The 70118-nt window shown below is 42.1% G+C and overlaps 8 non-coding genes across 8 annotated transcripts; 4 read left to right on the top strand and 4 right to left on the bottom strand.

Annotated features, from left to right (window-relative positions):
• Window positions 1-19431: 19431 nt before the first annotated feature.
• LOC140310857 (U2 spliceosomal RNA) lies at window positions 19432-19615 on the bottom strand. Its single transcript, XR_011916887.1, has one exon. It is a non-coding gene; the product is annotated as a U2 spliceosomal RNA (small nuclear RNA).
• Window positions 19616-19923: 308 nt separating this feature from the next.
• Window positions 19924-20037, bottom strand: LOC140310722 (U5 spliceosomal RNA). Its single transcript, XR_011916766.1, has one exon. It is a non-coding gene; the product is annotated as a U5 spliceosomal RNA (small nuclear RNA).
• Window positions 20038-43340: 23303 nt separating this feature from the next.
• On the top strand, window positions 43341-43454 carry LOC140310552 (U5 spliceosomal RNA). The gene has a single exon (XR_011916610.1). It is a non-coding gene; the product is annotated as a U5 spliceosomal RNA (small nuclear RNA).
• A 308-nt stretch (window positions 43455-43762) lies between these two features.
• Window positions 43763-43946, top strand: LOC140310405 (U2 spliceosomal RNA). The gene has a single exon (XR_011916480.1). It is a non-coding gene; the product is annotated as a U2 spliceosomal RNA (small nuclear RNA).
• A 3262-nt stretch (window positions 43947-47208) lies between these two features.
• LOC140310631 (U5 spliceosomal RNA) lies at window positions 47209-47322 on the bottom strand. Its single transcript, XR_011916683.1, has one exon. It is a non-coding gene; the product is annotated as a U5 spliceosomal RNA (small nuclear RNA).
• Window positions 47323-65296: 17974 nt separating this feature from the next.
• On the top strand, window positions 65297-65410 carry LOC140310779 (U5 spliceosomal RNA). The gene has a single exon (XR_011916818.1). It is a non-coding gene; the product is annotated as a U5 spliceosomal RNA (small nuclear RNA).
• A 308-nt stretch (window positions 65411-65718) lies between these two features.
• LOC140310404 (U2 spliceosomal RNA) lies at window positions 65719-65902 on the top strand. The gene has a single exon (XR_011916479.1). It is a non-coding gene; the product is annotated as a U2 spliceosomal RNA (small nuclear RNA).
• Window positions 65903-69174: 3272 nt separating this feature from the next.
• On the bottom strand, window positions 69175-69288 carry LOC140310630 (U5 spliceosomal RNA). The gene has a single exon (XR_011916682.1). It is a non-coding gene; the product is annotated as a U5 spliceosomal RNA (small nuclear RNA).
• Between the last annotated feature and the right edge of the window lie 830 nt (window positions 69289-70118).

The following is a 70118-nucleotide window of genomic DNA, read 5'->3' as shown; positions in this document are numbered from 1 at the left end:
AGCTGTAGCAGCTTCGGTAAAAGAGTATAAGTTGAAGAGTTTGTGAATAAAGGTGTGCGCACACATAGTGTGCTGTACGAAAATAGGCAGGGAGCAATGCCGGCTGGGGTATATGTTCTTGTATGTTGTCTGACTGTTTGATTTGAATGTGTTGTGTAAGTGTCCTGTTGAATGTTACATGTTTGGGCTTTGACACGCTTCACTGTGGTTGTTAACTGTGTGGTGTGTCCTGAAATGTTATATGTTAGGGTTGTGTGACATGCTTAATGCTTGTCAGTAGCTACCCACTTATTCATATATAGCAACTGACAACATAAGAAGTCTGGACATACTTTGATAGTAGTTGTAGAAGTATCCTTATTGATAATAGATCACTAATTCATAGTGATAGAACAGTAGATGAACAGGTGCTTGCACATGTCTCACGAAAATAAAATGGGTGTATGATTGCTGACGGCAGAGCAATACTGCCAAACTTATGAGTTCTTGTGGCAAACTTGATTCAGTGTCTTGACGTGTATACGCTGTTTCGCTGACTTGATTGTCACACGAAACAAAGTGTGTTTGATAAGATCCGACCATTTTATTACGGGAGGATCAGTATGTATGGATTCTGATGTGACTGATAAACCCATTCGTATCTTAAGCATAATCTAATACGTGAGACAACGCCCTGGCACACGATAAAAAAAAAAAAGAGAGAGAGCGGTTTTGTGTCCCCACAGTCCATAATGTAGAAAAGAGAGAAAAAAGCCTTTCTGATTTGGTGTGTGTGCTCATAGTGCAGAGTGTAGAGAAAAGAAAGCCGTTTTGGTGTCACGGGTGTTGTGACTTACACACACACATTTCTAAATTGAGAAAGGAAATTATTTTAGAGGAAGCACTAGAGTTTAGATCCCACATTTGTTGATAGGCATTCATTTATTTCTTCACTTCTGATGAAGTTTCAACAATAAACAACAAACTTTGTATTATGAGAAAGAACCAGACTCATTCTTCAGGAATCCGAAAATAAGCTCTATTTTATGAGTTATGCACGAATTCGGATTCTCCTATAAAACGAATTCATTAACTCAAACCAAGTTAAGACTGCTTTGTCCTTCATATTTATTCATGTCTAATCAAGTTTCAACGATAAACAACGTTGTACTTTGTAGAATGAGAAAGAACTTCTTCAGCAATAAGCATCTCTCGACATATGACGAAATACAGATTTTGCTATAAAATTAATTCCTTCTATCAGCCTGACTTAAAACTGTTTGTCCTCCTTATTTATCCACTTCAAATCAAGTTTCAACAATTAAAAAAAATTTGTAGTTTGAGAAAGAACAACTTAATCTTCAGCAATCAGTATAAAAAGAGGTGCAAATGCCAACCATACATACCTAAAAGGTGGAGCGGAAGTATTCAGCTGCAAGTAGGAGTGAATGTTCGACCATAATTTGTAAAAAGCGGGTAAGAAAAGGTTCGAATGCCCGACTATATATTAACAAAAGCGGGAGGAGAGGTCTTCGGATGAGAGTGGGTGAGAATTTCCAACCATAATCTATAAAATACGGTGAAAAAAAATATGTGAATGCCTCATAGAACACTAAAAGCGGAAGCGTTTGGCTGCAAGAAGGTGTGAATGTCCGACTATATTTGGTGAAAAGCAGGTGAAGCAAGGTCTGAATGCCCAACCTTACATCATCAAAAGCGAGATCAGAGGTGTTCGGCTGCAAGAAGGCCATAGTTTGCCAAAAGCGGGTAAGGTGCGAATGACCGACTAAATATCAACAAAAGTGGGGGCGGAGGTCTTCGGATGGAAGTGGGTGTGAATATCCCACCATACAAGTATGGTGGAGAGGAAGCTGTGAATGGCCGACCATAGTAAAAGGCGGGTGAGAGAAGGTGCGAATGTCAAACCATACATAATCAAAACAGGGAGCGGAGGTGTTCTGCTGTAAGAAGGTGTGAATGTCCAACCATAGTTGGTAAAAAGCGGGTAAGAAAAGGTTAAAATACCCGACTGTACACAATCAATAGCGGGAGCGGAGTTGTTCGGCTACTAAAAGGTGTGAAAGTCCGACCATGGTTTGTAAAAAGCGGGTAAGAAAAGGTGCGAATGCCCGACAATGTATGATCAAAAGAGGGAGTGGAGGTTTTCGGCTGCAAGAAGGTCTGAATGTCCAACCATAATTTGTAAAAACCGGGGAAGAAAAGGCTCGAAAGCCCGACTATACACCATCAAAAGTGGGAGCGGAGGTGTTCAGCTGCAAGACGGTCGGAATGTCCATCAATAATTGCTAGAAAACATGAAAGAAAATCTTCGAATATCAAACTGCACATGATCATAAGCGGGAGAGGAGGTGTTCAGCTGCAAGAAGGTGTGAATGTCTACCCATAATTACTGAAAAATGGGTAAGAAAAGATGCGAATGCCTAACCATACATCATCAAAAGAGGGAGCGGAGGTGTTCCGCTGTAAGACGGTGTGAATGTCCGACCATAGATGGTAAAAAGCGGGTAAGAAAAGGTTAAATTACCCGACTGTACACAATCAAAAGAGGGAGTGGAGTTGTTCAGCTAAGAGAAGGTGTGAAAGTCCGACCTTGGTTTGTAAAAAGCGGGTAAGAAAAGGTTCGAATATCTAACCAAACATAATCAAAAGCGGGAGCAGAGCTGTTCAACTGGAAGTAGGTGTGAATGTCAGATCATAATTTGCAAAAAGCTGATGAGAAAGGGTGAGAATGCCCGACTATACACCATCAAATACGGTAGCGGAGTTGTTCGGCTGTGAGTAGGTGTGAATCTCCAACCATAATTGCTGAAAAATGTGTTAGAAAAGGTAAAAATGCCGGTCCATACATAATCAAAATCGGGAGAGGTGGTGTTCAGCTGCAAGAAGGTCTAAATGTCCATCAATAATTGCTAGAAAACATGAAAGAAAATTTTCGAAAATCAAACCACACATGATCATAAGTGGGAGAGGAGGTGTTCAGCTGCAAGAAGGTGTGAATGTCCACCCATAATACCTGAAAAATGGGTAAAAAAAAGGTGCGAATGCCCAACCATACATCATCAAAAGCAGGAGTGCATGTGTTCGGCTACAAGAAGGTGTGAACGTCCAACCAAAGTTTGTAAAAAGCAGTTAAGAAAAGGTTCGAATATCCAACCATACATAATCAAAAGTGGGAGCAGAGCTGTTCGACTGCAAATAGGGGTGAATGTCAGATCATAATTTGGAAAAAGCTGATGAGAAAGGGTGAGAATGCCCGACTATACACCATCAAATGCGGGAGCGGAGTTGTTCGGCTGTGAGTAGGTGTGAATCTCCGACCATAATTGCTGAAAAATGTGTTAGAAAAGGTAAGAATGCCGGTCCATACATCATCAAAAGCGAGAGAGGTTGTGTTCGGCTGCAAGTAGGTGTGAATGTCCAGCCATAATTACTCACAAACGGGTAAGAAAAGGTAGTATTGCCAGACCATATATGATCAAAACAGGGAGCGGAGGTGGTTCAGCTGCAAGAAGGTTTGAATGTCCGACTAAAGTTCAAATATATTAACAAAAGCGGGAGGAGAGGTCTTCGGATGAGAGTGGTTGAAAATTTCCAACCATAATGTATAAAATGCGGTGAAAAAAAGGTGTGATAGAACACTAAAAGGTGGAGCGGAAGTGTTCGGCTGCAAGAAGGTGTGAATGTCCGACTATATTTGGTGAAAAGCAGGTGAAGCAAGGTCTGAATGCCCAACCTTACATCATCAAAAGCGAGATCAGAGGTGTTTGGCTGCAAGAAGGCCATAGTTTGCCAAAAGCGGGTAAGGTGCGAATGTCCGACTAAATATCAACAAAATTTGGGGCGGAGGTCTTCGGATGCAAGTGGGTGTGAATGTCCGACTATATTTGGTGAAAAGCAGGTGAAGCAAGGTCTGAATGCCCAACCTTACATAATCAAAAGCGAGATCAGAGGTGTTTGGCTGCAAGAAGGCCATAGTTTGCCAAAAGCGGGTAAGGTGCGAATGACCGACTAAATATCAACAAAAGTGGGGGCGGAGGTCTTCGGATGCAGGTGGGTGTGAATATCCCACCATACAAGTATGGTGGAGAGGAAGCTGTGAATGGCCGACCATAGTAAAAGGCGAGTGAGAGAAGGTGCGAATGTCAAACCTTACATAATCAAAACAGGGAGCGGAGGTGTTCTGCTGTAAGAAGGTGTGAATGTCCAACCATAGTTGGTAAAAAGCGGGTAAGAAAAGGTTAAAATACCCGACTGTACACAATCAATAGCGGGAGCGGATTAGTTCGGCTACTAAAAGGTGTGAAAGTCCGACCATGGTTTGTAAAAAGCGGGTAAGAAAAGGTGCGAATGCCCGACAATGTATGATCAAAAGAGGGAGTGGAGGTTTTCGGCTGCAAGAAGGTCTGAATGTCCAACCATAATTTGTAAAAACCGGGGAGGAAAAGGCTCGAAAGCCCGACTATACACCATCAAAAGTGGGAGCGGAGGTGTTCAGCTGCAAGACGGTCTGAATGTCCATCAATAATTGCTAGAAAACATGAAAGAAAATTTTTGAATATCAAACTGCACATGATCATAAGCGGGAGAGGAGGTGTTCAGCTGCAAGAAGGTGTGAATGTCTACCCATAATTACTGAAAAATGGGTAAGAAAAGGTGCGAATGCCTAACCATACATCATCAAAAGAGGGAGCGGAGGTGTTCCGCTGTAAGACGGTGTGAATGTCCGACCATAGATGGTAAAAAGCGGGTAAGAAAAGGTTAAATTACCCGACTGTACACAATCAAAAGAGGGAGCGGAGTTGTTCAGCAAAGAGAAGGTGTGAAAGTCCGACCTTGGTTTGTAAAAAGCGGGTAAGAAAAGGTTCGTATGCCCGAATATACACCATCAAAAGCGGAAGCGGAGGTGTTCGGCTGCAAGATATTGTGAACGTCCGACCAAAGTTTGTAAAAAGCAGTTAAGAAAAGGTTCAAATATCTAACCAAACATAATCAAAAGCGGGAGCAGAGCAGTTCGACTGGAAGTAGGTGTGAATGTCAGATCATAATTTGCAAAAAGCTGATGAGAAAGGGTGAGAATGCCCGACTATACACCATCAAATGCGGTAGCGGAGTTATTTGGCTGTGAGTAGGTGTGAATCTCCAACCATAATTGCTGAAAAATGTGTTAGAAAAGGTAAAAATGCCGGTCCATACATCATCAAAATCGGGAGAGGTGGTGTTCAGCTGCAAGAAGGTCTAAATGTCCATCAATAATTGCTAGAAAACATGAAAGAAAATTTTCGAAAATCAAACCACACATGATCATAAGTGGGAGAGGAGGTGTTCAGCTGCAAGAAGGTGTGAATGTCCACCCATAATACCTGAAAAATGGGTAAAAAAAAGGTGCGAATGCCCAACCATACATCATCAAAAGCAGGAGTGCATGTGTTCGGCTACAAGAAGGTGTGAACGTCCAACCAAAGTTTTTAAAAAGCAGTTAAGAAAAGGTTCGAATATCCAACCAAACATAATCAAAAGCGGGAGCAGAGCTTTTCGACGGCAAGTAGGTGTGAATGTCAGATCATAATTTGCAAAAAGCTGATGAGATAGGGTGAGAATGCCCGACTATACACCATCAAATGCGGGAGCGGAGTTGTTCGGCTGTGAGTAGGTGTGAATCTCCGACCATAATTGCTGAAAAATGTGTTAGAAAAGGTAAGAATGCCGGTCCATACATCATCATTGAGCGAGAGAGGTTGTGTTCGGCTGCAAGTAGGTGTGACTGTTCGACTAAAGTTTGTAAAAAGTGGGTAAGACAAGGTGCGAATGCCTGACAATGTATGATCATAAGCGGGAGCGGAGGTGTTCAGCTGCAAGAAGGTCTACATGTCCATCAATAATTGCTAGAAAACATGAAATAAACTTTTCGAAAATCAAACCACACATGATCATAAGTGGGATAGGAGGTGTTCAGCTGCAAGGTGTGAATGTCCACCCATAATTCCTGAAAAATGGGCAAAAAAAAGGTGTGAATGCCCAACCATACATCATCAAAAGCAGGAGTGGAAGTGTTCGGCTACAAGAAGGTGTGAACGTCCAACCAAAATATGTAAAAAGCAGTTAAGAAAAGGTTCGAATATCCAACCATACATAATCAAAAGCGGGAGCAGAGCTTTTCGACTGCAAGTAGGTGTGAATGTCAGATCATAATTTGCAAAAAGCTGATGAGAAAGGGTGAGAATGCCCGACTATACATCATCAAAGGCGGGAGCGGAGTTGTTCGGCTGTGATTAGGTGTGAATCTCAGACCATAATTGCTGAAAAATGTGTTAGAAAAGGTAAAAATGCCGGTCCATACATCATCAAAAGTGAGAGAGGTTGTGTTCGGCTGCAAGTAGGTGTGAATGTCCAGCCATAATTACTCACAAACGGGTAAGAAAAGGTAGTATTGCCAGACCATATATGATCAAAACAGGGAGCGGAGGTGGTTCAGCTGCAAGAAGGTTTGAATGTCCGACTAAAGTTAAAATATATTAAAGAAAGCGGGAGGAGAGGTCTTCGGATGAGAGTGGTTGAAAATTTCCGACCATAATGTATAAAATGCGGTGAAAAAAAGGTGTGATAGAACACTAAAAGGTGGAGCGGAAGTGTTCGGCTGCAAGAAGGTGTGAATGTCCGACTATATTTGGTGAAAAGCAGGTGAAGCAAGGTCTGAATGCCCAACCTTACATCATCAAAAGCGAGATCAGAGGTGTTTGGCTGCAAGAAGGCCATAGTTTGCCAAAAGCGGGTAAGGTGCGAATGTCATACTAAATATCAACAAAATTTGGGGCAGAGGTCTTCGGATGCAAGTGGGTGTGAATATCCAACCATACAAGAATGGTGGAGAGGAAGCTGTGAATGGCCGACCATAGTAAAAGGCGGGTGAGAGAAGGTTTGAATACCCGAACATACACCATCAAAAGAGGGAGCGGAGGTGTTCCGCTGTACGAAGGTGTGAATGTCCGACCATAGTTGGTAAGAAGCGGGTAAGAAAAGGTTAAAATACCCGACTGTACACAATCAATAGCGGGAGCGGATGTGTTCGGCTACAAGAAGGTGTGAAAGTCCGACCATGGTTTGTAAAAAGCGGGTAAGAAAAGGTGCGAATGTCCGACAATGTATGATCAAAAGAGAGAGCGGAGGTTTTCGGATATAAGAAGGTTTGAATGTCCCACCATAGTTTGTAAAAAGCGGGTAAGAAAAGGTTCGAATGCCCGACTATACACCATCAAAAGCGGGAGCAGAGGTGTTCCGCTGTAAGACGGTGTGAATGTCCGACCATAGTTGGTAAAAAGCGGGTAAGAAAAGGTTAAAATACCCGACTGTACACAATCAATAGCGGGAGCGGAGTTGTTCGGCTACAAGAAGGTGTGAAAGTCCGACCTTGGTTTGTAAAAACCGGGAAGAAAAGGCTTGAAAGCCCGACTATACACCATCAAAAAGAAGGTTTGAATGTCCATCAATAATTGCTTTAAAACAAGAAAGTAAATTTTCGAACATCAAACCGTACATGATCATAAGCGGGAGAGGAGGTGTTCCGCTCTAAGACGGTGTGAATGTCCGACAATAGTTGGTAAAAAGCGGTAAGAAAAGGTTAAAATACCCGACTGTACACAATCAATAGCGGGAGCGGAGTTTTTCGGCTACTAAAAGGTGTGAAAGTCCGATCCTGGTTTTTAAAAAGCGGGTAAGAAAAGGTTCGAATGCCCGAACATACACCATCAAAAGAGGGAGCGGAGGTGTTCGGCTGTAAGACGGTGTGAATGTCCGATCATAGTTGGTAAAAAGCGGGTAAGAAAAGGTTAAAATACCCGACTGTACACAATCAAAAGAGGGAGCGGAGTTGTTCAGCTAAGATAAGGTGTGAATGTCCGACCATGGTTTGTAAAAAGCGGGTAAGAAAAGGTTCGTATGCCCGAAAATACACTATCAAAACCGGAAGCGTAGGTGTTCGGCTGCAAGAAGGTGTGAACGTCCGACCAAAGTTTGTAAAAAAGCAGTTAAGAAAAGGTTCGAATATCTAACCAAACATAATCAAAAGCGGATGAGAAGGTGTTCGACTGCAAGTAGGTGTGAATGTCAGAGAATAATTTGCAAAAAGCTGATGAGAAAGGGTGAGAAATCCCGACTATACACCATCAAATGCGGTAGCGGAGTTGTTCGGCTGTGAGTAGGTGTGATTCTCCAACCATAATTGCTGAAAAATGTGTTAGAAAAGGTAAGAATGCCTGTCCATACATCATCAAAAGCGGGAGAGGTGGTGTTCGGCTGCAAGTAGGTGTGAATGTCCATTAATAATTGCTTTAAAACATGAAAGAAAATTTTCGAATATCAAACCTTACATGATCATTAGCAGGAGAGGAGGTGTTCAGCTGCAAGAAGGTGTGAATGTCCAGCCATAATTACTCACAAATGGGTAAGAAAAGGTACTATTGCCAGACCATATATGATCAAAACAGGGAGCGGAGGTGGTTCAGCTGCAAGAAGGTTTGAATGTCCGACTAAAGTTTGTAAAAAGCGGGTAAGACAAGGTGTGAATGCCCAACAATGTATGATCAAAAGAGGAGCGGAGGTTTTCGGCTGCAAGAAGGTCTGAATGCCCACCCATAATTACTGAAAAATGGGTAAGAAAAGGTGCGAAAGCCCAACCGCACATGATCATAAGTGGATGAGAAGGTGTTCGACTGCAAGTAGGTGTGAATGTAAGATCATAATTTGTAAAAAGCGGGTAAGAAAAGGTAAGAATGCCCAACCATAAATTATCAAAAGCGGCAGCAGAGTTTTGGCTGGTATTTATCAATGTCTAGATAGATTTCAACAAAAAACAACGTTGTACTTTGCAGTAAAAGAAAGTGCAAATCAAAAGTTTTAGGAATCCGAGAATAAGCTTATTTTCATGAGTTCTGCACGATTTCGGATTTTATGTATAAAATGAATTTCTTCACGCAAACTAAGTTAACACTGCTTTGTCCTTCATATGTACCCATTTCTACATATATTTCAAGCATAAACTTCCTCATATTACCCTGAATGAGAAAGAGCCACACTTGTGATTAAGCCATACCTCCCTTTTGAGGAGTTCTGCATGGTTTGGGATTTTATCTATAAAATTAATTCCTTCACTCAAACTATGTTAAAACGGCTTTTACCTTCATATTTATCAATGTCTCGATAGATTTAAACAAAAAAACAACGTTGTACTTTGCAATAAAAGAAAGAGCAAATCAAAAGTTTTAGGAATCCGAGAATAAGCTTATTTTCATGAGTTCTGCACGATTTCGGATTTTATGTATAAAATGAATTCATTCACTCAAACCAAGTTAAAACTGCTTTTTCCTTCATATTTATCAATGTCTAGATCGACTTCAACAAAGAACAACATTGTATTTTGCAGTAGAAGAAAGAGCAAAACTGAAGGATCAGGAATCCGAGAATAAGCTTCTTTTCATACGTTCTGCATGATTTGGGATTTTATGTATAAAATGAATTCCTTCACTCTAAGTTAACACTGCTTTGTCCTTCATATGTACCCATTTCTACATATATTTCAAGCATAAACTTCCTCATACTACCCTGAATGAGAAAGAACCACACTTGTGATTAAGCCATACGCCCCTTTTGAGGAGTTCTGCATGATTTGGGATTTTATCTATAAAATCAATTCCTTCACTCAAACTATGTTAAAACGGCTTTTACCTTCATATTTATCAATGTCTCGAAAGATTTAAACAAAAAAACAACGTTGTACTTTGCAGTAAAAGAAAGAGCCAATCAAAAGTTTTAGGAATCCGAGAATAAGCTTATTTTCATGAGTTCTGCACGATTTCGGATTTTATGTATAAAATGAATTCATTCACTCAAACCAAGTTAAAACTGCTTTTTCCTTCATATTTATCAATGTCTAGATCGACTTCAACAAAGAACAACATTGTATTTTGCAGTAGAAGAAAGAGCGAAGGATCAGGAATCAGGATCAGGAATCCGAGAATAAGCTTATTTTCTTATGGGCAAGTGGGAACTGCTTTGTCCTTCATATTTATCAATGTGTAGATGGATTTCAACTTCTTCTACTGCAAAGTCCAATGTTTTTCTTTGTTGAAGTCGATCTAGACATTGATGAATATGGAAGGACAAAGCAGTTTTAACTTGGTTTGAGCAAAGCAATTCATTTTATAGCAAAATCCGAAATCGTGCAGAACTCATGAAAGCAGGCTTATACTCGGATTCCTGAAACTTTAGATTAGCTCTTTCTTTTACTGCAAAGTACAACGTTGTTTTTTTGTTTAAATATTTCTAGACATGGTAAATATGAAGGACAAATCAGTTTTAACATAGTTTGAGTGAAGTAATGCATTTTATAAGCAAAATCCCAAATCATGCGGAACTCACGAAATGCTTTTTCTCGCTTTTCACTGCTTTTTACAAACTTTGGTTGGACGTTCATACCTTCTTGCATCCGAACACCTCCGCTTCCGCTTTTGATGATGTATATTCGGGCATTCGAATCTTTTATTACCCGCTTTTTACAAACCATTGTCGGACTTTCACACCTTCCTGCAGCCGAACACCACCTCTCCCGCTTTTGATGATGTATGGTCCAGTATTCTTACCTTTTCTAACACATTTTTCAGCAATTATGGTCGGACAATCACACCTACTCACAGCTGGACACCTCCGCTCCCGCTTTTGATCATACAATGTCGGGACATCGCTCCTTGTCTTACCAGCTTTTTACAAACTTTAGTCGAACATTCACACCTTCTTGCAGCTGAACACCTCCGCTCCCGCTTTTGATGATGTATAGTCGGGCTTTCGAGCCTTTTCTTACCCGGTTTTTACAAATTATGGTTGGACATTCAGACCTTGCAGCCGAACACCTCCGCTCTCTCTTTTGATCATACATTGTTGGGCATTCGCACCTTGTCTTACCCGCTTTTTACAAACTATAGTCAGACATTCACACCTTGCAGCTGAACCTCCGCTCCCTGTTTTGATCATGTATGGTCTGGCAATACTACCTTTTCTTCCCCCGTTTGTGAGTAATTATGGCTGGACATTCACACCTACTTGCAGTCGAACAGCTCTGCTCCCGCTTTTGATTATGTTTGGTTGGATATTCGAACCTTTTCTTAACTGCTTTTTACAAACCATGGTCGGACTTTCACACCTTCTTGTAGCCGAACAACTCCGCTCCCGCTTTTGATTGTGTACAGTCGGGTATTTTAACCTTTTCTTACCCGCTTTTTACCAACTATGGTCGGACATTCACACCGTCTTACAGCGGAACACCTCCACTCCCGCTTTTTATGGTGTATAGTCGGGCATTCGAACCTTTTCTTACCCGCTATTTACAAACTATGGTACGACATTCAAACCTTCGTGTATCCAAAAACTCCGCTCTCTCTTTTGATCATACATTGTCGGACATTCGCACCTTTTCTTACCCGCTTTTTACAAACCATGGTCGGACTGTCACACCTTCTTGTAACCGAACACATCCGCTCCCGCTATTGATTGTGTACAGTCGGGAATTTTAACCTTTTCTTACCCGCTTTTTACCAAGTATGGTCGGACATTCACACCTTCGTACAGCGGAACACCTCCGCTCCCTCTTTTGATGGTGTATGTTCGGGCATTCAAACCTTTTCTTACCCGCTTTTTACAAACCATGGTCGGACTTTCACACCTTCTTGTAGCCGAACAACTCCGCTCCCGCTATTGATTGTGTACAGTCGGGTATTTTAACTTTTCTTACCCGCTTTTTACCAACTATGGTCGGACATTCACACCGTCTTACAGCGGAACACCTCCGCTCCCGCTTTTTATGGTGTATAGTCGGGCATTCGAACCTTTTCTTACCCGCTATTTACAAACTATGGTAGGACATTCAAACCTTCGTGTATCCGAAAACCTCCGCTCTCTCTTTTGATCATACATTGTCGGACATTCGCACCTTTTCTTACCCGCTTTTTACAAACCATGGTCGGACTGTCACACCTTCTTGTAGCCGAACACATCCACTCCCGCTATTGATTGTGTACAGTCGGGTATTTTAACCTTTTCTTACCCGCTTTTTACCAAGTATGGTCGGACATTCACACCTTCGTACAGCGGAACACCTCCGCTCCCTCTTTTGATGGTGTATGTTCGGGCATTCAAACCTTTTCTTACCCGCTTTTTCCAAACTATGGTCGGCTATTCACAGCTTCCTCTCCACCATACTTGTATGGTGGGATATTCACACCCACTTGCATCCGAAAACCTCCGCCCCAAATTTTGTTGATATTTAGTCGGACATTCGCACCTTACCCGCTTTTGGCAAACTATGGCCTTCTTGCAGCCAAACAACTCTGATCTTGCTTTTGATGATGTAAGGTTGGGTATTCAGACCTTGCTTCACCTGCTTTTCACCAAATATAGTCGGACATTCACACCTTCTTGCAGCCGAACACTTCCGCTCCACCTTTTAGTGTTCTATCACACCTTTTTTTTCACCGCATTTTATACATTATGGTTGGAAATTTTCAACCACTTTCATCCGAAGACCTCTCCTCCCGCTTTTGTTAATATATTTGAACTTTAGTTTGACATTCAAACCTTCTTGCAGCTGAACCACCTCCGCTCCCTGTTTTGATCATATATGGTCTGGCAATACTACCTTTTCTTACCCGTTTGTGAGTAATTATGGCTGGACATTCACACCTACTTGCAGCCGAACACAACCTCTCTCGCTTTTGATGATGTATGGACCGGCATTTTTACCTTTTCTAACACATTTTTCAGCAATTATGGTCGGAGATTCACACCTACTCACAGCCGAACAACTCCGCTCACGCATTTAATGATGTATAGTCGGGCATTCTCACCCTTTCTCATCAGCTTTTTGCAAATTATTATCTGACATTCACACCTACTTGCAGTCGAACAGCTCTGCTCCCGCTTTTGATTATGTTTGGTTGGATATTCGAACCTTTTTTTAACTTCTTTTTACATATTTTGGTTGGACGTTCACACCTTCTTGCATCCGAACACCTCCGCTTCCGCTTTTGATGATGTATATTCGGGCATTCGAACCTTTTATTACCCGCTTTTTACAAACCATTGTCGGACTTTCACACCTTCTTGCAGCTGAACACCACCTCTCCCGCTTTTGATGATGTATGGTCCAGTATTCTTACCTTTTCTAACACATTTTTCAGCAATTATGGTCGGACATTCACACCTACTCACAGCTGGACACCTCCGCTCCCGCTTTTGATCATACAATGTCGGGACATCGCTCCTTGTCTTACCAGCTTTTTACAAACTTTAGTCGAACATTCACACCTTCTTGCAGCTGAACACCTCCGCTCCCGCTTTTGATGATGTATAGTCGGGCTTTCGAGCCTTTTCTTACCCGGTTATTACAAATGATGGTTGGACATTCAGACCTTGCAGCCGAACACATCCGCTCTCTCTTTTGATCATACATTGTCGGGCATTCGCACCTTGTCTTACCCGCTTTTTACAAACTATAGTCAGACATTCACACCTTGCAGCTGAACCTCCGCTCCCTGTTTTGATCATGTATGGTCTGGCAATACTACCCTTTCTTCCCCCGTTTGTGAGTAATTATGGCTGGACATTCACACCTACTTGCAGTCGAACAGCTCTGCTCCCGCTTTTGAATATGTTTGGTTGGATATTCGAACCTTTTCTTAATTGCTTTTTACAAACCATGGTCGGACTTTCAGACCTTCTTGTAGCCGAACAACTCCGCTCCCGCTATTGATTTTGTTCAGTCGGGTATTTTAACCTTTTCTTACCCGCTTTTTACCAACTATGGTCGGACATTCACACCGTCTTACAGCGGAACACCTCCGCTCCCGCTTTTTATGGTGTATAGTCGGGCATTCGAACCTTTTCTTACCCGCTATTTACAAACTATGGTAGGACATTCAAACTTTCGTGTATCCGAAAACCTCTGCTCTCTCTTTTGATCATACATTGTCGGACATTCGCACCTTTTCTTACCCGCTTTTTACAAACCATGGTCGGACTGTCACACCTTCTTGTAGCCGAACACATCCGCTCCCGCTATTGATTGTGTACAGTCGGGTATATTAACCTTTTCTTACTCGCTTTTTACCAAGTATGGTTGGACATTCACACCTTCGTACAGCGGAACACCTCCGCTCCCTCTTTTGATGGTGTATGTTCGGGCATTCCAACCTTTTCTTACCCGCTTTTTCCAAACTATGGTCGGCTATTCACAGCTTCCTCTCCACCATACTTGTATGGTGGGATATTCACACCCACTTGCATCCGAAGACCTCCGCCCCAAATTTTGTTGATATTTAGTCGGACATTCGCACCTTACCCGCTTTTGGCAAACTATGGCCTTCTTGCAGCCAAACAACTCTGATCTTGCTTTTGATGATGTAAGGTTGGGCATTCAGACCTTGCTTCACCTGCTTTTCACCAAATATAGTCGGACATTCACACCTTCTTGCAGCCGAACACTTCCGCTCCACCTTTTAGTGTTCTATCACACCTTTTTTTTCACCGCATTTTATACATTATGGTTGGAAATTTTCAACCACTCTCATCCGAAGACCTCTCCTCCCACTTTTGTTAATATATTTGAACTTTAGTTTGACATTCAAACCTTCTTGCAGCTGAACCACCTCCGCTCCCTGTTTTGATCATATATGGTCTGGCTACTACCTTTTCTTACCCGTTTGTGAGTAATTATGGCTGGACATTCACACCTACTTGCAGCCGAACACAACCTCTCTCGCCTTTGATGATGTATGGACCGGCATTTTTACCTTTTCTAACACATTTTTCAGCAATTATGGTCGGAGATTCACACCTACTCACAGCCGAACAACTCCGCTCCCGCATTTGATGATGTATAGTCGGGCATTCTCACCCTTTCTCATCAGCTTTTTGCAAATTATGATCTGACATTCACACCTACTTGCAGTCGAACAGCTCTGCTCCCGCTTTTGATTATGTTTGGTTGGATATTCGAACCTTTTCTTAACTTCTTTTTACATATTTTGGTTGGACGTTCACACCTTCTTGTAGCCGAACACTTCCACTCCTGCTTTTGATGATGTATGGTTGGGCATTCACACCTTTTTTTTGCCCATTTTTCAGGAATTATGGGTGGACATTCACACCTTGCAGCTGAACACCTCCTATCCCACTTATGCTCATGTGCGGTTTGATTTTCGAAAAGTTTCTTTCATGTTTTCTAGCAATTATTGATGGACATGTAGACCTTCTTGCAGCTGAACACCTCCGCTCCCGCTTTTGATCATACATTGTCAGGCATTCGCACCTTGTCTTACCCACTTTTTACAAACTTTAGTCAAACAGTCACACCTTTTTGCAGCCGAACACCACCTCTCCCGCTTTTGATGATGTATGGTCCAGCATTCTTACCTTTTCTAACACATTCTTCAGCAATTATGGTCGGACTTTCACACCTTCTTGTAGCCGAACAACTCCGCTCCCGCTATTGATTGTGTACAGTCGGGTATTTTAACCTTCTCTTACCCGCTTTTTACCAACTATGGTCGGACATTCACACCGTCTTACAGCGGAACACCTCTGCTCCCGCTTTTTACAAACCATGGTCGGACTGTCACATCTTCTTGTAGCCGAACACATCCGCTCCCGCTATTGATTGTGTACAGTCGGGTATTTTAACCTTTTCTTACCCGCTTTTTACCAAGTGTGGTCGGCCATTCACACCTTCGTACAGCGGAACACCTCCGCTCCCTCTTTTGATGGTGTATGTTCGGGCATTCAAACCTTTTCTTACCCGCTTTTTCCAAACTATGGTCGGCTATTCACAGCTTCCTCTCCACCATACTTGTATGGTGGGATATTCACACCCACTTGCATCCGAAGACCTCCGCCCCAAATTTTGTTGATATTTAGTCGGACATTCGCACCTTACCCGCTTTTGGCAAACTATGGCCTTCTTGCAGCCAAACACCTCTGATCTCGCTTTTGATGATGTAAGGTTGGGCATTCAGACCTTGCTTCACCTGCTTTTCACCAAATATAGTCGGACATTCACACCTTCTTGCAGCCGAACACTTCCGCTCCACCTTTTAGTGTTCTATCACACCTTTTTTTCACCGCATTTTATACATTATGGTCGGAAATTTTCAACCACTCTCATCCGAAGACCTCTCCTCCCGCTTTTGTTAATATATTTGAACTTTAGTCGGACATTAACACCTTCTTGCAGCTTAACCACCTCCGCTCCCTGTTTTGATCATGTATGGTCTGGCAATACTACCTTTTCTTACCCATTTGTGAGTAATTATGGCTGGACATTCACACCTACTTGCAGCCGAACACCACCTCTCCTGCTTTTGATGATGTATGGACCGGCATTTTTACCTTTTCTAACACATTTTTCAGCAATTATGGTTGGAGATTCACACCTACTCACAGCCGAACACCTCCGCTCCCGCATTTGATGGTGTACAGTCGGGCATACAAACCTGTTCTTACCCGCTTTTTACAAACTATGGTCGGACATTCAAACCTTCTTGTAGCCGAACACATCCACTCCTGCTTTTGATGATGTATGGTTGGGCATTCGCACCTTTTCTTACCCATTTTTCAGTAATTATGGGTGGATATTCACACCTTCTTGCAGCGGAACACCTCCTCTCCCGCTTATGATTATGTGCGGTTTGATATTCGAAAATTTTCTTTCATGTTTTATAGCAATTATTGATGGACATTCATACCTTCTTGAAGCCGAACACATCCACTCCTGCTTTTGATGATGTATGGTTGGGCATTCGAACCTACTTGTTGCCCGTTTTTCATTAATTATGGGTGGACATTCACACCTTGTCGCAGCCAAACACCTCCGCTCCCTGTTTTGATCATGTATGTTTTGACATTCGCACCTTTTCTCACCTGCTTTTTACTATTGTCGGCCAATCACAGCTTCCTCTCCACCATACTTGTATGGTAGGAAATTCTCACCCACTCTCATCCGAAGACCTCTCCTCCCGCTTTTGTTAATATTTAGTCGGGCATTCGAACCTTTTCTTACCCACTTTTTACAAATTATGGTCGAACATTCACACCTACTTGCAGCTGAATACTTCCGCTCCACCTTTTAGTGATGTATAGTTGGCATTTGCACCTTTTGTTACCCTCTTTTTATACTGATTGCTGAAGATTAAGTTGTTCTTTCTCAAACTACAATTTTTTTTTAATTGTTGAAACTTGATTTGAAGTGGATAAATAAGGAGGACAAACAGTTTTAAGTCACGCTGATAGAAGAAATTAATTTTATAACAAAATCTGTATTTCGTCATATGTCGAGAGATGCTTATTGCTGAAGAAGTTCTTTCACATTCTACAAAGTACGTTGTTTATCGTTGAAACTTGATTAGACATGAATAAATATGAAGGACAAAGCAGTCTTAACTTGGTTTGAGTTAATTAATTCGTTTTATAGGAGAATCCGAATTCGTGCTTATTTTCGGATTCCTGAAGAATGAGTCTGGTTCTTTCTCATAATACAAAGTTTGTTGTTTATTGTTGAAACTTCATCAGAAGCGAAGAAATAAATGAATGCCTATCAACAAATGTGGGATCTAAACTCTACTGCTTCCTCTAAAATAATTTCTTTTCTCAATTCAGAAATGTGTGTGTGTAAGTCACAACACCCGTGACACCAAAACGGCTTTCTTTTCTCTCTTTTCTCTACACTCTGCACTATGAGCACACACACCAAATCAGAAAGGCTTTTTTCTCTCTTTTCTACATTATGGACTGTGGGGACACAAAACCGCTCTCTCTTTTTTTTTTTGATTGTGTGCCAGGGCGTTGTCTCACGTATTAGATTATGCTTAAGATACGAATGGGTTTATCAGTCACATCAGAATCCATACATACTGATCCTCCCGTAATAAAATGGTCGGATCTTATCAAACACACTTTGTTTCTTGTGACAATCAAGTCAGCGAAACAGCGTATACACGTCAAGACACTGAATCAAGTTTGCCACAAGAACTCATAAGTTTGGCAGTATTGCTCTGCCGTCAGCAATCATACACCCATTTTATTTTCGTGAGACGTGCAGGCACCTGTTCATCTACTGTTCTATCACTATGAATTAGTTTATCTATTATCAATAAGGATACTTCTACAACTACTATCAAAGTATGTCCAGACTTCTTATGTTGTCAGTTGCTATATATGAATAAGTGGATAGCTACTGACAAGCATTAAGCATGTCACACAGCCCAAACATATAACATTTCAGGACACACCACACAGTTAACAACCACAGTGAAGTGTCAAAGCCCAAACATTCAACAGGACACTTACACAACACATTCAAATCAAACAGTCAGACAACATACAAGAACATATACCCCAGCCGGCATTGCTCCCTGCCTATTTTCCTACAGCTCACTATGTGTGCGCACACCTTTATTCACAAACTCTTCAACTTATACTCTTTTACCGAAGCTGCTACAGCTCGATTGGCCGAATACCCTTAGATCCTATTTCGGTGAATTTGACATCTGCCTTACATGTAACAGATTAGCGGTTTAGCAGTTTTAATTTAGTTTGAGTGAAGGAATTCATTTTATAGCAAAATCCGAAATCGTGAAGCACTCATGAAAGTAAGCTTATTCTCGGATTCCTGAAACTTTAGATTTGCTCTTTCTTTTACTGCAAAGTACAACGTTGTTTTTTTTGTTTAAATCTTTCTAGACATGGTAAATATGAACGACAAAGCAGTTTTGACATAGTTTGAGTGAAGGAATTCATTTTATAGATAAAATCCCAAGAGTCTGCAGAGAAAAGAGAGTGAATGCGAAGTAGACTTTAACACGGCTATGGGAGCGGGCCGAGTGTCGGCTAACCGGGAGAATTGCTTGAAAGAAACGCGACACCGAATGAGCGGTCAGAACAAAGCCTCAATACGGGATTCTCGTGGTGTTTTTGTTGCTGCCTTGTCTTTTGCATAGAGTAAAAGAAAAGGCAGCCATCGAATAGGGCCCGATTGTTCCTACTTGGTGAGATTTGCTTGGTTGAGACACTTGCTCCCCCCCCCTTGCTCCTCGGCTGACCAAGTAGGAACAATCGGGCCCTATTCGATGGCTGCCTTGTCTTTTACTCTGTGCAAAAGACAAGGCAGCCACAAACACCACGGGAACACCGTATTGAGGCTTTGTTCTGACCACTCATTCGGTGTCGCGTTTCTTTCAAGCAATTCTCCCGGTTAGCCCACACTCAGCTCGCTCCCAGAGCTGTGTTAAAGTCTACTTCGCATTCACTCTCTTTTCTCAGCAGATTAAAAGAAAGTTTCATCTTGGGCTCCCTGAAACTTCCATCCTGCATCGCTGTTTGCTTTTTCACAAGAGCAGAGAAGAGCGCACCGTTCCCAGCGGCACTGCAGTACTGGGTCGATGCTTGGAGTGAACGGAGCAAGCTTCTTTTTCAACTCCTATTCTTAAAAATCCATTTAATATGTAGTCCTCGTATAGAGGACATATTAAACTGATAAGAACAGATACTACACTTGATCTTAGCCAAAAGGCCGAGAAGCGATAACTGTCCACTGTTTCAGGTCCGAGGGCCCTTGCTGGCACAATGCGCACTTGTAGCAGTGTTCTTTTTATGGCCATAGGTGGCCAGAGTGTCACGTTGCACCTCCGCCCACCCGCTGCACTGAGCACTCTTCAGCCCTTTTAAATGGTATAACTTTGCACTCCCGCATGCTCCAGCAAGCACCATTCAAGCAACAACTTTGCACTCCAGCTTCGAACATCGGCACAATCGCAACAAGTAAGGCGACTCTACTCAGAGAAGTAACTCTGCACAGTAACAAAATTTATTTTGCACAGACAGAAAGGGCTTCACCCGCAAAGGTAAAGCCTGCCAAAAATAGAAACAACTCATTAGTGCTGCTCTCCACGAAAGTCTTTAGTAAAAGGCGAAAGACTTGTATGTTATGAAGAGAAACCAGAGTACGATTATCCGTCACTGCGGGAGCAGGGCATCAGGCTAGTTGCCATAGCCACCTTCCCCATGGTGAGCGTTGCTTGGTTGAAACGCTTGCCCCTGTGCAATCGACAAGGCAGCAACAAAAACACCACGGGAACACCGTATTGAGGCTTTGTTCTGACCGCTCATTCGGTGTCGCGTTTCTTTCAAGCAATTCTCCCGGTTAGCCCACACTCGGCTCGCTCCCAGAGCCGTGTTAAAGTCTACTTCGCATTCACTCTCTTTTCTCAGCAGACTCTTGGGATTTTATCTATAAAATGAATTCCTTCACTCAAACTATGTCAAAACTGCTTTGTCCTTCATATTTACCATGTCTAGAAAGATTTAATAAAAAAAAAAACAACGTTGTACTTTGCAGTAAAAGAAAGAGCAAATCTAAAGTTTCAGGAATCCGAGAATAAGCTTACTTTCATGAGTTCTTCACAATTTCGGATTTTGCGATAAAATGAATTCCTTCACTCGAACTAAATTAAAACTGCTAAACCGCTAATCTGTTACATGTAAGGCAGATGTCAAATTCACCGAAATAGGATCTAAGGGTATTCGGCCAATCGAGCTGTAGCAGCTTTGGTAAAAGAGTATAAGTTGAAGAGTTTGTGAATAAAGGTGTGCGCACACATAGTGAGCTGTAGGAAAATAGGCAGGGAGCAATGCCGGCTGGGGTATATGTTCTTGTATGTTGTCTGACTGTTTGATTTGAATGTGTTGTGTAAGTGTCCTGTTGAATGTTACATGTTTGGGCTTTGACACTTCACTGTGGTTGTTAACTGTGTGGTGTGTCCTGAAATGTTATATGTTTGGGCTGTGTGACATGCTTAATGCTTGTCAGTAGCTACCCACTTATTCATATATAGCAACTGACAACATAAGAAGTCCGGACATACTTTGATAGTAGTTGTAGAAGTATCCTTATTGATAATAGATCACTAATTCATAGTGATAGAACAGTAGATGAACAGGTGCTTGCACATGTCTCACGAAAATAAAATGGGTGTATGATTGCTGACGGCAGAGCAATACTGCCAAACTTATGAGTTCTTGTGGCAAACTTGATTCAGTGTCTTGACGTGTATACGCTGTTTCGCTGACTTGATTGTCACAAGAAACATGTTTTCCAAATTTCCCACAGCCTCGGATATTACAGCCGGCACAGCTCTGCCTGCTTGATTATCCATCTTTACACAGAATTGAGAATGGCTAAGAGGGGTTAAGATATCTACTTATATATATATACACACATTTACTTTACTTCGAAATCACGGCCAAGTCACGGTTAATTCTCTGTATAAGAATCTCGCTACTTCTCATGAATGCCCGAGCTCTTGATCTTTCACGTCGGATGGTAGCGTTTCTTTTCCTCCACAGACGAGGGTCGGGCCGGTTTGGAGGATTTATCCGTTCTATTGACAGATCGGCCTCTGTGGTTGAAGGAGAAATAACCATAAAAGTATTTTGAATATACCTGGTTCAGTGATTGTGAATTTAAAAAAAATAAATAAATAAAAAAAATAAATAAATAAAAAAAAATTAAGAATTAAAAATTTAAATTAAAGTTTAAAAAAAAAAAAAAATTTAATTAAAAATTTAAAATTTAAATTAAAATAAATGAAAAAAATTAAAGAAATTATATATAAAAAAATTTAAAAAAAAATTAATAATAATAATTTAAAATAACAATAATAATAATAATAATAATAATAATAATAATAATAATAATAATAATAATAATAATAGGCTGTACCTTTCATTAGCCCTTCGACAAGCGACAGTCTGTTGCGCACTCTATTGCACCGCCGATTCTACACCACGGACCTCACGGGAGCTATAACATCAGATTCTGTCAAATTGAAACACAGTTTAATAGCGTAAAATAGATAAATAAATAAATTTAAAAAAAAAAAAACCTTGCTTAAGTATACACTATGTGAAATTTGCATAGATGTTACCATGTAATGCTCCCGTTGAATGCAGCACGGATAAGTGGACAGAGCAGTAATAATATATCAACTGGCTTGTTTTACAGGCACCAGACATGAGTTCTACTGGAAAAAAAAAGGCTGCGCTCTTTTAACCCCTCTCACCCTTCACGCTCTCCCTATGCGTCACATCCGTGTTGATGACGTATGACGCTTACGCGCTCACGTGAGAAAACAAAAACAATGAGTGATGAGTTTTTTTTAAAAACTTACCCCGCTGATCAGGCTGTTTAGCGAGGGGTCCCTCCTCCCCGCGAGCAACGCTTGGCGCCTCTAATAGCTGCGCCGTTATGCAGCCTAGTAAACCGACAGCCCCTTCAGCCCCTGCAGCCGTGTCGGTATGGTAGCCGCTCACAGGCGACTCGGGTCGTTGGGTTTCTCGTGGGCTGTAAGGTATACTCGGTGGTGTGTGTAGAACAGATGTTTCCTGCCGTCCGTCCTCTGTACTAACACTCGGACACTCAGTTGAAAACTGGTTGTGTTGTACAGGGAGCAGTCTTCGTCGTAGCCGGGATTTATTCAGGGAAAGTCCGTTTCCCCCTCCCGGCGCGTTTAAAGTCAATTCACCTTCGAACACGGCTGGGTTCTTCTTTTTTCGGCCTTGCTCCACACTGTTTAGTAAATCTGTGAACAATTACATCTGTTGTTATTTCATTGAAACATTTCACTTGTTAAAGGTTATTAAAGTTAAAGTAACATTACCATAATCGGCTTGCGTCAATATGAAGTCATCCAAATCCTCTGCGTCCAACTCTGGAAATTAACACTCTGTCATGGTGTGGTAATATAATTATACACGCATTCATATGTTTATCATCAGATCTTTTTTACTTACCGTTGAATACTCCTAAGAGTGCCAAAGAACCGCCGGTTGGCTGTGTATGGATGTCAGCTCTTGTTTTCCGTCCTAAAAAAGTTGTTTGTTGTTGGTTTTTTTTTTTTTTGGTTTTTTTTTGTTGTTTTTTTTTTTTTTTAAAGTTTTAAGGAGACTTTTTGCGTACCTGTGTCCATGGTTCCTATCCTGTTGGTTGAGCCCCTGACGTAAATGCCTGAACCATTTTATATAGTCTTACCCCCCTCCATAGAAATAAGGGAGTGTTTTAAAAATTTCTTGAAGTGCTAATTTCAACCCATTTGCTCTTCACACTTAGTTTATATCCACCCTACGGTTAGTAACAGATTGATTCTGTTTACTTGTGAAGTAAGACGTTGTCTCATTCCCACACAGCATGGTGCATCCTAGTGAACATCATATATGTTCATTTGTTTACTTGCGAACTAAGACAACGACATATACTGTTTACCACACTGTACTTTGCATTCTTAATGAACCCATTTGTCCTTACTGTTCAGTGCCACAGCATGATGCATTCTTACGACCCCCTGCAGTTGGCTCTCATAGTATCAGTCAGAGCGAGAACTACATGTAAACTTTATGGGCAACCTGTTCTATTAGTGAATTCTCTGTAGATTAGCCCATGATACCATATACAACATGTATGCAAACTAAGAGGGAAACCTTTTTCATGTAATTTAAACCTACCTCTATTTGCTATAAACAACCCATCCTCCGTTCAGTGTCACAGTATGGTGCAGCCAGAGACAACCAGATGTCTGTTAACACCCCCCCCCCCCACCCCACCCCACCCAAATCCATGCAGTGCTAGCAACACCTGGTAAAAGGAGGACTTTCCGGCACCCTGAGCCTTGCTCGTACGAGACTTAAAATGTTATCTCATTCCCACACAGCATGGTGCATCCTTGTGAACATCATATATGTTCATTTGTTTACTTGCGAACTAAGACAAGGACACATACTGTTTACCACACTGTACTTTGCATTCTTATTGACCCGGGCCATTTGCCCCCTACAGCCCAGTGCCACAGCATGATGCATTCTTACGACCCCCTGCAGTTGGCTCTCATAGTATCAGTCAGAGCGAGAACTAGATGTAAACTTTATGGGCAACCTGTTCTATTAGTGAATTCTCTGTAGATTAGCCCATGATACCATATACAACATGTATGCAAACTAAGAGGGAAACCTTTTTCATGTAATTTAAACCTACCTCTATTTGCTATAAACAACCCATCCTCCGTTCAGTGTCACAGTATGGTGCAGCCAGAGACAACCAGATGTCTGTTAACAGACCCCACCCCACACATCTAATTATTTTCCCATCTTTACCTTACAGGGACCGGTCTTTGAAGCTGTTAAAATGCTGACCGCTTCTACAACTTAACCTTTTCTATTAACCCTAACCCTTTCTCTTATTTAAACATTCAACTAATATATTTCTCACAACCTCCTGACTTTAGCTGTAATAATTCTTAACCCTAGCCATAAACTCCCCCTTCCTTCCTTAGATCTCTTCAACAGATGGCTAATCTATGTCAAACAGAGGTCACACGTCAAAATAGCTTGATCGATCGATAAGAGGTCAAAAGTCATATCCCCAGATGTCAGCAAACGGATGTCAAACAAAGGTCACCTGTCATATTAATTTGATTGATCGATAAGAGGTCAGAGGTCACCTGTCAAAATGAGTTTGAATAAAGGTGTCCTTTTATTTCTCTAATGCGGGAGCGGAGTTGTTCGGCTGTGAGTAGGTGTGAATCTCCGACCATAATTGCTGAAAAATGTGTTAGAAAAGGTAAAAATGCCGGTCCATACATCATCAAAGGCGAGAGAGGTTGTGTTCGGCTGCAAGTAGGTGTGAATGTCCAGCCATAATTACTCACAAACGGGTAAGAAAAGGTAGTAGCCAGACCATATATGATCAAAACAGGGAGCGGAGGTGGTTCAGCTGCAAGAAGGTTTGAATGTCAAACTAAAGTTCAAATATATTAACAAAAGTGGGAGGAGAGGTCTTCGGATGAGAGTGGTTGAAAATTTCCAACCATAATGTATAAAATGCGGTGAAAAAAAAGGTGTGATAGAACACTAAAAGGTGGAGCGGAAGTGTTCGGCTGCAAGAAGGTGTGAATGTCCGACTATATTTGGTGAAAAGCAGGTGAAGCAAGGTCTGAATGCCCAACCTTACATCATCAAAAGCAAGATCAGAGTTGTTTGGCTGCAAGAAGGCCATAGTTTGCCAAAAGCGGGTAAGGTGCGAATGTCCGACTAAATATCAACAAAATTTGGGGCGGAGGTCTTCGGATGCAAGTGGGTGTGAATATCCCACCATACAAGTATGGTGGAGAGGAAGCTGTGAATAGCCGACCATAGTTTGGAAAAAGCGGGTAAGAAAAGGTTGGAATGCCCGAACATACACCATCAAAAGAGGGAGCGGAGGTGTTCCGCTGTACGAAGGTGTGAATGTCCAACCATACTTGGTAAAAAGCGGGTAAGAAAAGGTTAAAATACCCGACTGTACAAAATCAATAGCGGGAGCGGAGTTGTTCGGCTACAAGGTCTGAAAGTCCGACCATGGTTTGTAAAAAGCAATTAAGAAAAGGTTCGAATATCCAACCAAACATAATCAAAAGCGGGAGCAGAGCTGTTCCACTGCAAGTAGGTGTGAATGTCCAGCCATAATTACTCACAAACGGGGGAAGAAAAGGTAGTATTGCCAGACCATACATGATCAAAACAGGGAGCGGAGGTTCAGCTGCAAGGTGTGAATGTCTGACTATAGTTTGTAAAAAGCGGGTAAGACAAGGTGCGAATGCCCGACAATGTATGATCAAAAGAGAGAGCGGAGGTGTTCGGCTGCAAGGTCTGAATGTCCAACCATAATTTGTAAAAACCGGGTAAGAAAAGGCTCGAAAGCCCGACTATACATCATCAAAAGCGGGAGCGGAGGTGTTCAGCTGCAAGAAGGTGTGAATGTTCGACTAAAGTTTGTAAAAAGCTGTTAAGACAAGGAGCGATGTCCCGACATTGTATGATCAAAAGCGGGAGCGGCGGTGTCCAGCTGTGAGTAGGTGTGAATGTCCGACCATAATTGCTGAAAAATGTGTTAGAAAAGGTAAGAATACTGGACCATACATCATCAAAAGCGGGACAGGAGGTGTTCAGCTGCAAGAAGGTGTGAAAGTCCGACAATGGTTTGTAAAAAGCGGGTAATAAAAGGTTCGAATGCCCGAATATACATCATCAAAAGCGGAAGCGGAGGTGTTCGGATGCAAGAAGGTGTGAACGTCCAACAAAAATATGTAAAAAGAAGTTAAGAAAAGGTTCGAATATCCAACCAAACATAATCAAAAGCGGGAGCAGAGCTGTTCGACTGCAAGTAGGTGTGAATGTCAGATCATAATTTGCAAAAAGCTGATGAGAAAGGGTGAGAATGCCCGACTATACATCATTAAATGCGGGAGCGGAGTTGTTCGGCTGTGAGTAGGTGTGAATCTCCGACCATAATTGCTGAAAAATGTGTTAGAAAAGGTAAAAATGCCGGTCCATACATCATCAAAAGCGAGAGAGGTTGTGTTCGGCTGCAAGTAGGTGTGAATGTCCAGCCATAATTACTCACAAACGGGTAAGAAAAGGTAGTATTGCCAGACCATATATGATCAAAACAGGGAGCGGAGGTGGTTCAGCTGCAAGAAGGTTTGAATGTCAAACTAAAGTTCAAATATATTAACAAAAGCGGGAGGAGAGGTCTTCGGATGAAAGTGGTTGAAAATTTCCAACCATAATGTATAAAATGCGGTGAAAAAAAAGGTGTGATAGAACACTAAAAGGTGGAAGAAGACCATAGTTTGCCAAAAGCGGGTAAGGTGCGAATGTCCGACTAAATATCAACAAAATTTGGGGCGGAGGTTTTCGGATGCAATTCGGTGTGAATATCCCACCATACAAGTATGGTGGAGAGGAAGCTGTGAATAGCCGACCATAGTTTGGAAAAAGCGGGTAAGAAAAGGTTTGAATGCCCGAACATACACCATCAAAAGAGGGAGCGGAGGTGTTCCGCTGTACGAAGGTGTGAATGTCCGACCATACTTGGTAAAAAGCGGGTAAGAAAAGGTTAAAATACCCGACTGTACACAATCAATAGCGGGAGCGGATGTGTTCGGCTACAAGAAGATGTGACAGTCAAACCATGGTTTGTAAAAAGCGGGTAAGAAAAGGTGCGAATGTCCGACAATGTATGATCAAAAGAGAGAGCGGAGGTTTTCGGATACAAGAAGGTTTGAATGTCCCACCATAGTTTGTAAAAAGCGGGTAAGAAAAGGTTCGAATGCCCGACTATACACCATCAAAAGCGGGAGCAGAGGTGTTCCGCTGTAAGACGGTGTGAATGTCCGACCATAGTTGGTAAAAAGCGGGTAAGAAAAGGTTAAAATACCCGACTGTACACAATCAATAGCGGGAGCGGAGTTGTTTGGCTACAAGAAGGTGTGAAAGTCCGACCATGGTTTGTAAAAACCGGAAAGAAAAGGCTCGAAAGCCCGACTATACACCATCAAAAAGAAGGTTTGAATGTCCATCAATAATTGCTTTAAAACAAGAAAGTAAATTTTCGAATATCAAACCGCACATGATCATAAGCGGGAGAGGAGGTGTTCGGCTGCAAGAAGGTGTGAATGTCCACCCATAATTCATGAAAAATGGGTAAAAAAAAAGGTGCGAATGCCTACCAATACATTATCAAAAGCAGGTGTGAATGTCAGATCATAATTTGTAAAAAGCTGATGAGATAGGGTGAGAATGCCCGACTATACACCATCAAATGCGGGAGCGGAGGTGTTCGGCTCTGAGTAGGTGTGAATGTCCGACCATAATTGCTGAAGAATGTGTTAGAAAAGGTAAGAATGCTGGACCATACATCATCAAAAGCGGGAGAGGTGGTGTTCGGCTGCAAAAAGGTGTGACTGTTCGACTAAAGTTTGTAAAAAGTGGGTAAGACAAGGTGCGAATGCCTGACAATGTATGATCAAAAGCGGGAGCGGAGGTGTTCAGCTGCAAGAAGGTCTACATGTCCATCAATAATTGCTAGAAAACATGAAAGAAACTTTTCGAAAATCAAACCGCACATGAGCATAAGTGGGATAGGAGGTGTTCAGCTGCAAGGTGTGAATGTCCACCCATAATTCCTGAAAAATGGGCAAAAAAAAGGTGTGAATGCCCAACCATACATCATCAAAAGCAGGAGCTGAAGTGTTCGGCTACAAGAAGGTGTGAACGTCCAACCAAAATATGTAAAAAGAAGTTAAGAAAAGGTTCGAATATCCAACCAAACATAATCAAAAGCGGGAGCAGAGCTGTTCGACTGCAAGTAGGTGTGAATGTCAGATCATAATTTGCAAAAAGCTGATGAGAAAGGGTGAGAATGCCCGACTATACATCATCAAATGCGGGAGCGGAGTTGTTCGGCTGTGAGTAGGTGTGAATCTCCGACCATAATTGCTGAAAAATGTGTTAGAAAAGGTAAAAATGCCGGTCCATACATCATCAAAGGCGAGAGAGGTTGTGTTCGGCTGCAAGTAGGTGTGAATGTCCAGCCATAATTACTCACAAACGGGTAAGAAAAGGTAGTAGCCAGACCATATATGATCAAAACAGGGAGCGGAGGTGGTTCAGCTGCAAGAAGGTTTGAATGTCAAACTAAAGTTCAAATATATTAACAAAAGTGGGAGGAGAGGTCTTCGGATGAGAGTGGTTGAAAATTTCCAACCATAATGTATAAAATGCGGTGAAAAAAAGGTGTGATAGAACACTAAAAGGTGGAGCGGAAGTGTTCGGCTGCAAGAAGGTGTGAATGTCCGACTATATTTGGTGAAAAGCAGGTGAAGCAAGGTCTGAATGCCCAACCTTACATCATCAAAAGCAAGATCAGAGTTGTTTGGCTGCAAGAAGGCCATAGTTTGCCAAAAGCGGGTAAGGTGCGAATGTCCGACTAAATATCAACAAAATTTGGGGCGGAGGTCTTCGGATGCAAGTGGGTGTGAATATCCCACCATACAAGTATGGTGGAGAGGAAGCTGTGAATAGCCGACCATAGTTTGGAAAAAGCGGGTAAGAAAAGGTTGGAATGCCCGAACATACACCATCAAAAGAGGGAGCGGAGGTGTTCCGCTGTACGAAGGTGTGAATGTCCAACCATACTTGGTAAAAAGCGGGTAAGAAAAGGTTAATATACCCGACTGTACACAATCAATAGCGGGAGCGGATGTGTTCGGCTACAAGAAGGTGTGACAGTCCGACCATGGTTTGTAAAAAGCGGGTAAGAAAAGGTGCGAATGTCCGACAATGTATGATCAAAAGAGAGAGCGGAGGTTTTCGGATACACGAAAGTTTGAATGTCCTACCATAGTTTGTAAATAGCGGGTAAGAAAAGGTTCGAATGCCCGACTATACACCATAAAAAGCGGGAGCGGAGGTGTTCCGCTGTAAGACGGTGTGAATGTCCGACCATAGTTGGTAAAAAGCGGGTAAGAAAAGGTTAAAATACCCGACTGTACAAAATCAATAGCGGGAGCGGAGTTGTTCGGCTACAAGGTCTGAAAGTCCGACCATGGTTTGTAAAAAGCAATTAAGAAAAGGTTCGAATATCCAACCAAACATAATCAAAAGCGGGAGCAGAGCTGTTCCACTGCAAGTAGGTGTGAATGTCCAGCCATAATTACTCACAAACGGGGGAAGAAAAGGTAGTATTGCCAGACCATACATGATCAAAACAGGGAGCGGAGGTTCAGCTGCAAGGTGTGAATGTCTGACTATAGTTTGTAAAAAGCGGGTAAGACAAGGTGCGAATGCCCGACAATGTATGATCAAAAGAGAGAGCGGAGGTGTTCGGCTGCAAGGTCTGAATGTCCAACCATAATTTGTAAAAACCGGGTAAGAAAAGGCTCGAAAGCCCGACTATACATCATCAAAAGCGGGAGCGGAGGTGTTCAGCTGCAAGAAGGTGTGAATGTTCGACTAAAGTTTGTAAAAAGCTGTTAAGACAAGGAGCGATGTCCCGACATTGTATGATCAAAAGCGGGAGCGGCGGTGTCCAGCTGTGAGTAGGTGTGAATGTCCGACCATAATTGCTGAAAAATGTGTTAGAAAAGGTAAGAATACTGGACCATACATCATCAAAAGCGGGACAGGAGGTGTTCAGCTGCAAGAAGGTGTGAAAGTCCGACAATGGTTTGTAAAAAGCGGGTAATATAAGGTTCGAATGCCCGAATATACATCATCAAAAGCGGAAGCGGAGGTGTTCGGATGCAAGAAGGTGTGAACGTCCAACAAAAATATGTAAAAAGAAGTTAAGAAAAGGTTCGAATATCCAACCAAACATAATCAAAAGCGGGAGCAGAGCTGTTCGACTGCAAGTAGGTGTGAATGTCAGATCATAATTTGCAAAAAGCTGATGAGAAAGGGTGAGAATGCCCGACTATACATCATTAAATGCGGGAGCGGAGTTGTTCGGCTGTGAGTAGGTGTGAATCTCCGACCATAATTGCTGAAAAATGTGTTAGAAAAGGTAAAAATGCCGGTCCATACATCATCAAAAGCGAGAGAGGTTGTGTTCGGCTGCAAGTAGGTGTGAATGTCCAGCCATAATTACTCACAAACGGGTAAGAAAAGGTAGTATTGCCAGACCATATATGATCAAAACAGGGAGCGGAGGTGGTTCAGCTGCAAGAAGGTTTTAATGTCAAACTAAAGTTCAAATATATTAACAAAAGCGGGAGGAGAGGTCTTCGGATGAAAGTGGTTGAAAATTTCCAACCATAATGTATAAAATGCGGTGAAAAAAAAGGTGTGATAGAACACTAAAAGGTGGAAGAAGACCATAGTTTGCCAAAAGCGGGTAAGGTGCGAATGTCCGACTAAATATCAACAAAATTTGGGGCGGAGGTTTTCGGATGCAAGTGGGTGTGAATATCCCACCATACAAGTATGGTGGAGAGGAAGCTGTGAATAGCCGACCATAGTTTGGAAAAAGTGGGTAAGAAAAGGTTTGAATGCCCGAACATACACCATCAAAAGAGGGAGCGGAGGTGTTCCGCTGTACGAAGGTGTGAATGTCCGACCATACTTGGTAAAAAGCGGGTAAGAAAAGGTTAAAATACCCGACTGTACACAATCAATAGCGGGAGCGGATGTGTTCGGCTACAAGAAGGTGTGACAGTCCGACCATGGTTTGTAAAAAGCGGGTAAGAAAAGGTGCGAATGTCCGACAATGTATGATCAAAAGAGAGAGCGGAGTTTTCGGATACACGAAGGTTTGAATGTCGTACCATAGTTTGTAAATAGCGGGTAAGAAAAGGTTCGAATGCCCGACTATACACCATAAAAAGCGGGAGTGGAGGTGTTCCGCTGTAAGACGGTGTGAATGTCCGACCATAGTTGGTAAAAAGCGGGTAAGAAAAGGTTAAAATACCCGACTGTACACAATCAATAGCCGGAGCGGAGTTGTTCGGCTACAAGAAGGTGTGAAAGTCCGACCATGGTTTGTAAAAAGCAGTTAAGAAAAGGTTTGAATATCCAAACCAAACATAATCAAAAGCGGTAGCAGAGCAGTTCGACTGCAAGTAGGTGTGAATGTCCAGCCATAATTACTCACAAACGGGGGAAGAAAAGGTAGTATAACCAGACCATACATGATCAAAACAGGGAGCGGAGGTGTTCGGCTGCAAGGTCTGAATGTCCAACCATAATTTGTAAAAACCGGGTAAGAAAAGGCTCGAAAGCCCGACTATACATCATCAAAAGCGGGAGCGGAGGTGTTCAGCTGCAAGAAGGTGTGAATGTTCGACTAAAGTTTGTAAAAAGCTGGTAAGACAAGGAGCGATGTCCCGACATTGTATGATCAAAAGCGGGAGCGGAGGTGTCCAGCTGTGAGTAGGTGTGATTGTCCGACCATAATTGCTGAAAAATGTGTTAGAAAAGGTAAGAATACTGGACCATACATCATCAAAAGCGGGAGAGGTGGTGTTCGGCTGCAAGAAGGTGTGAAAGTCCGACAATGGTTTGTAAAAAGCGGGTAATAAAAGGTTCGAATGCCCGAATATACATCATCAAAAGCGGAAGCGGAGGTGTTCGGATGCAAGAAGGTGTGAACGTCCAACCAAAGTTTGTAAAAAGCAGTGAAAAGCGAGAAAAAGCATTTCGTGAGTTCCGCATGATTTGGGATTTTGCTTATAAAATGCATTACTTCACTCAAACTATGTTAAAACTGATTTGTCCTTCATATTTACCATGTCTAGACATATTTAAACAAAAAAACAACGTTGTACTTTGCAGTAAAAGAAAGAGCAAATCTTAAGTTTCAGGAATCCGAGTATAAGCCTGCTTTCATGAGTTCTGCACGATTTCGGATTTTGCTATAAAATGAATTGCTTTGCTCAAACCAAGTTAAAACTGCTTTGTCCTTCCATATTCATCAATGTCTAGATCGACTTCAACAAAGAAAAACTTTGGACTTTGCAGTAGAAGAAGTTGAAATCCATCTACACATTGATAAATATGAAGGACAAAGCAGTTCCCACTTGCCCATAAGAAAATAAGCTTATTCTCGGATTCCTGATCCTTCAGTGTTGCTCTTTCTTCTACTGCAAAATACAATGTTGTTCTTTGTTGAAGTCGATCTAGACATTGATAAATATGAAGGAAAAAGCAGTTTTAACTTGGTTTGAGTGAATGAATTAATTTTATACATAAAATCCGAAATCGTGCAGAACTCATGAAAATAAGCTTATTCTCGGATTCCTAAAACTTTTGATTGGCTCTTTCTTTTACTGCAAAGTACAACGTTGTTTTTTGTTTAAATCTATCGAGACATTGATAAATATGAAGGTAAAAGCCGTTTTAACATAGTTTGAGTGAAGGAATTGATTTTATAGATAAAATCCCAAATCATGCAGAACTCCTCAAAAGGGGCGTATGGCTTAATCACAAGTGTGGTTCTTTCTCATTCGGGGTAGTATGAGGAAGTTTATGCTTGAAATATATGTAGAAATGGGTACATATGAAGGACAAAGCAGTGTTAACTTAGTTTGAGTGAAGGAATTCATTTTATACATAAAATCCCAAATCATGCAGAACGTATGAAAAGAAGCTTATTCTCGGATTCCTGATCCTTCAGTTTTGCTCTTTCTTCTACTGCAAAATACAATGTTGTTCTTTGTTGAAGTCGATCTAGACATTGATAAATATGAAGGAAAAAGCAGTTTTAACTTGGTTTGAGTGAATGAATTCATTTTATACATAAAATCCGAAATCGTGCAGAACTCATGAAAATAAGCTTATTCTCGGATTCCTAAAACTTTTGATGTGCTCTTTCTTTTATTGCAAAGTACAACGTTGTTTTTTTGTTTAAATCTATCGAGACATTGATAAATATGAAGGTAAAAGCCGTTTTAACATAGTTTGAGTGAAGGAATTCATTTTATAGATAAAATCCCAAATCATGCAGAACTCCTCAAAAGGGAGGTATGGCTTAATCACAAGTGTGGCTCTTTCTCATTCAGGGTAATATGAGGAAGTTTATGCTTGAAATATATGTAGAAATGGGTACATATGAAGGACAAAGCAGTGTTAACTTAGTTTGCGTGAAGAAATTCATTTTATACATAAAATCCGAAATCGTGCAGAACTCATGAAAATAAGCTTATTCTCGGATTCCTAAAACTTTTGATTTGCACTTTCTTTTACTGCAAAGTACAACGTTGTTTTTTGTTGAAATCTATCTAGACATTGATAAATACCAGCCAAAACTCTGCTGCCGCTTTTGATAATTTATGGTTGGGCATTCTTACCTTTTCTTACCCGCTTTTTACAAATTATGATCTTACATTCACACCTACTTGCAGTCGAACACCTTCTCATCCACTTATGATCATGTGCGGTTGGGCTTTCGCACCTTTTCTTACCCATTTTTCAGTAATAATAACCTTCTTGCAGCCGAAAACCTCCGCTCCTCTTTTGATCATACATTGTCGGGCATTCACACCTTGTCTTACCCGCTTTTTACAAACTTTAGTCGGACATTCAAACCTTCTTGCAGCTGAACCACCTCCGCTCCCTGTTTTGATCATATATGGTCTGGCAATAGTACCTTTTCTTACCCTTTTGTGAGTAATTATGGCTGGAAATTCACACCTTCTTGCAGCTGAACACCTCCTCTCCTGCTAATGATCATGTATGGTTTGATATTCGAAAATTTTATTTCATGTTTTAAAGCAATTATTAATGGACATTCACACCTACTTGCAGCCGAACACCACCTCTCCCGCTTTTGATGATGTATGGACAGGCATTCTTACCTTTTCTAACACATTTTTCAGCAATTATGGTTGGAGAATCACACCTACTCACAGCCGAACAACTCCGCTACCGCATTTGATGGTGTATAGTCGGGATTTCTCACCCTTTCTCATCAGCTTTTTGCAAATTATGATCTGACATTCACACCTACTTGCAGTCGAACACCTTATCATCCGCTTTTGATTATGTTTGGTTAGATATTCGCACCTTTTCTTAACTGCTTTTTTACAAACTTTGGTCGGACGTTCACACCTTCTTGCAGCCGAACACCTACGCTTCCGGTTTTGATAGTGTATATTCGGGCATACGAACCTTTTCTTACCCGCTTTTTACAAACCATGGTCGGACTTTCACACCTTCTCTTAGCCGAACAACTCCGCTCCCTCTTTTGATTGTGTACAGTCGGGTATTTTAACCTTTTCTTACCCGCTTTTTACCAACTATGATCGGACATTCACACCGTCTTACAGCCGAACACCTCCGCTCCCTCTTTTGATGGTGTATGTTCGGGCATTCGAACCTTTTCTTACCCGCTTTTTACAAACCAGGATCGGACTTTCACACCTTTTAGTAGCCGAAAAACTCCGCTCCCGCTATTGATTGTGTACAGTCGGGTATTTTAACCTTTTCTTACCCGCTTTTTACCAACTATTGTCGGACATTCACACCGTCTTAGAGCGGAACACCTCCTCTCCCGCTTATGATCATGTACGGTTTGATGTTCGAAAATTTACTTTCTTGTTTTAAAGCAATTATTGATGGACATTCAAACCTTCTTTTTGATGGTGTATAGTCGGGCTTTCGAGCCTTTTCTTCCCGGTTTTTACAAACCATGGTCGGACTTTCACACCTTCTTGTAGCCGAACAACTCCGCTCCCGCTATTGATTGTGTACAGTCGGGTATTTTAACCTTTTCTTACCCGCTTTTTACCAACTATGGTCGGACATTCACACCGTCTTACAGCGGAACACCTCTGCTCCCGCTTTTGATGGTGTATAGTCGGGCATTCGAACCTTTTCTTACCCGCTTTTTACAAACTATGGTGGGACATTCAAACCTTCTTATATCCGAAAACCTCCGCTCTCTCTTTTGATCATACATTGTCGGACATTCGCACCTTTTCTTACCCGCTTTTTACAAACCATGGTCGGACTTTCACACCTTCTTGTAGCCGAACACATCCGCTCCCGCTATTGATTGTGTACAGTCGGGTATTTTAACCTTTTCTTACCCGCTTCTTACCAACTATGGTCGGACATTCACACCTTCGTACAGCGGAACACCTCCGCTCCCTCTTTTGATGGTGTATGTTCGGGTATTCAAACCTTTTCTTACCCGCTTTTTCCAAACTATGGTCGGCTATTCACAGCTTCCTCTCCACCATACTTGTATGGTTGGATATTCACACCCACTTGCATCCGAAGACCTCTGCCCCAAATTTTGTTGATATTTAGTATGACATTCGCACCTTACCCGCTTTTGGCAAACTATGGCCTTCTTGCAGCCAAACACCTCTGATCTCGCTTTTGATGATGTAAGGTTGGGCATTCAGACCTTGCTTCACCTGCTTTTCACCAAATATAGTCGGACATTCACACCTTCTTGCAGCCGAACACTTCCGCTCCACCTTTTAGTGTTCTATCACACCTTTTTTTCACCGCATTTTATACATTATGGTCGGAAATTTTCAACCACTCTCATCCGAAGACCTCTCCTCCCGCTTTCGTTAATATATTTGAACTTTAGTGGGACATTCAAACCTTCTTGCAGCTGAACCACCTCCGCTCCCTGTTTTGATCCTGTTTTGATCATATATGGTCTGGCAATACTACCTTTTCTTACCCGTTTGTGAGTAATTATGGCTGGACATTCACACCTACTTGCAGCCGAACACAACCTCTCTCACTTTTGATGATGTATGGACCGGCATTTTTACCTTTTCTAACACATTTTTCAGCAATTATGGTCGGAGATTCACACCTACTCACAGCCGAACAACTCCGCTCCCGCATTTGATGATGTATAGTCGGGCATTCTCACCCTTTCTCATCAGCTTTTTGCAAATTATGATCTGACATTCACACCTACTTGCAGTCGAAAAGCTCTGCTCCCGCTTTTGATTATGTATGGTTGGATATTCAAACCTTTTCTTAACTGCTTTTTACATATTTTGGTTGGACGTTCACACCTTCTTGTAGCCGAACACTTCCACTCCTGCTTTTGATGATGTATGGTTGGGCATTCACACCTTTTTTTTGCCCATTTTTCAGGAATTATGGGTGGACATTCACACCTTGCAGCTGAACACCTCCTATCCCACTTATGATCATGTGTGGTTTGATTTTCGAAAAGTTTCTTTCATGTTTTCTAGCAATTATTGATGGACATGTAGACCTTCTTGCAGCTGAACACCTCCGCTCCCGCTTTTGATGATACATTGTCAGGCATTCGCACCTTGTCTTACCCACTTTTTACAAACTTTAGTCGAACAGTCACACCTACTTGCAGCCGAACACAACCTCTCTCGCTCAATGATAATGTATGGACCGGCATTCTTACCTTTTCTAACACATTTTTCAGCAATTATGGTCGGAGATTCACACCTACTCACAGCCGAACAACTCCGCTCCCGCATTTGATGGTGTATAGTCGGGCATTCTCACCCTTTCTCATCAGCTTTTTGCAAAATTATGATCTGACATTCACACCTACTTGCAGTCGAAAAGCTCTGCTCCAGCTTTTGATTATGTTTGGTTGGATATTCGAATCTTTTCTTAACTGCTTTTTTCAAACTTTGGTTGGACGTTCACACCTTCTTGTAGCCGAACACATGCAGTCCTGCTTTTGATGATGTATGGTTGAGCATTCGCACCTTTTTTTTACCCATTTTTCAGGTATTATGGGTGGACATTCACACCTTCTTGCAGCTGAACACCTCCTCTCCCACTTATGATCATGTGTGGTTTGATTTTCGAAAATTTTCTTTCATGTTTTCTAGCAATTATTGATGGACATTTAGACCTTCTTGCAGCTGAACACCACCTCTCCCGATTTTGATGATGTATGGACCGGCATTTTTACCTTTTCTAACACATTTTTCAGCAATTATGGTTGGAGATTCACACCTACTCACAGCCAAATAACTCCGCTACCGCATTTGATGGTGTATAGTCGGGCATTCTCACCCTTTCTCATCAGCATTTTGCAAATTATGATCTGACATTCACACCTACTTCCAGTCGAACTGCTCTGCTCCCGCTTTTGATTATGTTTGGTTAGATATTTGAACCTTTTCTTAACTGCTTTTTACAAACTTTGGTCGGACGTTCACAATATCTTGCAGCCGAACACCTCCGCTTCCGCTTTTGATGGTGTATATTCGGGCATACGAACCTTTTCTTACCCGCTTTTTACAAACCAAGGTCGGACTTTCACACCTTCTCTTAGCTGAACAACTCCGCTCCCTCTTTTGATTGTGTACAGTCGGGTAATTTAACCTTTTCTTACCCACTTTTTACCATCTATGGTCGGACATTCACACCGTCTTACAGCGGAACACCTCCGCTCCCTCTTTTGATGATGTATGGTTAGGCATTCGCACCTTTTCTTACCCATTTTTCAGTAATTATGGGTAGACATTCACACCTTCTTGCAGCTGAACACCTCCTCTCCCGCTTATGATCATGTGCAGTTTGATATTCGAAAATTTTCTTTCATGTTTTCTAGCAATTATTGATGGACATTCAGACCGTCTTGCAGCTGAACACCTCCGCTCCCACTTTTGATGGTGTATAGTCGGGCTTTCGAGCCTTTTCCTCCCCGGTTTTTACAAATTATGGTTGGACATTCAGACCTTCTTGCAGCCGAAAACCTCCACTCCCTCTTTTGATCATACATTGTCGGACATTCGCATCTTTTCTTACCCGCTTTTTACAAACCATGGTCGGACTTTCACACCTTTTAGTAGCCGAACTAATCCGCTCCCGCTATTGATTGTGTACAGTCGGGTATTTTAACCTTTTCTTACCCGCTTTTTACCAACTATGGTTGGACATTCACACCTTCTTACAGCAGAACACCTCCGCTCCCTGTTTTGATTATGTAAGGTTTGACATTCGCACCTTCTCTCACTCGCCTTTTACTATGGTCGGCCATTCACAGCTTCCTCTCCACCATACTTGTATGGTGGGATATTCACACCCACCTGCATCCGAAGACCTCCGCCCCCACTTTTGTTGATATTTAGTCGGTCATTCGCACCTTACCCGCTTTTGGCAAACTATGGCCTTCTTGCAGCCAAACACCTCTGATCTCGCTTTTGATGATGTAAGGTTGGGCATTCAGACCTTGCTTCACCTGCTTTTCACCAAATATAGTCGGACATTCACACCTTCTTGCAGCCGAACACTTCCGCTCCACCTTTTAGTGTTCTATCACACCTTTTTTTCACCGCATTTTATACATTATGGTTGGAAATTTTCAACCACTCTCATCCGAAGACCTCTCCCCCCGCTTTTGTTAATATATTTGAACTTTAGTCGGACATTCAAACCTTCTTGCAGCTGAACCACCTCTGCTCCCTGTTTTGATCATATATGGTCTGGCAATACTACCTTTTCTTACCCGTTTGTGAGTAATTATGGCTGGACATTCACACCTACTTGCAGCCGAACACAACCTCTCTCGCTTTTGATGATGTATGGACCGGCATTCTTACCTTTTCTAACACATTTTTCAGCAATTATGGTCGGAGATTCACACCTACTCAAAGCCGAACAACTCCGCTCCCGCATTTGATGGTGTATAGTCGGGCATTCTCACCCTTTCTCATCAGCTTTTTCCAAATTATGATCTGACATTCACCCCTATTTGCAGTCGAACAGCTCTGCTCCCGCTTTTGATTATGTATGGTTGGATATTCGAACCTTTTCTTATCTGCTTTTTACAAACTTTGGTTGGACGTTCACACCTTCTTGTAGCCGAACACATGCACTCCTGCTTTTGATGATGTATGGTTGGGCATTGGCACCTTTTTTTTACCCATTTTCCAGGTATTATGGGTGGACATTCACACCTTCTTGCAGCTGAACACCTCCTCTCCCACTTATGATCATGTGTGGTTTGATTTTCGAAAATTTTCTTTCATGTTTTCTAGCAATTATTGATGGACATTTAGACCTTCTTGCAGCTGAACACCACCTCTCCCGATTTTGATTATGTATGGACCGGCATTTTTACCTTTTCTAACACATTTTTCAGCAATTATGGTTGGAGATTCACACCTACTCACAGCCGAACAACTCCGCTACCGCATTTGATGGTGTATAGTCGGGCATTCTCACCCTTTCTCATCAGCTTTTTGCAAATTATGATCTGACATCCACACCTACTTGCAGTCGAACAGCTCTGCTCCCGCTTTTGATTATGTATGGTTGGATATTCGAACCTTTTCTTAACTGCTTTTTACAAACTTTGGTTGGACGTTCACACCTTCTTGTAGCCGAACACATGCACTCCTGCTTTTGATGATGTATGGTTGGGCATTCGCACCTTTTTTTTACCCATTTTTCAGGTATTATGGGTGGACATTCACACCTTCTTGCAGCTGAACACCTCCTCTCCCACTTATGATCATGTGTGGTTTGATTTTCGAAAATTTTCTTTCATGTTTTCTAGCAATTATTGATGGACATTTAGACCTTCTTGCAGCTGAACACCACCTCTCCCGAATTTGATGATGTATGGACTGGCATTTTTACCTTTTCTAACACATTTTTCAGCAATTATGGTTGGAGATTCACACCTACTCACAGCCGAACAACTCCGCTACCGCATTTGATGGTGTATAGTCGGGCATTCTCACCCTTTCTCATCAGCTTTTTGCAAATTATGATCTGACATTCACACCTACTTCCAGTCGAACAGCTCTGCTCCCGCTTTTGATTATGTATGGTTAGATATTCGAACCTTTTCTTAACTGCTTTTTACAAACTTTGGTCGGACGTTCACAATATCTTGCAGCCGAACACCTCCGCTTCCGCTCTTGATGGTGTATATTCGGGCATACGAACCTTTTCTTACCCGCTTTTTACAAACCAAGGTCGGACTTTCACACCTTCTCTTAGCTGAACAACTCCGCTCCCTCTTTTGATTGTGTACAGTCGGGTAATTTAACCTTTTATTACCCGCTTTTTACCATCTATGGTCGGACATTCACACCGTCTTACAGCGGAACACCTCCGCTCCCTCTTTTGATGATGTATGGTTAGGCATTCGTGCAGTTTGATATTCGAAAATTTTCTTTCATGTTTTCTAGCAATTATTGATGGACATTCAGACCGTCTTGCAGCTGAACACCTCCGCTCCCACTTTTGATGGTGTATAGTCGGGCTTTCGAGCCTTTTCTTCCCCGGTTTTTACAAATTATGGTTGGACATTCAGACCTTCTTGCAGCCGAAAACCTCCACTCCCTCTTTTGATCATACATTGTCGGGCATTCGCACCTTTTCTTACCCGCTTTTTACAAACCATGGTCGGACTTTCACACCTTTTAGTAGTCCGAACAACTCCGCTCCCGCTATTGATTGTGTACAGTCGGGTATTTTAACCTTTTCTTACCCGCTTTTTACCAACTATGGTTGGACATTCACACCTTCTTACAGCAGAACACCTCCGCTCCCTGTTTTGATTATGTATGGTTTGACATTCGCACCTTCTCTCACCCGCCTTTTACTATGGTGCGGCCATTCACAGCTTCCTCTCCACCATACTTGTATGGTGGGATATTCACACCCACTTCCATCCGAAGACCTCCGCCCCCACTTTTGTTGATATTTAGTCGGTCATTCGCACCTTACCCGCTTTTGGCAAACTATGGCCTTCTTGCAGCCGAACACCTCTGATCTCGCTTTTTGATGATGTAAGGTTGGGCATTCAGACCTTGCTTCCACCTGCTTTTCACCAAAATACTAGTCGGACATTCACACCTTCTTGCAGCCAAACGCTTCCGCTTTTAGTGTTCTATGAGGCATTCACATATTTTTTTTCACCGTATTTTATAGATTATGGTTGGAAATTCTCACCCACTCTCATCCGAAGACCTCTCCTCCCGCCTTTTGTTAATATATAGTCGGGCATTCGAACCTTTTCTTACCCGCTTTTTACAAATTATGGTCGAACATTCACTCCTACTTGCAGCTGAATACTTCCGCTCCACCTTTTAGGTATGTATGGTTGGCATTTGCACCTCTTTTTATACTGATTGCTGAAGATTAAGTTGTTCTTTCTCAAACTACAAATTTTTTTTAATTGTTGAAACTTGATTTGAAGTGGATAAATAAGGAGGACAAACAGTTTTAAGTCAGGCTGATAGAAGGAATTAATTTTATAGCAAAATCTGTATTTCGTCATATGTCGAGAGATGCTTATTGCTGAAGAAGTTCTTTCTCATTCTACAAAGTACAACGTTGTTTATCGTTGAAACTTGATTAGACATGAATAAATATGAAGGACAAAGCAGTCTTAACTTGGTTTGAGTTAATGAATTCGTTTTATAGGAGAATCCGAATTCGTGCATAACTCATAAAATAGAGCTTATTTTCGGATTCCTGAAGAATGAGTCTGGTTCTTTCTCATAATACAAAGTTTGTTGTTTATTGTTGAAACTTCATCAGAAGTGAAGAAATAAATGAATGCCTATCAATAAATGTGGGATCTAAACTCTAGTGCTTCCTCTAAAATAATTTCCTTTCTCAATTTAGAAATGTGTGTGTGTAAGTCACAACACCCGTGACACCAAAACGGCTTTCTTTTCTCTACACTCTGCACTATGAGCACACACACCAAATCAGAAAGGCTTTTTTCTCTCTTTTCTACATTATGGACTGTGGGGACACAAAACCGCTCTCTCTCTTTTTTTTTTTTATCGTGTGCCAGGGCGTTGTCTCACGTATTAGATTATGCTTAAGATACGAATGGGTTTATCAGTCACATCAGAATCCATACATACTGATCCTCCCGTAATAAAATGGTCGGATCTTATCAAACACACTTTGTTTCTTGTGACAATCAAGTCAGCGAAACAGCGTATACACGTCAAGACACTGAATCAAGTTTGCCACAAGAACTCATAAGTTTGGCAGTATTGCTCTGCCGTCAGCAATCATACACCCATTTTATTTTCGTGAGACATGTGCAAGCACCTGTTCATCTACTGTTCTATCACTATGAATTAGTGATCTATTATCAATAAGGATACTTCTACAACTACTATCAAAGTATGTCCAGACTTCTTATGTTGTCAGTTGCTATATATGAATAAGTGGGTAGCTACTGACAAGCATTAAGCATGTCACACAGCCCAAACATATAACATTTCAGGACACACCACACAGTTAACAACCACAGTGAAGCGTGTCAAAGCCCAAACATGTAACATTCAACAGGACACTTACACAACACATTCAAATCAAACAGGCAGACAACATACAAGAACATATACCCCAGCCGGCATTGCTCCCTGCCTATTTTCGTACAGCACACTATGTGTGCGCACACCTTTATTCACAAACTCTTCAACTTATACTCTTTTACCGAAGCTGCTACAACTCGATTGGCCGAATACCCTTTGATCCTATTTCGGTGAATTTGACATCTGCCTTACATATAACAGATTAGCGGTTTAGCAGTTTTAATTTAGTTTGAGTGAAGGAATTCATTTTATAGCAAAATCCGAAATCGTGAAGAACTCATGAAAGTAAGCTTATTCTCGGATTCCTGAAACTTTAGATTTGCTCTTTCTTTTACTGCAAAGTACAACGTTGTTTTTTTTGTTTAAATCTTTCTAGACATGGTAAATATTAAGGACAAAGCAGTTTTCACATAGTTTGAGTGAAGGAATTCATTTTATAGATAAAATCCCAAGAGTCTGCTGAGAAAAGAGAGTGAATGCGAAGTAGACTTTAACACGGCTATGGGAGTGAGCCGAGTGTGGGCTAACCGGCAAGCGTCTCAACCAAGCAAAGCTCACCATGGGGAAGGTGGCTATACCAACTAGCCTGATGCCCTGCTCCCGCAGTGACGGATAATCGTACTCTGGTTTCTCTTCATAACATACAAGTCTTTCGCCTTTTACTAAAGACTTCCGTGGAGAGCAGCACTAATGAGTTGTTTCTATTATTGGCAGGCTTTACCTTTGCGGGTGAAGCCCTTTCTGTCTGTGCAAAAGAAATCTTGCTACTTTGCAGAGTGACTTCTCTGAGTAGAGTCGCCTTACTTGTTGCGACTGTGCCGATGTTCGAAGCTGGAGTGCAAAGTTGTTGCTTGAATGGTGCTTGCTGGAGCATGCGGGAGTGCAAAGTTATACCATTTAAAAGGGCTGAAGAGTGCTCAGTGCAGCGGGTGGGCGGAGGTGCAACGTGACACTCTGGCCACCTATGGCCATAAAAAGAACATTGCTACAAGTGCGCATTGTGCCAGCAAGGGCCCTCGGACCTGAAACAGTGGACAGTTATCGCTTCTCGGCCTTTTGGCTAAGATCAAGTGTAGTATCTGTTCTTATCAGTTTAATATGTCCTCTATACGAGGACAACATATTAAATGGATTTTTAAGAATAGGAGTTGAAAAAGAAGCTTGCTCCGTTCACTCCAAGCCTCGACCCGGTACTGCAGTGCCGCTGGGAACGGTGCGCTCTCCTCTGCTCTTGTGAAAAAGCAAACAGCGGTGCAGGATGGAAGTTTCAGGGAGCCCAAGATGAAACTTTCTTTTAATCTGCTGAGAAAAGAGAGTGAATGCGAAGTGGACTTTAACACGGCTCTGGGAGCGAGCCGAGTGCGGGCTAACCGGGAGAATTGCTTGAAAGAAACGCGACACCGAATGAGTGGTCAGAACAAAGCCTCAATACGGTGTTCCCGTGGTGTTTGTGGCTGCCTTGTCTTTTGCACAGAGTAAAAGACAAGGCAGCCATCGAATAGATTGTTTCTACTTGGTCAGCCGAGGAGCAGGGGGGGGGGGGGGGGGGCAAGCGTCTCAACCAAGCAAAGCTCACCAAGTAGGAACAATCGGGCCCTTTTCGATGGCTGCAACACCTGAAAGAGATATTGATGCGAGACCCGATCAAATGCTTTTTCAAAGTCTAAATTTAAGATGACAAGCCGGGTGTTTCTGTCTCTAGCGTAATCAATGATGTCTCGAATCAGTACGAGGCTGTCGGTGAGTTGTCTCCCTGAGATGGCACAAGTTTGGTCTGGGTGAATTACCTCCTCTAAAACAGAGGACATCCGTGTCGCTAAAACCTTGCTAAAAAGTTTACAGTCAAAGTTTAAAAGTGTGATGGGCCTCCAATTCTTTAGGTCAGTCTTATCATTTTTTTTATAAAGTAGAGTCACTATTCCCACTCTAAAACTGTCAGGCAGTCGGTCGAGTTTTTCAAAATCTTTAAAAACATCTAAAATGTCTGATGATAAAAGGTCCCAATAGGTCAGATAGAATTCTGCAGGAAGCCCGTCTAAACCCGGAGCTCGACTTCTCTTAAAACCTGTTAGGCATTTTTTTAACTCTAAAGCAGTAAAATTCTGTGTCAAGTGTGCATTCTCTTTTACGGTTTTGTCAACGAATTTTAAGATTTCTGCCGATGTTTCCAAGTGCACTGGTTTCTCTTTGTACATGTTACTATAAAAGGTATGTACAGTTTCAATCATCTCTTGTGTGGATTTTGTTAAAAACCCATCTTCTCTTTTTAGATTTTGAATACACTCCTTTTTATTTATAACTTTCTTTATTTTTCACCTTCCTCAATTTCCTGCTCCCTGCTTCTTACAAAAATTCCTTTACTCTTTATTTCTGCTGAAACCGACATTTCCTTTTTGACATCTTTGATTTCTTCTTTAAAGTCTATGCCACACTGATTTAGTTTAAAGTAGCGCTGTAAGCGTTTATGTAGTCCCATCATACATCTATTCTCTTTCCTTTTTTTACGTTTACGTTTACCTTGCTGTTTAAAAAAAGTCTGGGTCGTTTCCTTCACCATTTCCCACCATTGTGCATGTGTTTCGTAGAGGTCTTGAAGGGTCTGCCACTCTTTATAACATTCCCTGTACTGACTGACTATGATTTCATCCTCCAACAGGGAACAGTTGAGTTTCCACAGACCACTTCCTACCGTCACACCAGAAGGGGGTGAAAGGGTGCAGGAGAGCATAAGGTGGTCTGAAAAGAAAACAGGGGTTAATCTAACATCAGTGGGTGGGCAATCTCTAGTAAAGAAATAATCAATGCGAGAGGCTCTGGTGCCATCATGACTAAACCAGGTGAAGCCCTCCTCTCTGGGATGCATGGTTTTAAAACAGTCAGTAAGCTTAAAATCCCTGCATATGCCCTGAAGTAAAATCGAAGTCTTATCCACTTTAAAATCTACCCCTGCTCTTTTTCTATCTTTCCTGCTCAAGATACAGTTAAAATCCCCTCCTACAACTAAAGGTACTTGCCCTAGCATGTAAAGCTGTATATCTTCTAAAAGGTCATACCTTTCATTTTTTCCATTGAAACCATAAATATTTAAGAGGTTAAAGTCTTGCCCCATAAAATTCAAGTGTGCTAAAAGTGCCCGTCCGTCTCTCACCACTGTGCTACCTTTCACCATAACATGCGGATTTTTAATTAGAATGGCCACACCATCATTTTTATTTTGATTTGAGCCACTCCATATCGATAAATGGGGCCACATTTCCTCCCATTGTCTATGGTTTTTTAAAAAAGGTAGTCCACATTCTTGTATTAAAAACACATCTGATTTTATGGAGTCTAAGAAGGATAAAATACTCTGGGCTCTTGTCTTTGATTTCACACTTCTCACATTTAGTGTTGAGAAGGTGAGAACCATTAAAAGCATAAAGGAAAGTAGGTATGTCATTTTCGTTTTTCTAAGTTATCAAAACAAATTACACACAGGTTATTTCTTGGGAAACTAGCTCTTCCTTCATTTCTTTAGGTGAAAAGTGAGTAGGGTGATCTATATTTCCTTTTCGGACTCTCGGTGTTGGCCTCTGACGCAATGTTGCATTTAACTTTGAGTCCCTGGGGGTTGATTGCAGAGCTGAAGTTAAAAAGGAGACCTCATTTGGTGAGTCGGAGGGGAAGACTCTAGGTTCTTCCACTGAAGAACTGTCTGAAAGGGACCTAACCCTTCCCCTCTTCTCTGATACAACTGGGGAATCAGAGGCTCAGATGCCGTCCTCTTTGGCTGTTGACCTTCGGGGAGGTGAGTATCTTCACTAGACTCACCTGTCTGCTCTTCCTCCTCATTTAGCGTAGCTCCACCCTCTGCCTGTGAATTCTCACAGACTTCAACACTGAGTGGTGAGGACTCTACAGACCCCTCCCCTTTTTGCTCCTCACTTCCAATCCAAGCTTTTGGCGGGAAGTTTGAATTTATTGGGTCAACCTCTTCACTTTGTTCACCAACTGCCACCTTTGGTCCTTCTCTTTGTTGGCTTGACTGTGGCTTTACCGTCTTTAATTTGTTGGCAAAAGATTTAGGGCAATCTCTGAAGAGGTGATTTAATTCTCCACAGAGATTACATTTCCTGCCATTTGGACACTCTCCAAAAGTTTGCCCAATTTCTCTGCTCTTCCCACATAACACCTTGGTACAAGCCTCAACCAGGTGCCCATGCTCACCACACTTGCGGCAGAACTTGGGCTGCCCCTGGTAGTGGATGTAACCTCGGTTTTCAAGGTGGCCAGAGTGTCGCCCACCCGCTGCACTGAGCACTGAGCACTTCAGCCCTTTTAATTGGTATAACTTTGCACTCCCGCATGCTCCAGCAAGCACCATTCAAGCAACAACTTTGCACTCCAGCTTCGAACATCGGCACAGTCGCAACAAGTAAGGCGACTCTACTCAGAGAAGTCACTCTGCACAGTAAGAAGATTTCTTTTGCACAGACAGAAAGGGCTTCACCCGCAAAGGTAAAGCCTGCCAAAAATAGAAACAACTCATTAGTGCTGCTCTCCACAGAAATCTTTAGTAAAAGGCGAAAGACTTGTACGTTATGAAGAGAAACCAGAGTACGATTATCCGTCACTGCGGGAGCAGGGCATCAGGCTAGTTGGCATAGCCACCTTCCCCATGGTGAGCTTTGCTTGGTTGAGACGCTTGCTCCCCCCCCCCCTTGCTCCTCGGCTGACCAACTAGGAACAATCGGGCCCTATTCGATGGCTGCCTTGTCTTTTACTCTGTGCAAAAGACAAGGCAGCAACAAAAACACCACGAGAATCCCGTATTGAGGCTTTGTTCTGATCGCTCATTCGGTGTCGCGTTTCTTTCAAGCAATTCTCCCGGTTAGCCCACACTCGGCTCGCTCCCATAGCCGTGTTAAAGTCTACTTCGCATTCACTCTCTTTTCTCAGCAGACTCTTGGGATTTTATCTATAAAATGAATTCCTTCACTCAAACTATGTGAAAACTGCTTTGTCCTTAATATTTACCATGTCTAGAAAGATTTAAACAAAAAAAACAACGTTGTACTTTGCAGTAAAAGAAAGAGCAAATCTAAAGTTTCAGGAATCCGAGAATAAGCTTACTTTCATGAGTTCTTCACGATTTCGGATTTTGCTATAAAATGAATTCCTTCACTCAAACTAAATTAAAACTGCTAAACCGCTAATCTGTTATATGTAAGGCAGATGTCAAATTCACCGAAATAGGATTAAAGGGTATTCGGCCAATCGAGCTGTAGCAGCTTCGGTAAAAGAGTATAAGTTGAAGAGTTTGTGAATAAAGGTGTGCGCACACATAGTGTGCTGTACGAAAATAGGCAGGGAGCAATGCCGGCTGGGGTATATGTTCTTGTATGTTGTCTGACTGTTTGATTTGAATGTGTTGTGTAAGTGTCCTGTTGAATGTTACATGTTTGGGCTTTGACACGCTTCACTGTGGTTGTTAACTGTGTGGTGTGTCCTGAAATGTTATATGTTTGGGCTGTGTGACATGCTTAATGCTTGTCAGTAGCTACCCACTTATTCATATATAGCAACTGACAACATAAGAAGTCTGGACATACTTTGATAGTAGTTGTAGAAGTATCCTTATTGATAATAGATCACTAATTCATAGTGATAGAACAGTAGATGAACAGGTGCTTGCACATGTCTCACGAAAATAAAATGGGTGTATGATTGCTGACGGCAGAGCAATACTGCCAAACTTATGAGTTCTTGTGGCAAACTTGATTCAGTGTCTTGACGTGTATACGCTGTTTCGCTGACTTGATTGTCACAAGAAACAAAGTGTGTTTGATAAGATCCGACCATTTTATTACGGGAGGATCAGTATGTATGGATTCTGATGTGACTGATAAACCCATTCGTATCTTAAGCATAATCTAATACGTGAGACAACGCCCTGGCACACGATAAAAAAAAAAAAGAGAGAGAGCGGTTTTGTGTCCCCACAGTCCATAATGTAGAAAAGAGAGAAAAAAGCCTTTCTGATTTGGTGTGTGTGCTCATAGTGCAGAGTGTAGAGAAAAGAAAGCCGTTTTGGTGTCACGGGTGTTGTGACTTACACACACACATTTCTAAATTGAGAAAGGAAATTATTTTAGAGGAAGCACTAGAGTTTAGATCCCACATTTGTTGATAGGCATTCATTTATTTCTTCACTTCTGATGAAGTTTCAACAATAAACAACAAACTTTGTATTATGAGAAAGAACCAGACTCATTCTTCAGGAATCCGAAAATAAGCTCTATTTTATGAGTTATGCACGAATTCGGATTCTCCTATGAAACGAATTCATTAACTCAAACCAAGTTAAGACTGCTTTGTCCTTCATATTTATTCATGTCTAATCAAGTTTCAACGATAAACAACGTTGTACTTTGTAGAATGAGAAAGAACTTCTTCAGCAATAAGCATCTCTCGACATATGACGAAATACAGATTTTGCTATAAAATTAATTCCTTCTATCAGCCTGACTTAAAACTGTTTGTCCTCCTTATTTATCCACTTCAAATCAAGTTTCAACAATTAAAAAAAAATTGTAGTTTGAGAAAGAACAACTTAATCTTCAGCAATCAGTATAAAAAGAGGTGCAAATGCCAACCATACATACCTAAAAGGTGGAGCGGAAGTATTCAGCTGCAAGTAGGAGTGAATGTTCGACCATAATTTGTAAAAAGCGGGTAAGAAAAGGTTCGAATGCCCGACTATATATTAACAAAAGCGGGAGGAGAGGTCTTCGGATGAGAGTGGGTGAGAATTTCCAACCATAATCTATAAAATACGGTGAAAAAAAATATGTGAATGCCTCATAGAACACTAAAAGCGGAAGCGTTTGGCTGCAAGAAGGTGTGAATGTCCGACTATATTTGGTGAAAAGCAGGTGAAGCAAGGTCTGAATGCCCAACCTTACATCATCAAAAGCGAGATCAGAGGTGTTCGGCTGCAAGAAGGCCATAGTTTGCCAAAAGCGGGTAAGGTGCGAATGACCGACTAAATATCAACAAAAGTGGGGGCGGAGGTCTTCGGATGGAAGTGGGTGTGAATATCCCACCATACAAGTATGGTGGAGAGGAAGCTGTGAATGGCCGACCATAGTAAAAGGCGGGTGAGAGAAGGTGCGAATGTCAAACCATACATAATCAAAACAGGGAGCGGAGGTGTTCTGCTGTAAGAAGGTGTGAATGACCAACCATAGTTGGTAAAAAGCGGGTAAGAAAAGGTTAAAATACCCGACTGTACACAATCAATAGCGGGAGCGGAGTTGTTCGGCTACTAAAAGGTGTGAAAGTCCGACCATGGTTTGTAAAAAGCGGGTAAGAAAAGGTGCGAATGCCCGACAATGTATGATCAAAAGAGGGAGTGGAGGTTTTCGGCTGCAAGAAGGTCTGAATGTCCAACCATAATTTGTAAAAACCGGGGAAGAAAAGGCTCGAAAGCCCGACTATACACCATCAAAAGTGGGAGCGGAGGTGTTCAGCTGCAAGAAGGTGTGAATGTCCACCCATAATACCTGAAAAATGGGTAAAAAAAGGTGCGAATGCCCAACCATACATCATCAAAAGCAGGAGTGCATGTGTTCGGCTACAAGAAGGTGTGAACGTCCAACCAAAGTTTGTAAAAAGCAGTTAAGAAAAGGTTCGAATATCCAACCATACATAATCAAAAGCGGGAGCAGAGCTGTTCGACTGCAAATAGGGGTGAATGTCAGATCATAATTTGGAAAAAGCTGATGAGAAAGGGTGAGAATGCCCGACTATACACCATCAAATGCGGGAGCGGAGTTGTTCGGCTTTGAGTAGGTGTGAATCTCCGACCATAATTGCTGAAAAATGTGTTAGAAAAGGTAAGAATGCCGGTCCATACATCATCAAAAGCGAGAGAGGTTGTGTTCGGCTGCAAGTAGGTGTGAATGTCCAGCCATAATTACTCACAAACGGGTAAGAAAAGGTAGTATTGCCAGACCATATATGATCAAAACAGGGAGCGGAGGTGGTTCAGCTGCAAGAAGGTTTGAATGTCCGACTAAAGTTCAAATATATTAACAAAAGCGGGAGGAGAGGTCTTCGGATGAGAGTGGTTGAAAATTTCCAACCATAATGTATAAAATGCGGTGAAAAAAAGGTGTGATAGAACACTAAAAGGTGGAGCGGAAGTGTTCGGCTGCAAGAAGGTGTGAATGTCCGACTATATTTGGTGAAAAGCAGGTGAAGCAAGGTCTGAATGCCCAACCTTACATCATCAAAAGCGAGATCAGAGGTGTTTGGCTGCAAGAAGGCCATAGTTTGCCAAAAGCGGGTAAGGTTCGAATGTCCGACTAAATATCAACAAAATTTGGGGCAGAGGTCTTCGGATGCAAGTGGGTGTGAATATCCAACCATACAAGTATGGTGGAGAGGAAGCTGTGAATAGCCGACCATAGTTTGGAAAAAGCGGGTAAGAAAAGGTTTGAATACCCGAACATATACCATCAAAAGAGGGAGCGGAGGTGTTCCGCTGTACGAAGGTGTGAATGTCCGACCATAGTTGGTAAGAAGCGGGTAAGAAAAGGTTAAAATACCCGACTGTACACAATCAATAGCGGGAGCGGATGTGTTCGGCTACAAGAAGGTGTGAAAGTCCGACCATGGTTTGTAAAAAGCGGGTAAGAAAAGGTGCGAATGTCCGACAATGTATGATCAAAAGAGAGAGCGGAGGTTTTCGGATATAAGAAGGTTTGAATGTCCCACCATAGTTTGTAAAAAGCGGGTAAGAAAAGGTTCGAATGCCCGACTATACACCATCAAAAGCGGGAGCAGAGGTGTTCCGCTGTAAGACGGTGTGAATGTCCGACCATAGTTGGTAAAAAGCGGGTAAGAAAAGGTTAAAATACCCGACTGTACACAATCAATAGCGGGAGCGGAGTTGTTCGGCTACAAGAAGGTGTGAAAGTCCGACCATGGTTTGTAAAAACCGGGAAGAAAAGGCTCGAAAGCCCGACTATACACCATCAAAAAGAAGGTTTGAATGTCCATCAATAATTGCTTTAAAACAAGAAAGTAAATTTTCGAACATCAAACCGTACATGATCATAAGCGGGAGAGGAGGTGTTCCGCTCTAAGACGGTGTGAATGTCCGACAATAGTTGGTAAAAAGCGGGTAAGAAAAGGTTAAAATACCCGACTGTACACAATCAATAGCGGGAGCGGAGGTTTTCGGCTACTAAAAGGTGTGAAAGTCCGATCCTGGTTTGTAAAAAGCGGGTAAGAAAAGGTTCGAATGCCCGAACATACACCATCAAAAGAGGGAGCGGAGGTGTTCGGCTGTAAGACGGTGTGAATGTCCGATCATAGTTGGTAAAAAGCGGGTAAGAAAAGGTTAAAATACCCGACTGTACACAATCAAAAGAGGGAGCGGAGTTGTTCAGCTAAGAGAAGGTGTGAAAGTCCGACCATGGTTTGTAAAAAGCGGGTAAGAAAAGGTTCGTATGCCCGAATATACACTATCAAAACCGGAAGCGTAGGTGTTCGGCTGCAAGAAGGTGTGAACGTCCGACCAAAGTTTGTAAAAAAGCAGTTAAGAAAAGGTTCGAATATCTAACCAAACATAATCAAAAGCGGATGAGAAGGTGTTCGACTGCAAGTAGGTGTGAATGTCAGAGAATAATTTGCAAAAAGCTGATGAGAAAGGGTGAGAATGCCCGACTATACACCATCAAATGCGGTAGCGGAGTTGTTCGGCCGTGAGTAGGTGTGATTCTCCAACCATAATTGCTGAAAAATGTGTTAGAAAAGGTAAGAATGCCTGTCCATACATCATCAAAAGCGGGAGAGGTGGTGTTCGGCTGCAAGTAGGTGTGAATGTCCATTAATAATTGCTTTAAAACATGAAAGAAAATTTTCGAATATCAAACCATACATGATCATTAGCAGGAGAGGAGGTGTTCAGCTGCAAGAAGGTGTGAATGTCCAGCCATAATTACTCACAAATGGGTAAGAAAAGGTACTATTGCCAGACCATATATGATCAAAACAGGGAGCGGAGGTGGTTCAGCTGCAAGAAGGTTTGAATGTCCGACTAAAGTTTGTAAAAAGCGGGTAAGACAAGGTGTGAATGCCCGACAATGTATGATCAAAAGAGGAGCGGAGGTTTTCGGCTGCAAGACGGTCTGAATGTCCACCCATAATTACTGAAAAATGGGTAAGAAAAGGTGCGAAAGCCCAACCGCACATGATCATAAGTGGATGAGAAGGTGTTCGACTGCAAGTAGGTGTGAATGTAAGATCATAATTTGTAAAAAGCGGGTAAGAAAAGGTAAGAATGCCCAACCATAAATTATCAAAAGCGGCAGCAGAGTTTTGGCTGGTATTTATCAATGTCTAGATAGATTTCAACAAAAAACAACGTTGTACTTTGCAGTAAAAGAAAGGGCAAATCAAAAGTTTTAGGAATCCGAGAATAAGCTTATTTTCATGAGTTCTGCACGATTTCGGATTTTATGTATAAAATGAATTTCTTCACGCAAACTAAGTTAACACTGCTTTGTCCTTCATATGTACCCATTTCTACATATATTTCAAGCATAAACTTCCTCATATTACCCTGAATGAGAAAGAGCCACACTTGTGATTAAGCCATACCTCCCTTTTGAGGAGTTCTGCATGATTTGGGATTTTATCTATAAAATTAATTCCTTCACTCAAACTATGTTAAAACGGCTTTTACCTTCATATTTATCAATGTCTCGATAGATTTAAACAAAAAAACAACGTTGTACTTTGCAATAAAAGAAAGAGCAAATCAAAAGTTTTAGGAATCCGAGAATAAGCTTATTTTCATGAGTTCTGCACGATTTCGGATTTTATGTATAAAATGAATTCATTCACTCAAACCAAGTTAAAACTGCTTTTTCCTTCATATTTATCAATGTCTAGATCGACTTCAACAAAGAACAACATTGTATTTTGCAGTAGAAGAAAGAGCAACACTGAAGGATCAGGAATCCGAGAATAAGCTTATTTTCTTATGGGCAAGTGGGAACTGCTTTGTCCTTCATATTTATCAATGTGTAGATGGATTTCAACTTCTTCTACTGCAAAGTCCAATGTTTTTCTTTGTTGAAGTCGATCTAGACATTGATGAATATGGAAGGACAAAGCAGTTTTAACTTGGTTTGAGCAAAGCAATTCATTTTATAGCAAAATCCGAAATCGTGCAGAACTCATGAAAGCAGGCTTATACTCGGATTCCTGAAACTTAAGATTTGCTCTTTCTTTTACTGCAAAGTACAACGTTGTTTTTTTGTTTAAATATGTCTAGACATGGTAAATATGAAGGACAAATCAGTTTTAACATAGTTTGAGTGAAGTAATGCATTTTATAAGCAAAATCCCAAATCATGCGGAACTCACGAAATGCTTTTTCTCGCTTTTCACTGCTTTTTACAAACTTTGGTTGGACGTTCACACCTTCTTGCATCCGAACACCTCCGCTTCCGCTTTTGATGATGTATATTCGGGCATTCGAACCTTTTATTACCCGCTTTTTACAAACCATTGTCGGACTTTCACACCTTCTTGCAGCCGAACACCACCTCTCCCGCTTTTGATGATGTATGGTCCAGTATTCTTACCTTTTCTAACACATTTTTCAGCAATTATGGTCGGACAATCACACCTACTCACAGCTGGACACCTCCGCTCCCGCTTTTGATCATACAATGTCGGGACATCGCTCCTTGTCTTACCAGCTTTTTACAAACTTTAGTCGAACATTCACACCTTCTTGCAGCTGAACACCTCCGCTCCCGCTTTTGATGATGGATAGTCGGGCTTTCGAGCCTTTTCTTACCCGGTTTTTACAAATTATGGTTGGACATTCAGACCTTGCAGCCGAACACCTCCGCTCTCTCTTTTGATCATACATTGTTGGGCATTCGCACCTTGTCTTACCCGCTTTTTACAAACTATAGTCAGACATTCACACCTTGCAGCTGAACCTCCGCTCCCTGTTTTGATCAAGTATGGTCTGGCAATACTACCTTTACTTCCCCCGTTTGTGAGTAATTATGGCTGGACATTCACACCTACTTGCAGTCGAACTGCTCTGCTACCGCTTTTGATTATGTTTGGTTTGGATATTCGAACCTTTTCTTAACTGCTTTTTACAAACCATGGTCGGACTTTCACACCTTCTTGTAGCCGAACAACTCCGCTCCCGCTATTGATTGTGTACAGTCGGGTAATTTAACCTTTTCTTACCCGCTTTTTACCAACTATGGTCGGACATTCACACCGTCTTACAGCGGAACACCTCCACTCCCGCTTTTTATGGTGTATAGTCGGGCATTCGAACCTTTTCTTACCCGCTATTTACAAACTATGGTACGACATTCAAACCTTCGTGTATCCGAAAACTCCGCTCTCTCTTTTGATCATACATTGTCGGACATTCGCACCTTTTCTTACCCGCTTTTTACAAACCATGGTCGGACTGTCACACCTTCTTGTAGCCGAACACATCCGCTCCCTCTTTTGATTGTGTACAGTCGGGTATTTTAACCTTTTCTTACCCGCTTTTTACCAAGTATGGTCAGACATTCACACCTTCGTACAGCGGAACACCTCCGCTCCCTCTTTTGATGGTGTATGTTCGGGCATTCAAACCTTTTCTTACCCGCTTTTTACAAACCATGGTCGGACTTTCACACCTTCTTGTAGCCGAACAACTCCGCTCCCGCTATTGATTGTGTACAGTCGGGTATTTTAACTTTTCTTACCCGCTTTTTACCAACTATGGTTGGACATTCACACCGTCTTACAGCGGAACACCTCCGCTCCCGCTTTTTATGGTGTATAGTCGGGCATTCGAACCTTTTCTTACCCGCTATTTACAAACTATGGTAGGATATTCAAACCTTCGTGTATCCGAAAACCTCCGCTCTCTCTTTTGATCATACATTGTCGGACATTCGCACCTTTTCTTACCCGCTTTTTACAAACCATGGTCGGACTTTCACACCTTTTAGTAGCCGAACAACTCCGCTCCCGCTATTGATTGTGTACAGTCGGGTATTTTAACCTTTTCTTACCCGCTTTTTACCAACTATGGTTGGACATTCACACCTTCTTACAGCAGAACACCTCCGCTCCCTGTTTTGATTATGTATGGTTTGACATTCGCACCTTCTCTCACCCGCCTTTTACTATGGTCGGCCATTCACAGCTTCCTCTCCACCATACTTGTATGGTGGGATATTCACACCCACTTGCATCCGAAGACCTCCGCCCCCACTTTTGTTGATATTTAGTCGGTCATTCGCACCTTACCCGCTTTTGGCAAACTATGGCCTTCTTGCAGCCAAACACCTCTGATCTCGCTTTTGATGATGTAAGGTTGGGCATTCAGACCTTGCTTCACCTGCTTTTCACCAAATATAGTCGGACATTCACACCCACTTGCATCCGAAGACCTCCGGCCCAAATTTTGTTGATATTTAGTCGGACATTCGCACCTTACCCGCTTTTGGCAAACTATGGCCTTCTTGCAGCCAAACACCTCTGATCTCGCTTTTGATGATGTAAGGTTGGGCATTCAGACCTTGCTTCACCTGCTTTTCACCAAATATAGTCGGACATTCACACCTTCTTGCAGCCGAACACTTCCTCTCCACCTTTTAGTGTTCTATCACACCTTTTTTTCACCGCATTTTATACATTATGGTTGGAAATTTTCAACCACTCTCATCCGAAGACCTCTCCTCCCGCTTTTGTTAATATATTTGAACTTTAGTCGGACATTCAAACCTTCTTGCAGCTGAACCACCTCCGCTCCCTGTTTTGATCATATATATTCTGGCAATACTACCTTTTCTTACCCGTTTGTGAGTAATTATGGCTGGACATTCACACCTACTTGCAGCCGAACACAACCTCTCTCGCTTTTGATGATGTATGGACCGGCATTCTTACCTTTTCTAACACATTTTTCAGCAATTATGGTTGGAGATTCACACCTACTCACAGCCGAACAACTCCGCTCCCGCATTTGATGGTGTATAGTCGGGCATTCTCACCCTTTCTCATCAGCTTTTTGCAAATTATGATCTGACATTCACACCTACTTGCAGTCGAACAGCTCTGCTCCCGATTTTGATTATGTATGGTTGGATATTCGAAACTTTTCTTAACTGCTTTTTACAAACTTTGGTTGGACGTTCACACCTTCTTGTAGCCGAACACATGCACTCCTTCTTTTGATGATGTACGGTTGGGCATTCGCACCTTTTTTTTACCCATTTTTCAGGTATTATGGGTGGACATTCACACCTTCTTGCAGCTGAACACCTCCTCTCCCACTTATGATCATGTGTGGTTTGATTTTCGAAAATTTTCTTTCATGTTTTCTAGCAATTATTGATGGACATGTAGACCTTCTTGCAGCTGAACACCACCTCTCCCGATTTTGATGATGTATGGACCGGCATTTTTACATTTTCTAACACATTTTTCAGCAATTATGGTTGGAGATTCACACCTACTCACAGCCGAACAACTCCGCTCCCGCATTTGATGGTGTATAGTCGGGCATTCTCACCCTTTCTCATCAGCTTTTTGCAAATTATGATCTGACATTCACACCTACTTCCAGTCGAACAGCTCTGCTCCCGCTTTTGATTATGTTTGGTTAGATATTCGAACCTTTTCTTAACTGCTTTTTACAAACTTTGGTCGGACGTTCACAATATCTTGCAGCCGAACACCTCCGCTTCCGCTTTTGATGGTGTACAGTCGGGAATTTTAACCTTTTCTTACCCGCTTTTTACCAAGTATGGTCGGAAATTCACACCTTCGTACAGCGGAACACCTCCGCTCCCTCTATTGATGGTGTATGTTCGGGCATTCAAACCTTTTCTTACCCGCTTTTTCCAAACTACGGTCGGCTATTCACAGCTTCCTCTCCACCATACTTGTATGGTGGGATATTCACACCCACTTGCATCCGAAAACCTCCGCCCCAAATTTTGTTGATATTTAGTCGGACATTCGCACCTTACCCGCATTTTGCAAACTATGGCCTTCTTGCAGCCAAACAACTCTGATCTTAATTTTGATGATGTAAGGTTGGGCATTCAGACCTTGCTTCACCTGCTTTTCACCAAATATAGTCGGACATTCACACCTTCTTGCAGCCGAACACTTCCGCTCCACCTTTTAGTGTTCTATCACACCTTTTTTTTCACCGCATTTTATACATTATGGTTGGAAATTTTCAACCACTTTCATCCGAAGACCTCTCCTCCCGCTTTTGTTAATATATTTGAACTTTAGTTTGACATTCAAACCTTCTTGCAGCTGAACCTCCTCCGCTCCCGGTTTTGATCATATATGGTCTGGCAATACTACCTTTTCTTACCCGTTTGTGAGTAATTATGGCTGGACATTCACACCTACTTGCAGCCGAACACAACCTCTCTCGCTTTTGATGATGTATGGACCGGCATTTTTACCTTTTCTAACACATTTTTCAGCAATTATGGTCGGAGATTCACACCTACTCACAGCCGAACAACTCCGCTCCCGCATTTGATGATGTATAGTCGGGCATTCTCACCCTTTCTCATCAGCTTTTTGCAAATTATGATCTGACATTCACACCTACTTGCAGTCGAACAGCTCTGCTCCCGATTTTGATTATGTATGGTTGGATATTCGAACCTTTTCTTAACTGCTTTTTACAAACTTTGGTTGGACGTTCACACCTTCTTGTAGCCGAACACATGCACTCCTTCTTTTGATGATGTATGGTTGGGCATTCGCACCTTTTTTTTACCCATTTTTCAGGTATTATGGGTGGACATTCACACCTTCTTGCAGCTGAACACCTCCTCTCCCACTTATGATCATGTGTGGTTTGATTTTCGAAAATTTTCTTTCATGTTTTCTAGCAATTATTGATGGACATGTAGACCTTCTTGCAGCTGAACACCACCTCTCCCGATTTTGATGATGTATGGACCGGCATTTTTACATTTTCTAACACATTTTTCAGCAATTATGGTTGGAGATTCACACCTACTCACAGCCGAACAACTCCGCTCCCGCATTTGATGGTGTATAGTCGGGCATTCTCACCCTTTCTCATCAGCTTTTTGCAAATTATGATCTGACATTCACACCTACTTCCAGTCGAACAGCTCTGCGCCCGCTTTTGATTATGTTTGGTTAGATATTCGAACCTTTTCTTAACTGCTTTTTACAAACTTTGGTCGGACGTTCACAATATCTTGCAGCCGAACACCTCCGCTTCCGCTTTTGATGGTGTACAGTCGGGAATTTTAACCTTTTCTTACCCGCTTTTTACCAAGTATGGTCGGACATTCACACCTTCGTACAGCGGAACACCTCCGCTCCCTCTATTGATGGTGTATGTTCGGGCATTCAAACCTTTTCTTACCCGCTTTTTCCAAACTATGGTCGGCTATTCACAGCTTCCTCTCCACCATACTTGTATGGTGGGATATTCACACCCACTTGCATCCGAAAACCTCCGCCCCAAATTTTGTTGATATTTAGTCGGACATTCGCACCTTACCCGCATTTTGCAAACTATGGCCTTCTTGCAGCCAAACAACTCTGATCTTAATTTTGATGATGTAAGGTTGGGCATTCAGACCTTGCTTCACCTGCTTTTCACCAAATATAGTCGGACATTCACACCTTCTTGCAGCCGAACACTTCCGCTCCACCTTTTAGTGTTCTATCACACCTTTTTTTTCACCGCATTTTATACATTATGGTTGGAAATTTTCAACCACTTTCATCCGAAGACCTCTCCTCCCGCTTTTGTTAATATATTTGAACTTTAGTTTGACATTCAAACCTTCTTGCAGCTGAACCTCCTCCGCTCCCGGTTTTGATCATATATGGTCTGGCAATACTACCTTTTCTTACCCGTTTGTGAGTAATTATGGCTGGACATTCACACCTACTTGCAGCCGAACACAACCTCTCTCGCTTTTGATGATGTATGGACCGGCATTTTTACCTTTTCTAACACATTTTTCAGCAATTATGGTCGGAGATTCACACCTACTCACAGCCGAACAACTCCGCTCCCGCATTTGATGATGTATAGTCGGGCATTCTCACCCTTTCTCATCAGCTTTTTGCAAATTATGATCTGACATTCACACCTACTTGCAGTCGAACAGCTCTGCTCCCGATTTTGATTATGTATGGTTGGATATTCGAACCTTTTCTTAACTGCTTTTTACAAACTTTGGTTGGACGTTCACACCTTCTTGTAGCCGAACACATGCACTCCTTCTTTTGATGATGTATGGTTGGGCATTCGCACCTTTTTTTTACCCATTTTTCAGGTATTATGGGTGGACATTCACACCTTCTTGCAGCTGAACACCTCCTCTCCCACTTATGATCATGTGTGGTTTGATTTTCGAAAATTTTCTTTCATGTTTTCTAGCAATTATTGATGGACATGTAGACCTTCTTGCAGCTGAACACCACCTCTCCCGATTTTGATGATGTATGGACCGGCATTTTTACCTTTTTTAACACATTTTTCAGCAATTATGGTTGGAGATTCACACCTACTCACAGCCGAACAACTCCGCTCCCGCATTTGATGGTGTATAGTCGGGCATTCTCACCCTTTCTCATCAGCTTTTTGCAAATTATGATCTGACATTCACACCTACTTCCAGTCGAACAGCTCTGCTCCCGCTTTTGATTATGTTTGGTTAGATATTCGAACCTTTTCTTAACTGCTTTTTACAAACTTTGGTCGGACGTTCACAATATCTTGCAGCCGAACACCTCCGCTTCCGCTTTTGATGGTGTACAGTCGGGAATTTTAACCTTTTCTTACCCGCTTTTTACCAAGTATGGTCGGACATTCACACCTTCGTACAGCGGAACACCTCCGCTCCCTCTATTGATGGTGTATGTTCGGGCATTCAAACCTTTTCTTACCCGCTTTTTCCAAACTATGGTCGGCTATTCACAGCTTCCTCTCCACCATACTTGTATGGTGGGATATTCACACCCACTTGCATCCGAAAACCTCCGCCCCAAATTTTGTTGATATTTAGTCGGACATTCGCACCTTACCCGCATTTTGCAAACTATGGCCTTCTTGCAGCCAAACAACTCTGATCTTAATTTTGATGATGTAAGGTTGGGCATTCAGACCTTGCTTCACCTGCTTTTCACCAAATATAGTCGGACATTCACACCTTCTTGCAGCCGAACACTTCCGCTCCACCTTTTAGTGTTCTATCACACCTTTTTTTTCACCGCATTTTATACATTATGGTTGGAAATTTTCAACCACTTTCATCCGAAGACCTCTCCTCCCGCTTTTGTTAATATATTTGAACTTTAGTTTGACATTCAAACCTTCTTGCAGCTGAACCTCCTCCGCTCCCTGTTTTGATCATATATGGTCTGGCAATACTACCTTTTCTTACCCGTTTGTGAGTAATTATGGCTGGACATTCACACCTACTTGCAGCCGAACACAACCTCTCTCGCTTTTGATGATGTATGGACCGGCATTTTTACCTTTTCTAACACATTTTTCAGCAATTATGGTCGGAGATTCACACCTACTCACAGCCGAACAACTCCGCTCCCGCATTTGATGATGTATAGTCGGGCATTCTCACCCTTTCTCATCAGCTTTTTGCAAATTATGATCTGACATTCACACCTACTTGCAGTCGAACAGCTCTGCTCCCGCTTTTGATTATGTTTGGTTGGATATTCGAACCTTTTCTTAACTTCTTTTTACATATTTTGGTTGGACGTTCACACCTTCTTGTAGCCGAACACTTCCACTCCTGCTTTTGATGATGTATGGTTGGGCATTCACACCTTTTTTTTGCCCATTTTTCAGGAATTATGGGTGGACATTCACACCTTGCAGCTGAACACCTCCTATCCCACTTATGATCATGTGCGGTTTGATTTTCGAAAAGTTTCTTTCATGTTTTCTAGCAATTATTGATGGACATGTAGACCTTCTTGCAGCTGAACACCTCCGCTCCCGCTTTTGATCATACATTGTCAGGCATTCGCACCTTGTCTTACCCACTTTTTACAAACTTTAGTCGAACAATCACACCTTTTTGCAGCCGAACACCACCTCTACCGCTTTTGATGATGTATGGTCCAGCATTCTTACCTTTTCTAACACATTCTTCAGCAATTATGGTCGGACATTCACACCTACTCAGAGCCGAACACTTCCGCTCCCGCATTTGATGGTCTATAGTCGGGCATTCTAAAGCGGAAAAGACTCATTCTTATGTTTGGTTAGATATTCGAACTTTTTCTTAACTGCTTTTTACAAACTTTGGTCGGACGTTCACAATATCTTGCAGCCGAACACCTCCGCTTCCGCTTTTGATGGTGTATATTCGGGCATACGAACCTTTTCTTACCCGCTTTTTACAAACCAAGGTCGGACTTTCACACCTTCTCTTTGCTGAACAACTCCGCTCCCTCTTTTGATTGTGTACAGTCTGGTAATTTAACCTTTTCTTACCCGCTTTTTACCATCTATGGTCGGACATTCACACCGTCTTACAGCGGAACACCTCCGCTCCCTCTTTTGATGATGTATGGTTAGGCATTCGCACCTTTTCTTACCCATTTTTCAGTAATTATGGGTAGACATTCACACCTTCTTGCAGCTGAACACCTCCTCTCCTGCTTAAGATCATGTGCAGTTTGATATTCGAAAATTTTCTTTCATGTTTTCTAGCAATTATTGATGGACATTCAGACCGTCTTGCAGCTGAACACCTCCGCTCCCACTTTTGATGGTGTATAGTCGGGCTTTCGAGCCTTTTCTTCCCCGGTTTTTACAAATTATGGTTGGACATTCAGACCTTCTTGCAGCCGAAAACCTCCACTCCCTCTTTTGATCATACATTGTCGGGCATTCGCACCTTTTCTTACCCGCTTTTTACAAACCATGGTCGGACTTTCACACCTTCTTACAGCAGAACACCTCCGCTCCCTGTTTTGATTATGTATGGTTTGACATTCGCACCTTCTCTCACCCGCCTTTTACTATGGTCGGCCATTCACAGCTTCCTCTCCACCATACTTGTATGGTGGGATATTCACACCCACTTGCATCCGAAGACCTCCGCCCCCACTTTTGTTGATATTTAGTCGGTCATTCGCACCTTACCCGCTTTTGGCAAACTATGGCCTTCTTGCAGCCAAACACCTCTGATCTCGCTTTTGATGATGTAAGGTTGGGCATTCAGACCTTGCTTCACCTGCTTTTCACCAAATATAGTCGGACATTCACACCTTCTTGCAGCCGAACACTTCCGCTTTTAGTGTTCTATGAGGCATTCACATATTTTTTTTCACCGTATTTTATAGATTATGGTTGGAAATTCTCACCCACTCTCATCCGAAGACCTCTCCTCCCGCTTTTGTTAATATATAGTCGGGCATTCGAACCTTTTCTTACCCGCTTTTTACAAATTATGGTCGAACATTCACACCTACTTGCAGCTGAATACTTCCGCTCCACCTTTTAGGTATGTATGGTTGGCATTTGCACCTCTTTTTATACTGATTGCTGAAGATTAAGTTGTTCTTTCTCAAACTACAAATTTTTTTTAATTGTTGAAACTTGATTTGAAGTGGATAAATAAGGAGGACAAACAGTTTTAAGTCAGGCTGATAGAAGGAATTCATTTTATAGCAAAATCTGTATTTCGTCATATGTCGAGAGATGCTTATTGCTGAAGAAGTTCTTTCTCATCTTTCTCACAAAGCAGTCTTAACTTGGTTTGAGTTAATGAATTCGTTTTATAGGAGAATCCGAATTCGTGCATAACTCATAAAATAGAGCTTATTTTCGGATTCCTGAAGAATGAGTCTGGTTCTTTCTCATAATACAAAGTTTGTTGTTTATTGTTGAAACTTCATCAGAAGTGAAGAAATAAATGAATGCCTATCAACAAATGTGGGATCTAAACTCTAGTGCTTCCTCTAAAATAATTTCCTTTCTCAATTTAGAAATGTGTGTGTGTAAGTCACAACACCCGTGACACCAAAACGGCTTTCTTTTCTCTACACTCTGCACTATGAGCACACACACCAAATCAGAAAGGCTTTTTTCTCTCTTTTCTACGTTATGGACTGTGGGGACACAAAACCGCTCTCTCTCTCTTTTTTTTTTTATCGTGTGCCAGGGCGTTGTCTCACGTATTAGATTATGCTTAAGATACGAATGGGTTTATCAGTCACATCAGAATCCATACATACTGATCCTCCCGTAATAAAATGGTCGGATCTTATCAAACACACTTTGTTTCGTGTGACAATCAAGTCAGCGAAACAGCGTATACACGTCAAGACACTGAATCAAGTTTGCCACAAGAACTCATAAGTTTGGCAGTATTGCTCTGCCGTCAGCAATCATACACCCATTTTATTTTCGTGAGACATGTGCAAGCACCTGTTCATCTACTGTTCTATCACTATGAATTAGTGATCTATTATCAATAAGGATACTTCTACAAGGACTTCTTATGTTGTCAGTTGGTATATATGAATAAGTGGGTAGCTACTGACAAGCATTAAGCATGTCACACAGCCCAAACATATAACATTTCAGGACACACCACACAGTTAACAACCACAGTGAAGCGTGTCAAAGCCCAAACATGTAACATTCAAGAGGACACTTACACAACACATTCAAATCAAACAGGCAGACAACATACAAGAACATATACCCCAGCCGGCATTGCTCCCTGCCTATTTTCGTACAGCACACTATGTGTGCGCACACCTTTATTCACAAACTCTTCAACTTATACTCTTTTACCGAAGCTGCTACAGCTCGATTGGCCGAATACCCTTTGATCCTATTTCAGTGAATTTGACATCTGCCTTACATATAACAGATTAGCGGTTTAGCAGTTTTAATTTAGTTTGAGTGAAGGAATTCATTTTATAGCAAAATCCGAAATCGTGAAGAACTCATGAAAGTAAGCTTATTCTCGGATTCCTGAAACTTTAGATTTGCTCTTTCTTTTACTGCAAAGTACAACGTTGTTTTTTTTGTTTAAATCTTTCTAGACATGGTAAATATTAAGGACAAAGCAGTTTTCACATAGTTTGAGTGAAGGAATTCATTTTATAGATAAAATCCCAAGAGTCTGCTGAGAAAAGAGAGTGAATGCGAAGTAGACTTTAACACGGCTATGGGAGCGAGCCGAGTGTGGGCTAACCGGGAGAATTGCTTGAAAGAAACGCGACACCGAATGAGCGGTCAGAACAAAGCCTCAATACGGGATTCTCGTGGTGTTTTTGTTGCTGCCTTGTCTTTTGCATAGAGTAAAAGACAAGGCAGCCATCGAATAGGGCCCGATTGTTCCTACTTGGTCAGCCGAGGAGCAAGGGGGGGGGGGGGGGGGGGGCAAGCGTCTCAACCAAGCAAAGCTCACCATGGGGAAGGTGACTATACCAACTAGCCTGATGCCCTGCTCCTGCAGTGACGGATAATTGTACTCTGGTTTCTCTTCATAACATACAAGTCTTTCGCCTTTTACTAAAGACCTCCGTGGAGAGCAGCACTAATGAGTTGTTTCTATTATTGGCAGGCTTTACCTTTGCGGGTGAAGCCCTTTCTGTCTGTGCAAAAGAAATCTTGCTACTTTGCAGAGTGACTTCTCTGAGTAGAGTCGCCTTACTTGTTGCGACTGTGCCGATGTTCGAAGCTGGAGTGCAAAGTTGTTGCTTGAATGGTGCTTGCTGGAGCATGCGGGAGTGCAAAGTTATACCATTTAAAAGGGCTGAAGAGTGCTCAGTGCAGCGGGTGGGCGGAGGTGCAACGTGACACTCTGGCCACCTATGGCCATAAAAAGAACATTGCTACAAGTGCGCATTGTGCCAGCAAGGGCCCTCGGACCTGAAACAGTGGACAGTTATCGCTTCTCGGCCTTTTGGCTAAGATCAAGTGTAGTATCTGTTCTTATCAGTTTAATATGTCCTCTATACGAGGACAACATATTAAATGGATTTTTAAGAATAGGAGTTGAAAAAGAAGCTTGCTCCGTTCACTCCAAGCCTCGACCCGGTACTGCAGTGCCGCTGGGAACGGTGCGCTCTCCTCTGCTCTTGTGAAAAAGCAAACAGCGGTGCAGGATGGAAGTTTCAGGGAGCCCAAGATGAAACTTTCTTTTAATCTGCTGAGAAAAGAGAGTGAATGCGAAGTGGACTTTAACACGGCTCTGGGAGCGAGCCGAGTGCGGGCTAACCGGGAGAATTGCTTGAAAGAAACGCGACACCGAATGAGTGGTCAGAACAAAGCCTCAATACGGTGTTCCCGTGGTGTTTGTGGCTGCCTTGTCTTTTGCACAGAGTAAAAGACAAGGCAGCCATCGAATAGATTGTTTCTACTTGGTCAGCCGAGGAGCAGGGGGGGGGAGGGGGGGGGGGGGGGGGGGGGGGGGGGGCAAGCGTCTCAACCAAGCAAAGCTCACCAAGTAGGAACAATCGGGCCCTTTTCGATGGCTGCAACACCTGAAAGAGATATTGATGCGAGACCCGATCAAATGCTTTTTCAAAGTCTAAATTTAAGATGACAAGCCGGGTGTTTCTGTCTCTAGCGTAATCAATGATGTCTCGAATCAGTACGAGGCTGTCGGTGAGTTGTCTCCCTGAGATGGCACAAGTTTGGTCTGGGTGAATTACCTCCTCTAAAACAGAGGACATCCGTGTCGCTAAAACCTTGCTAAAAAGTTTACAGTCAAAGTTTAAAAGTGTGATGGGCCTCCAATTCTTTAGTTCAGTCTTATCATTTTTTTTATAAAGTAGAGTCACTATTCCCACTCTAAAACTGTCAGGCAGTCGGTCGAGTTTTTCAAAATCTTTAAAAACATCTAAAATGTCTGATGATAAAAGGTCCCAATAGGTCAGATAGAATTCTGCAGGAAGCCCGTCTAAACCCGGAGCTCGACTTCTCTTAAAACCTGTTAGGCATTTTTTTAACTCTAAAGCAGTAAAATTCTGTGTCAAGTGTGCATTCTCTTTTACGGTTTTGTCAACGAATTTTAAGATTTCTGCCGATGTTTCCAAGTGCACTGGTTTCTCTTTGTACATGTTACTATAAAAGGTATGTACAGTTTCAATCATCTCTTGTGTGGATTTTGTTAAAAACCCATCTTCTCTTTTTAGATTTTGAATACACTCCTTTTTATTTATAACTTTCTTTATTTTTCACCTTCCTCAATTTCCTGCTCCCTGCTTCTTACAAAAATTCCTTTACTCTTTATTTCTGCTGAAACTGACATTTCCTTTTTGACATCTTTGATTTCTTCTTTAAAGTCTATGCCACACTGATTTAGTTTAAAGTAGCGCTGTAAGCGTTTATGTAGTCCCATCATACATCTATTCTCTTTCCTTTTTTTACGTTTACCTTGCTGTTTAAAAAAAGTCTGGGTCGTTTCCTTCACCATTTCCCACCATTGTGCATGTATTTCGTAGAGGTCTTGAAGGGTCTGCCACTCTTTATAACATTCCCTGTACTGACTGACTATGATTTCATCCTCCAACAGGGAACAGTTGAGTTTCCACAGACCACTTCCTACCGTCACACCAGAAGGGGGGTGAAAGGGTGCAGGAGAGCATAAGGTGGTCTGAAAAGAAAACAGGGGTTAATCTAACATCAGTGGGTGGGCAATCTCTAGTAAAGAAATAATCAATGCGAGAGGCTCTGGTGCCATCATGACTAAACCAGGTGAAGCCCTCCTCTCTGGGATGCATGGTTTTAAAACAGTCAGTAAGCTTAAAATCCCTGCATATGCCCTGAAGTAAAATCGAAGTCTTATCCACTTTAAAATCTACCCCTGCTCTTTTTCTATCTTTCCTGCTCAAGATACAGTTAAAACCCCCTCCTACAACTAAAGGTACTTGCCCTAGCATGTAAAGCTGTATATCTTCTAAAAGGTCATACCTTTCATTTTTTCCATTGAAACCATAAATATTTAAGAGGTTAAAGTCTTGCCCCATAAAATTCAAGTGTGCTAAAAGTGCCCGTCCGTCTCTCACCACTGTGCTACCTTTCACCAGAACATGCGGATTTTTAATTAGAATGGCCACACCATCATTTTTATTTTGATTTGAGCCACTCCATATCGATAAATGGGGCCACATTTCCTCCCATTGTCTATGGTTTTTTAAAAAAGGTAGTCCACATTCTTGTATTAAAAACACATCTGATTTTATGGAGTCTAAGAAGGATAAAATACTCTGGGCTCTTGTCTTTGATTTCACACTTCTCACATTTAGTGTTGAGAAGGTGAGAACCATTAAAAGCATAAAGGAAAGTAGGTATGTCATTTTCGTTTTTCTAAGTTATCAAAACAAATTACACACAGGTTATTTCTTGGGAAACTAGCTCTTCCTTCATTTCTTTAGGTGAAAAGTGAGTAGGGTGATCTATATTTCCTTTTCGGACTCTCGGTGTTGGCCTCTGACGCAATGTTGCATTTAACTTTGAGTCCCTGGGGTTTGATTGCAGAGCTGAAGTTAAAAAGGAGACCTCATTTGGTGAGTCGGAGGGGAAGACTCTAGGTTCTTCCACTGAAGAACTGTCTGAAAGGGACCTAACCCTTCCCCTCTTCTCTGATACCACTGGGGAATCAGAGGCTCAGATGCCGTCCTCTTCGGCTGTTGACCTTCGGGGAGGTGAGTATCTTCACTAGACTCACCTGTCTGCTCTTCCTCCTCATTTAGCGTAGCTCCACCCTCTGCCTGTGAATTCTCACAGACTTCAACACTGAGTGGTGAGGCCTCTACAGACCCCTCCCCTTTTTGCTCCTCACTTCCAATCCAAGCTTTTGGCGGGAAGTTTGAATTTATTGGGTCAACCTCTTCACTTTGTTCACCAACTGCCACCTTTGGTCCTTCTCTTTGTTGGCTTGACTGTGGCTTTACCGTCTTTAATTTGTTGGCAAAAGATTTAGGGCAATCTCTGAAGAGGTGATTTAATTCTCCACAGAGATTACATTTCCTGCCATTTGGACACTCTCCAAAAGTTTGCCCAATTTCTCTGCTCTTCCCACATAACACCTTGGTACAAGCCTCAACCAGGTGCCCATGCTCACCACACTTGCGGCAGAACTTGGGCTGCCCCTGCTAGTGGATGTAACCTCGGTTTTCAAGGTGGCCAGAGTGTCGCCCACCCGCTGCACTGAGCACTCTTCAGCCCTTTTAAATGGTATAACTTTGCACTCCCGCACGCTCCAGCAAGCACCATTCAAGCAACAACTTTGCACTCCAGCTTCGAACATCGGCACAGTCGCAACAAGTAAGGCGACTCTACTCAGAGAAGTCACTCTGCACAGTAAGAAGATTTCTTTTGCACAGACAGAAAGGGCTTCACCCGCAAAGGTAAAGCCTGCCAAAAATAGAAACAACTCATTAGTGCTGCTCTCCACAGAAATCTTTAGTAAAAGGCGAAAGACTTGTACGTTATGAAGAGAAACCAGAGTACGATTATCCGTCACTGCGGGAGCAGGGCATCAGGCTAGTTGGCATAGCCACCTTCCCCATGGTGAGCTTTGCTTGGTTGAGACGCTTGCTCCCCCCCCCCCCCCCCTTGCTCCTCGGCTGACCAACCAGGAACAATCGGGCCCTATTCGATGGCTGCCTTGTCTTTTACTCTGTGCAAAAGACAAGGCAGCAACAAAAACACCACGAGAATCCCGTATTGAGGCTTTGTTCTGATCGCTCATTCGGTGTCGCGTTTCTTTCAAGCAATTCTCCCGGTTAGCCCACACTCGGCTCGCTCCCATAGCCGTGTTAAAGTCTACTTCGCATTCACTCTCTTTTCTCAGCAGACTCTTGGGATTTTATCTATAAAATGAATTCCTTCACTCAAACTATGTGAAAACTGCTTTGTCCTTAATATTTACCATGTCTAGAAAGATTTAAACAAAAAAAACAACGTTGTACTTTGCAGTAAAAGAAAGAGCAAATCTAAAGTTTCAGGAATCCGAGAATAAGCTTACTTTCATGAGTTCTTCACGATTTCGGATTTTGCTATAAAATGAATTCCTTCACTCAAACTAAATTAAAACTGCTAAACCGCTAATCTGTTATATGTAAGGCAGATGTCAAATTCACCGAAATAGGATCAAAGGGTATTCGGCCAATCGAGCTGTAGCAGCTTCGGTAAAAGAGTATAAGTTGAAGAGTTTGTGAATAAAGGTGTGCGCACACATAGTGTGCTGTACGAAAATAGGCAGGGAGCAATGCCGGCTGGGGTATATGTTCTTGTATGTTGTCTGACTGTTTGATTTGAATGTGTTGTGTAAGTGTCCT

This window comes from Leuresthes tenuis, unplaced genomic scaffold (genome assembly GCF_036924035.1).
Source record: "Leuresthes tenuis unplaced genomic scaffold, fLeuTen1.0.hap1 SCAF_6, whole genome shotgun sequence".
Classification (NCBI taxonomy): domain Eukaryota; kingdom Metazoa; phylum Chordata; class Actinopteri; order Atheriniformes; family Atherinopsidae; genus Leuresthes; species Leuresthes tenuis.
Note: the sequence above shows the minus strand (reverse complement) of the source record. Positions and strands in the feature narration are given on the sequence as shown.